General features: G+C 33.9%; 2 protein-coding genes across 2 annotated transcripts; both read right to left on the reverse strand.

Annotated features, from left to right (window-relative positions):
* Positions 1-2664: 2664 nt before the first annotated feature.
* Positions 2665-6456, reverse strand: LOC133189528 (heat shock 70 kDa protein 12B-like). Its single transcript, XM_061324882.1, has 4 exons — positions 6121-6456; positions 4423-4641; positions 3969-4119; positions 2665-3866 (listed from the first exon to the last, which is right to left on the reverse strand). Exons 1-4 carry the CDS (start codon positions 6442-6444, stop codon positions 2800-2802), a joined length of 1761 nt encoding a protein of 586 aa, XP_061180866.1. The 5' UTR covers positions 6445-6456; the 3' UTR covers positions 2665-2799.
* A 6284-nt stretch (positions 6457-12740) lies between these two features.
* On the reverse strand, positions 12741-59731 carry LOC133189653 (signal transducer and activator of transcription 5A-like). Its single transcript, XM_061325054.1, has 23 exons — positions 58931-59731; positions 45470-45609; positions 41035-41200; positions 38994-39083; positions 38276-38287; positions 33644-33724; positions 32203-32284; positions 31962-32119; positions 30912-31066; positions 29738-29899; positions 29430-29564; positions 28489-28624; positions 26936-26977; positions 26182-26268; positions 24163-24255; positions 21641-21776; positions 20498-20556; positions 19913-20007; positions 19531-19667; positions 19170-19322; positions 18606-18684; positions 16016-16141; positions 12741-15096 (listed from the first exon to the last, which is right to left on the reverse strand). The coding sequence occupies exons 1-23, from the start codon at positions 59318-59320 to the stop codon at positions 14889-14891; spliced, it is 2922 nt and encodes a 973-aa protein (XP_061181038.1). The 5' UTR covers positions 59321-59731; the 3' UTR covers positions 12741-14888.
* Positions 59732-62640: the final 2909 nt, after the last annotated feature.

The raw sequence follows: 62640 nt of genomic DNA on the forward strand, positions 1-62640 counted from the left end.
TTTGCAATATTTTCAAAATATAAATGTTTAATTATATTTTATGTATGATTGATTGATTGATTGTATGTTGTTTTAAGTCCCATTCGAGAATTTTTCACTTATATAGAGACGTGACCACCGCGGTGAAGGGCTTCAAATTTAAACTTTTACTCGGCACTTAGGGCCATTGAGCAATGAGGGATCTTTATCCGTGCCAACACCTGCCTTGACACGTGGCCTCGGTTTTTAAGGTTTCATCCAAAATATCCGCAACTTTCACTTCAAAGTGCCGAGCGCATGGCGAAGGAATTTTGTATGAAGGTGTGACAGGGAATGCACAACATAACATGTTGTTTAAAGAGGAATCAACTTCTATGAAGACAGAGAAGGGACGGAAGACCTTCTTGTTGCCATGGCAACAAGGTTTCTAGTTATTATTATTTTTCTTCCTGGGTACTTTTTTGTCCGTGAGTGATCTCCGAAACTACACATCCGATTGAGGTGAAACCTTTTTAGGGTTAATAGGAATGTAATGTAGATTTGCGGAACGAAGGTCATTTTGCGCGCACGTGCATGCACGTGCAATGAGTAAAATGACCAATATAATTGATATAGCCATAACTTTCATATCTTTTGATGAAATACTTTGATACTCAGAATATAAGGATATATTAATAGTGTAGACAAGATGACATAGTCAGAATGCACATGCATGCACGTGCGCGCATGCGCATTGATTGAAATAACCAGTAAAATTGATATAGACTTAACATGTACATTTTTTGATGAATTGCTTTGAAACTCTGAATATAAATACATGTAAGAAGTGTAGACAAGAAGACTTGATCAGCGCACACATGCATGCACGTTCGTGCACGTGCGTGCGCGTGCAATGAGTAAAATGACCAATATACTTGATATAGCCAAATCTTTCATATCTTTTGATGAAATACTTTGATACTCAGAATATAAGGATATATTTGTAGTGTAGACAAGATAACATGGTCAGCATGCACATGCATGCACGTGCGCGCGTGCGCAATGATTGAAGTAACCAATACAATTGATATATACTTAGCTTGTACATTTTTTGATGAATTGCTTTGAAACTCAGAATATAAAGATATATTAGAAGTGTAGACAAGATGACATGGTCAGCGCACACATGCATGCACGTGCGTAAGCGTGTAATGAGTTAAATTACCAGTATAATTGATATAACCATAACTTTTACATTTTTTGATATAATGCTTTGATACTCAGAATATATAGACATATTATAAATGTACATCTGTAGACAAGACGTCATTGTCAACATGCAGATGCATGCACGTGCACGCGCATGCAATGCTAAAATGACCAATATACTTGATATAGCTGTAACTTTTATACTTTCTGATGAAATGTTTTGATACTCAAAATATGTAGATATATTCATAGTGTTGATAAGATGACACGGTCATTATGGACATGCATGCACGTGCGCGCGCGTGCAATGCGTAAAATGACAGATGTACTTAATATAGCCGATTTTTTTTATCTTTTGATGAAATTTGAATATAAAGATGTATTAAAAGTGTAGACAAGTTGACATGGTCATTTTGTACATGCATGCCCGTGCGCGCGCGTGTAATGCGTAAAAAAAACCCAATATACTTGATTGCCTTATTTAATGAAGCTTACAGGGAATGACACCAAAAGGAAGTTGGGGGGCGTTTGGGGAACATCTGTAACGGTCCCCGTTACAATTAATACTAGTTTTTTCTGTAGCTCTCTGGTCGTCCATCCCAATTTTTTCGGACCAGCGAGCTACAGATCTTCAGCTAGGCTACTGTTCGATTTCTTTCATTCACAAATGTAACAATTTAGTATTTCCCTTGTTTTATAGCTCTCAATAGATATTGACAAAGCGTCATGGTAGTTTAAAAATTGTATGCATTAAAAAGTTGTACGAGTTTGAAAAAGGAAGAATTTTTAAGACAAACATCTTACAATTGAGATTGTATTTTATTTTTTTCTTGTTTCTTTATATACTCTTGCCTGTTATTTGTATTTATATTGTCTATACTTGTAAACATGTACCTTTTGTATCAGTGACCTGGGTTTAAGTGAATAAAGAATTGAATTGAGATATAGACGCTTAACTCCTTAATTAACCAACTAGCATCTTGTAATTGAGATATAGATTCTTACTCATGAATAACCCAACTTATATGGCAAAGACCTATGGTCGTTAAGTTAACAATTTTGATCAGTCCATATTCTTGCAGTTACAAAAGAGTTTTGAGGACCCTGCTGAAGGTCAAGGACAATAAGGAACAGACCCGTAGGTACCGGGGGGGGGGGGGGTCCCAATAATTTTTCAAGTTTATATAATAGAAAACAAAACTGAATTACAGCCATCACAGTTTTAACGTCAGATGACCTTTTTTCTGCCAAGGAAATTCTTTAAGATTGGTCTGAGATATATACGATCATATCCCACAACTAAGAAACACTAAATTCTTTACGCCATAATTCTTTAGTAGACAATTTGTCAAATCCTTTATTATTTGATGGTCCATTGTAGATAATTCAATAGCCTTTATGATAAGGGAGGGAAAAAGAAAGAAGATATAGAAAGGAAAACTGATAACGATATATTTTAGGTGATATATATATATGCAGTATGAAACAGAATACATAAAAAAAATACTTAAGAACGTTCTACCTGAAATCTAAAAACTATTGTGGATTCGTTTGGTTCTTCACTATTAACGTCTAATCTAGTATTTATTGAATACTAGTAATATTGTATCAGAAAGAAAATCTGAAAAATTCTTAAATCTTTTCCTCTTCTGGTAATTCAAATTCCGCAGGGATAATGTCCCCTGTTTTAACTACTTTGGCCTCCACGGTGAGTTCAGTTCCACCAAATATCATTCTCGCTTCAACGGAGCGATCATCTATGCCTAGTGGTACGTTCACTACGAATTTCCCGATATTTTCGCATTCATCGGTATAGAAAGGATCGTCCTCTTTAGACGTATAAATACCAAACGATATACTTTTCTGACGGGAGGTCAACGGAACATAAGATCGTTCAGCTTGTGCCTCATCGACAATCAACTCGTCACCTCTTTTTACGTGGCGATCAAATATGTCCTCACAATATTCCTCTCCTTCTACATCTATTTTCTTAGAGGCCATGTGTTTTGCAGCATCAAATTTCGTGCTCATGTCAATCCCGTAGGTGAACTTTGCAATACGAGACTCTATTGCCTTGGGTTTGTCCCCAAATAGGACTGCACCACGAAGGACGGCTAACCCAGCTTCCTGGGGAACGATAACTTGACAATCGGGGAAAGCCTTGCGGACAGATTCCTGTAAAATGTACGACTCGGAAAATCCTCCTACCATCAAAATTTTCTTGATTCCCCTTACTTTGGGTGATTGGAACAATTCTTTTAAATGTTTTTTGATTCCTTCGCATGCGGGCTGAAAGAAGCTATCAAACGTAGGCAGGTCAATTCTGACTTTGTCTGATCCCCAGTGGAGGTGGTCTCTATACCTGGTTCTGTTGGTGAGGGTGGTTAAGTCGGAACCCAGAGTTTCAGAGCATTCTTCTATAAACGTAGCTGGAATTTTTAAAGTTATTTTGGGGTTTGAGTCGTTTCCACTTGTGCGTTTGCGTTTCTTGATCTCAAAATCCCTGAACATTGCTATGTAGTCTGCGGTATACTTGTGACAGTACCCCTCCATCATTCCCTCCGTTACAATCTCCATTAGGGCGTTCTTGAAGGCCATATCCACACTTGTTCCTCCCCAATCACCCCCACTTGCTCGATCAAGCTCTTTTAAGTTTCCATTGCTTTTTACTTCATGAACGGTTATATCCACTGTTCCACCTGCATAAAGAAGAAAATAGAACGCATTAGTACTGTCGTGCAGTATTTTTAAAAATGCATTTCGAATACTAAGATTGTGACGAAATAAGACAAAGTCATAACCTCCGGCATCCAAAACCAGGTACTTGCTGCCGGGTTGAAATACACTGATATGGTTCGTGCCCTCAAATTTCTCCACCGGAAGATGTTTGCAGTAAATCGAGGCTGCCTCAGGTTCTAACGCTATCATCAGCTGATGGCCAGGAATACCTGCCTGTTTGGAACAAAGGTCACATAAATTAATGCTTTGACAGATTTTAAATAGTTCTGTAGATCACCAAATTTTCGCGACATCTTATTTCCATGCGGTAGCCATTCGGTCACTATAAGCGAGAAAAACAGTTCAAGAATGTGGTTATTGTTGTATACTAAAATGTATAATCTTTGATATTACAAATATACGCGAGAAAATAATTTCGCGAGTAGATTTCGTGTAATTCAGATAAATTTACTGCGAATTAAGTTATTTACGGTTGAGTACTTCTAGATTATACTATGTAGTAATTTTAAAATGTACCTCTTGTGCTGCCTTTCGCATGAAAAACTTTGCAGGATCATCCCAGATTGCAGGCACAGTGAGAACCCACGCTATGTCCTCTTTCTTTACTATCGATCCTCTGTTTTTCAATGATTCTATCAGGTGGTCTTTTAAAAATCTTATTGCATGAGAGAACACCTTCACAGCCGGCAACTCCCTGCCTCTTATGTCTGGTACCTTTGTGTCTATGGTCAATTTCTGGGGGAAAAAAAGCCAGGAAACAAAATAATTTTGGTTCCACACTCTGTTTAGCCAAGGACGATATCTAGTATAACAACTGTGAGAAAAGTCGACAAAACGATCTCAAGCCCCCCCCCCCCCCCCCCCCTACACACACACACACACACACATAACACACTTTGTTGCTATAAAGTAGAGTTTTTTGTTTTTTGTTTTGTTTTGTTTTTTTTTGCTTGTCAGATTATTTTGCGAAGTTGGACCCTCCCCCAACTTTTTCAATCAGTTAATTAAGGTTTTTTTTATGCCCCGCAATGAATATGGCCGGGGCATATAGAGTTTGTCATGTCCGTCTTCCGCCCTGCCGTCTTTCCGTCACGCTTTGCGTTTAGCTCAGTTCAAAGCTCAGTTTCGACCTTGACCTCACTTTTCTTAAATTAGTGTTTTGCTCAGTTTTTAAAAAAATATTTAAGATATTTTTATCAAACTTAATATGCTGATACGTATTCGTGAAAGCTATTCAACTGCATAAAAAACTTGACCTTGACCTTTCCTGTGACCCTGACCTCACTTTTCTTAAATTTGCATTTTGCTTGGTTTTAAAGAAACCATTAAAGATATTTTTATGTAGTAAGCTTATGCACTTATACATAATTTGGCAAGAAATTATCATTTATATTCAATTATTTTAGATTTCAATTTTGAAGAAACTATTCTATATATTCTCATCAAACTTCATACACTTATACAAATTTTCATGTTGCATTACTAATATACCTTCTGCGGGGCATTCAAGTCCGATGGACATATTTCTAGTTTTTTTTTTTAAATTTTTAAATTTTCTTTCTTTCTTTCTTTCTTTTTTTTTTTTTTTTGCTTGTCAGATTTTGTTTTGGAAGTCCCCCTTTTAAAACCGTTGCTACGAGCCTGTCAAAAACATATATATCAAAAATTCTAACAGCAGCAATTCAAATATTTCCAATAGGATTATACAAGAAATGCCATCCTCTGGAATCGTGCACAAGTGCCTGGTAATGTAAATCAATTTTTGTGAGGAACTTGTTAAGGTAGCAATACTTCAAACAAATTCTTGGGAAAAAATTATATAATTGAGGAGCGTGTTATCAGACCACCAGAGTCATAAGTTTATTGCTCATTTCATTGTCTAACGTACTTTGAACAATCTCCAAGCCCTTTTTTAAAATTGCATTTTCTGGCCTTACCATAAAAAACACGAGACTACGGACTTTTTCTGACCCTTAGAAGTCCTTTTTTTTCACAGGGTCACCTGGCATTTTTAAAACAGAATGAAATGATCCTCTAATATTTTGTCTACAATACTTATACGAACAGAACATAAGGTGGACAGAGAGGGTAGGTATACTTCGTTGTAAGAGATTAACAAAATTAAAAAATATAATAAATACAAGGACAGAATACTGTCAATGGTCTGAAGTTGTTTTGAGTTTTTGGAGAGTACATTATCGACAACAGACTTACGTTTTTTCTGACTTTGTCATAGAGCAGCATTTTGAATCTGCGGAAGTAGAAATATTCTTGATGTTCATCTTCTTCCGCCAGTTCTGCATATTTAGTCTCTGCGTCAAAACCAAATTCAACAAAGTTTCCATCATTGTCCAGCAGGACAGTGGTCGGGGTCTTAAATGAAATGAGGCCGCCATCTGGAGCATTCCAGTGAGGTGCGAATGTTTTCGGTGGGTCCTTGTCCAAGTCATCCCTCATGGCAAACGCATAACCAGAAAAAGTAGTGCCAAAGTCTATGGCTGCTACCACCAGCTTGGTCTCTGGTGTGGCCACAGCCATCTTTTAAACTAAAAAAAAAACATTGTCAACTTAATAAACCTTTTTAAAAAGTTTTATTTTTTACCCTAAGTCAAGGACTATGCAAGTTAAAGTGAGATCGAAAAGAGCACAATATTTTTGCTGTCCATATTTCCACACGTCCACGAAGTCCATCACTAACTTTGACCTCGATCTTTGTATCGCCTCTTTCTCTACCATTTTGAAGGCTTTAGCAAAAAAGAAAAAATACCCCCCCCCCCGAAAAAAAAAATTAAAATTAATTTGGGAAGAAAAAACTAAACAAAAATAAATAAAAATGCCCCCCCCCCCCCAAAAAAAAAAAAGATGAACAATGGTCCTTATATTATCTTTTGTTTATAGCCGTAGCACCAACATGCAAGCGACTTATTGATACAGAATTACCGCAGTTCCTTTAAGACAGCCAACAGCTGTCAAGTGCTTGCTGCTAACAACTGTTTCTGTATCACCCGTATCTTGCCACTGCCTGCTTCTCACTGTCAACTGCTCTCTCACCTTTAATATCTTAAGGTATGTCACTCGTCAGCCTTTTAGAAAATTTCAGTCAGAACCTCTTACTTAAAAACTATTTATTACAATTCAATCTTTATAAAATATTTAATTTAAACAATGTAAAATGTTCAACATTCAATTAAAAAACTGCTCAAAAATTCACAAAGAAGCAAGATTTATAAGTGACTATTTCTTGTGGCGGAAGGATATTTAGCAGAAAATTCTGCAAATCTACATATTTATTAAATTTAACATCTTGGAACTTTAGCCTCACACACTTTTACTCAGAGAATATTTTCCGTTATGATATGCCTGGAATATTAAATATAGGTCTCAATTTATATTTTTATAACAAAATTTACACCTTCGCTCAACAAACATTGCCAAAAAAGGAAGATATATTAAGGAAGTCGAGATAAAATTTACACAGTTTTTTGCTTGAAAATCGCATATTTTGACCAATATTTCAAAATTTACATCACTGACCCCAACTTTTTCTTTCATTATTTTAAACTACTCGACACTTTTGACCGATCAGCACTTAAGTCGTAAAAAGTTTGATACAAGAAAATATTCTATTGCCTATTTAGATTTTTAATACCCCAAATAGGAGACTTTTTTAGTGCAAAAAGGTCATACAATAATTTACGCGCATTAATTTGCATGATTTGTTCAATGATAAATATTATTCAAACTATTTTACGTAAAGTAAGATTATGTTTATTGCCATAGTTACATCTTATAAAATATGATAACGGTTAAAGTGATTAACCAAAGAGTTACAATTTAAGTGCAAAAAGGTCATCTTAATTGTACCGTAGCTCAGTTAGATGCACACTGACCCCCAATTTTCTCTGCGATTTTGAGTCATACTATATGAGTACTTATCCAAAATATACTTCTCAAAAAATCCTTGATATAACAAATTTCACGAGTGACATACCTTAAATAAGCATGCTTGAACACACCTTTTGATAGCAAGAATGTTACAATAATAACAAAAATTGGCGGATTTAGGAACTTTTAAACGGTGAAGGCGAGAAAGGTGTAAATCAGAGGAAAGGGTATTTCCTCTTAAAAACAAAACAATTAATTCCCACATTTGGTTTCCTTGCAGGCCAAAAAAAAATTTTAACAGGGAGGAAAAGATTAAAGGGTTATACAACATCGGGAAAATGGGAGGAGGGTTATCTATATCTGTAGGGAAGACAACTCTTAAGTGTGGGGTGTGGTGGGGGATAGGGCTGGGTTGTCACATACAACAAAAGAACAATCTTTTAATAGGATTTGTTGGTATATGCATTTCTACTAAAAATACTTTTGAAAAATTATAATAACTTTTTCCTACAGTAAAAATATCTATCTTGTAATATCTTTTTACGCCTATGAAAAGTATGTGTACATGTTTATTAGTGAATTTTTATGTGTGTGTCTTAATTACATCAATTTAATGGGTAATGTAATGCCCATAGAAATATGGGGGGGGGGTGTCCAAATAAATTGCCAACATATACTTTGCAGTTGTGCTCCCTCAATAATGACGTCTGTGACCTTTTTTATTACTTATCAAGGGATTCCTGTTGGGCTCCACCCCGCACAGAAGTTGCTTCCTTGCCTAGGAACAATCATTTATACAGAGAGTAAAGAGAGTAAAATACCTTGTTATGTTTTACAGAGTATTATAAAATAAAATGCTCAAAGGTTTTAGAAATCATTTTACTCATGACAAAACTTAAAGAATTTGTGTTTTTTTCCTTAGTGTTTCTGGTATATTTTTCATCGGCTAGGGCTAGGGTTACCACTCTTACTTTGCTGGAGGTCGGTTTTTTGTTTTCAACATTCATTCTCCTTCCCAGTATAAACATTCCTGGATCCGCCCCTTATTTTTTTTCACTGTAGTCAAGCATGGGTGATAAAATAAGACAATAGGTAATTGGCAGTTGGCAGGGGCAGTAAACAGTTGGCTGTCGTGTAGTGTGAGATAGGTCTGAAAATTCTTGGCAATTTTTTGGATTAAATTACGCAATTTGATTCCAGAAAATATTCATATTGTACAAGTATAACATTAGGATGTTTTGAGATTGGTTTGGAAAAGAGCTAGCATAATTATACAGTAATGTAGAAAAACATATTTTTTTCCCTCTGAAATATAGCAGCTGCTACAGCAAAGCTTAGTAAAAGGCAGTGGCGAAGTTCTGAACGACAAAAAATACCCCTTAGCAGTACAGAGATATGGTAGCAATCACATTTAATAACCATTAGTCTCGATAAAAACTGGGGGTGGGGTGGGGAGAGGGGGGATTACAACAGTTTTCCAGTCTTGAACAGAAATTCAGTCCGAGTAAAAAAATAACACACACAAGGACTACAGCCAAAGGCAACAGGTAACAGCTTGAACTGTTATAAAAATCAGTAGAGTTAAAACGAAAGTAGAAATATTTTGGAATTGTTGTGAAGAAAGTAAAACGCAAATTCACAAAATTTTAGGTATTTTCTTTACTTGAATATATTATTATCCCACATAAAAAAAATGTTTTATAACTTTTGTATATTTGCAATTGAGCTTACCTAGACAAGCAAGAACCAGGCTCACCCCGAATTCATAACCGTGTCAAATAAGAAGAACGTCATGTATAGAAGTTCGTCTTTCATAAGGCGGGAATTATAAATATCTTAAATACTTGAATTTTGTAATTAGATTAATCCATTTTCTCGAGTCCAAGTGCTTCTTTCGTGTCCTTTTATAAATTCATGGTTACAAAATGGGTTCGTTGAATGTTTTCTTTATATTACAAACACTCTAATCTGTAAAAGCTTTATAAATGAACGAACAGAGGCCTGTTCAACAGAGCGAACGTTTGCGAGCGCTCGCGAACATTTCTGTTGGAGGGATAAGGAATTTAGGCGAGCGCTCGCGAACATTCGCTCTGTTGAACAGGCCTCTGTATTCAAGCTCAAAGTCCATTTAGACAATACAAATCGGGAGCAGAGCAAACACAGACCTTCAAAAACAACAGAGATGGGATCAGGTGCCATGGAGGAGTGAGCATCTTAATGATAGATTGTATTTGCTGATAAGATCATTGTATCGACCATAAAACTGACTTCTTCTCTAAAGTGAATACTTCTTTCTGTTATAAATTCTTACCATATAGGATAATCATGTAAACGCTATTATATGGGGTAAAAATATTACTACAGTGCAGAGAAACAAGTGCATGTGTTCAATATTACTGAGAACATTTTTGCTAAATACCGGTAATACAAATAGTTCAATTGTATAACTCGCAAAATAGTCATAATTTTACTCGACAGATATAACTACACGTTTAAATTCAGCGCCATTCAAGGGTTTTCAGAAATCATAGTAAAACAAAAGAAAAACCCATATGTGCTCTCCAACTAATTTTGTACTAAATGACGAATGATATGTCTACAATCAATGTTGATTTTATAGTTATGAATGTACATCCACCCCCTACAAATGATTCATTCGTCATTTACGTACTAAAATGGGGAGCGCGCCTATAGAAAAATAGTCGTAGTTTATTTTTTTTCCGTGAAAATGAAAACGTCATATGGATTTCTCTAAAATTTATTTCAAGTAAGTTAATACAAAATTTACAATATGATAGTAGAACAAGATAAAATTAAACGAATTTTATGAGTGTAAATATAATTTCTTCTAAAAAGTAGTATATAGTTTCTTTAGTTAAATACGGCATCATTCATATTTGTTGGTAGATGAAGTCTGTGCAGATCGTTTTAATATTAATTATTTGCTCTAAAATTCGAAATCGTTTAGTGAATATAAGTCTGGATTTTTGGATGTGATCATTTTTCATATTCAACATATCTTTAATGATTCATATATATGTACGTTTACCCTGGTCCGAAACTGCGTATATTTTGAAGGAGTAAAATAAATCGACATACAGATATATTTCCTAGCCAAGTCATTGTGTTTTAAGTGATTGCAAAATTTATTAAAACTTGATAATTGGTGACATCATCTTCAGGCAGACACAATCATGTGCTCAGGAAAATTTTGTGATGAAAATAATATATATGTAAGACGATTTTCATTTCATTTTGAAACGTACCTTTCAAGTTAAATTGAGGATAAAATTATTATACAAAATCAAGTGTTCTTTCAAAGTGTTCTTTCAGTTGGTTAATGACCCTCTACACACTGCACACTAAAGAGTTCCGATTCCCTGGTATTTTTATGCAGCTAGAGTGATCTGCCCTTAAATCTAAAATCAATTCAAATTGCGATGAATTTGTCGGTCTCGGGCCGACGGACAGACGTTAAGGTTCAACATCGGGGTTGAACCACAAAGAAATGAAATTTATATCACAGCCAATGTCTAGAATTTTCAAGGCGCAATTTTTATCAACTATTAATGTTGTGTAACATGAATTTATATGTACAAGCTAAATCTGGCAGGCAAGAGTCCAAGTTTGAAAGTCAAAATCACGCATACTAAAGAGCGAATATGGATCAGCCGAGGATGACTCTGAAATTGACAGTTGACAGCACTAGAACAGTGGCTTGACCTGAGGAAGCCAATTTCACTGGATTTTACCAAAGGTCCATGGGCCACAATACCTAACCAAGCCACCTCTTCTTTTTGATTAATCAAACACAATGTGTAAACTCTTTTCTAAACAAGAAGTACTTTAAAAAAATCTGTACATTTTTGATTAATCAAACACAATGTGTAAACTCTTTTCTAAAGAAGAAGTACTTAAAAAAATCTGTACATTCCTGTAAAAAATTAAGAGCCCTTATCCATAATTTGAATGAACTAGAATCTACCTAAATAAAGAAGCTTTTATCAACATTTATACTGTCCTGAGCCATGAGTTCTGGGCATCAAAAAAGTATTGTTGACCCCACCCTAATTTCAAAATATCTTCATTATCTGCCCTTGATAAGGGAGGAGTTATTCACTCAAAATGAAATTGAACCTCCTTTATCCAAAGAAGCTTTGTGGCAAACTTGGTTGAAATTAGCACTTATAGTTAATAAAGGTAAACAAGAGGCCCATGGGCCACAACGCTCACCTGAGTAACTTTGACCTTGCCGTTTTTCACCTAATCTCCCCCCCCCCCCTTGTAGTACTTATTGTGGTCCCGCCCTACCCCCAGGGGTCATGATTTGAACAATTAGAATCTACACTACCCCAGGATGCTTCCACATAAGTTTCAGCCTTTATGGCCCACTGGTTCTTGAGAAGAAGATTTTTAAAGATTTTTACTACATATTTCAATGTAAAACTTGGACTCCCTATTGTGGCCCCGCCCTAACCCCAGAGGTCATGATTTGAACAATTTAGAATCTACACTACCCCAGGATGCTTCCACAAAAGTTTCAGCCTTTCTGGCCCAGTGGTTCTTGAGAAGAAGATTTTTTAATGACCCCACCCAATTTTTGTCTTTTCTTGATTATCTCCCCTTTGAAGGGGACTTCGCTCTTCATTTTCACAATTTAAACTCCCCTTCAACCAGGGATGCTTTGTACCAAGTTTGGTTAAAATTGGCCGAGTGGTTCTTGAGAAGAAGTTGAAAATGTGAAAAGTTTACCGACTGACAGACAGACGGACGGACGGACGACAGACAACGGGTGATCAGAAAAGCTCACTTGAGCTTTCAGCTCAGGTGAGCTAAAAATAAATAGGTGAAAAAGGTTTAGCCTTTGGCTCAGGTGAGCTGATAAAAGAATCAAAACAAAACTTCATGATCTAAATTATCTATGATCATGAAAATTATTAACTACAATCAAATATACCTTTATTTTATTTGGGAAAACAATTTAAATATTAATCACTCTTCTTAACAAATTTTACTTAATATACTGTCATATAATTTTGTGCAATTTTTTGAAGCATTCCTTTTCAGATCACAAAAGCAACACTAAATTCCCAATGACAATGGTTACAGCGATTCTCAATAGACTATGTACAAAAAAAAAAATATGGCACAAATATTTATATTAAACGAATCACCCTAAACATCAGTAAAAATAAATCTTTCTCCATGAAATAATGACCTATCTATTCTAATCTTGTAAGCTACACATTTAACCCCCCCCCCTTGTTTACTATAAGGAGTACTTGTTGTTCAATCATGGACACACTATTCCATACTTCTACTTGAAACTTGGTCAATACACTGTTCACAATCTCTTTCAGGTAATGCTAGGATTACTATTACCTTACAAAAACCTCACAAAAGTCTTAAACCAATCCTTAATAGTAAATACTACTTTCCTTAAACATTTGCCTATAATCAATAATTTTTAAACTCATCATAGAAGGTACTTCTACTGTGCTTAAAATTTAATGTTGTAAAAAATGTTTTATGTCATAAAAAAATGAATGTTGTTATAGGACAAGCTCAAAATAGGGTAAAAAAAGATATGTTTAATAGAGAAAAAATGAACTAATGGTTGAAAACCAAATAAATAATTAAAGAGTCAATTCTCATGATATAATATAAAAGGTAACAAAACACTTTATATATGCACAATGTTATTTCATATGAAAGTCCTCATTGCCGAACAAAAATTTACAAAGATTGAGGCCTCGGTATCCTGGCAAGAAACCAATAAGACTAATTTTCTGTTGTATCATTAGCTTGTAAACATCACATTGATAAACAAACCAAACAAAAAAAAATAGATACTCCAAATACAATACAAATTTAAAAAAGCTGATAGCAATAAATATCATAATTGGCTAATAAAAGAGCATATCTGACAAGCAGTACTGTTTCAAAGAAAACTGTAAGGATAGTGTGAAAATATTTAAACAGGTTAGAATGATTTACTATCTGTGTATTGTATGAAACAAAGATCCAGGTCAAACCTACACACATGAAAATATGTAACAAACAATTAAATTTATAACATAGTAATAGGAACTTTCTATATATAGAACTGATGCAATCTCACTGACAGGTAAAATACAGCAAAGCAGTGAAGTTACAGGGATTTATCATCTTTACTATATCACACAAAGCTCATAATGGTCAAAAGTTTCCTGTATCACTGCATAAAAAACTGAACAAAATAGCACATATATAAAAACAGATGTAATCATACACAAGAGCCAAAAAGTTTAAAACAAGCATATTTGAAGAAATAGATTTAAAATCTTGCACATAAATTAAATACATAGATAGGCATTTCCAATCAAAGCAAAGCACATTTTGATAAAGTTTCAAGCACAAAACACCTCAGAAATTATTAACATATTTTAAATGAACATTTCCAAATAATTTTTAATCATATGATTTTTGATTGATGCTCAAAGTATTGTGCATATGAAACCCTGGTTTATAAGGTAAAATAATATACTGATGCAGAGAACATACTTTTGAATTGCTTTAATTATAAAGATTTTATGTGTGTGTTGTTGTCAAAAAAACCTTACTTGTACACATTATTTGTTTAAATACATTTATTACCGGCCTCTAACAAAGCCAAATTCATCAACAGTGAACCCTACAATCAACATTTAGTTGGATATATAAAAATAACATGAAGTACATATCTAGATTATTGATACAATTTACACCATAATTCACAATTAGTTATACATTTTAATTAACTATTATAATCAAGACTTTGAAATTATGATGATATTTTTATATTATAAAAAAACCTCTTATGATGAAGAAACATGTTTAATCAAAAGCAGTATAGAGTTTTTGCTTCAACACAAACTGTACATTGTCATAAATGATAATAAATCTGGGAACCCATGTGCACTTAACACTTTCACAGCACTGTGTTATTCAACTTTGGAGGGGCATTCCTATGGTACACTTTTTACCCTGGTATTCAGTTAGGGACCCATTCACTCTGTACAATATGTCTTAACTGTATATTTATTTGAAGAAGTCACTTCAGTGACTTAACTGTGTACTCAGTTAGGGGAACCATTCATTGTGTTCATATTGCCATTTATGTTGTTCTGAGTTGAAAACATGGCACCTGCTGACTCCAGGAGCCTGGTGAAGTTGATGTCATTAAAGTCTTGATCATTCAACTCAAACACATTATCAGCATTATAATCCATTCCTGAGCCTGGTAGCTCCTGTAATTCATACTGGTCCAAATCCATCAGGGTTGTCCTAAAAACAATGATCACAATAATTATTGATTTCAATCAGTATCCCACATGTACATCTCTACAGATATAGATAAGAGTATGTCACAGGGTGAATAAATTATTATTCTGATAAATATTATATGTATGATTAAATATTTAATGACCTTATCACTAATCATCATTTCATTATCTTCATCATAATTTTCATCTATAAAGCATAGTGAATTACAGTCCTCTGGAATTTACTATGTGTTCTTTTCATAAATATCTCATTCATATTCATGGGGTTGAATGCTCATTGGTGGATTTAGGAGTGTGAAAGGTCAAAGGTGTTTGTGTCAGAATGGGTGAGGCTTGGAGTTGTATGATTGGTTGATATTTTAGAGTGAGAGGTGTGTGAGTGGTTTTACTAGTTTGGTATTGGGTGCGCATGCTTGGCGCCAAATACCCTAACTAATTCACTCCACCCTAGGACAGCCAGGAGTAAGGAAGAATTCCTCTCCTACTCCACAAAGTCTATCATTTTATAATGTGGACAATTTAACTGCCTATTCAGTAAGAACTTTTACCAACGTTGCTTTGAATAAATTAAATATCTTATCAAATAATTATCTACTTAAAGATAATTACATTGGAAAAGTTAAAATATATTAAAGTAATTTAATGTGTGAGTGTATAGGTATGAGAGTGTATTCATTTATTTTCATTACTGTTATTGTTACAGGTCACCTTTTTAGTCTTACCATGAAATTGAAAAAATATATAAATCGAACCCAACAGCTGTTTTCATTGTTATTATTAAAAAGGAGTAACAAATAAATTATGGCTGTGACAAGTATATAGTAGTAATGTATAGAAATACTGTTAATAGTTATATATTCTGTAGTTGGGTTGGTCTTTGAAATGAACTGCTTTACAATGAACTTTTAAGAAAATCCTACCCATCAGCAGTGGTAGTACAGACATTGCTCTGTGGGGACAGGCATGTTGCTATGGAGTCTGTCTCATTGACCTCAAGTGGCTGAGGAGTGAGGGGGTTCTCAGGGGACATGGTAAATCCGTTCATACTGCAACAGAAAATGGGCATATCTAATACTCAAATTTGCATATCAATGTACAAATTTGCTTATCAATTTATAAATATACTACATTACCCTAACACTAGACAGGTGCCCTATCAATGTATAACATCACCACATTACCCTAACACTAGACAGGTGCCCTACCAATGTATAACATCACCATATTACCTTAACACTAGACAGGTGCCCTACCAATGTATAACATCACCATATTACCTTAACACTAGACAGGTGTCCTACCAATGTAAAACATCAACATAATACCTTAACACTGGACAGGTGCCCTACCAATGTATAACATCACCATATTACCTTAATGCTAGACAGGTGCCCTAATTAATGTAAAACATCACCACATTACCAGAACACTAGACAGGTGCCCTGTCAATGTATAACATCACTACATTGCCCTAACACTAGACAGGTGCTCTACCAATGTATAACATCATCACATTACCTTAACACTAGACAGGTGCCCTATCAATGTATTACATCACCACATTACCCAACACTAGACAGGTGCCCTATCAATGTATAACATCACCACATTGTCCTAACACTAGACAGGTGTCCTATCAATGTATAACATCACCACATTACCCTAACACTAGACAGGTGCCCTATCATTGTATAACATCACCATATTACCCTTACACTAGACAGGTGCCCTATCAATGTAAAACATCACCACATTACCCTAACACTAGACAGGTGTCCTATCAATGTATAACATCACCACATTCCCCTTACACTAGACAGGTGCCCTTATCAATGTATAACATCACCACATTACCCTAACACTAGACAGGTGTCCTATCAATGTATAACATCACCACATTACCCTAACACTAGACAGGTGCTCTATCAATGTATAACATCACCACATTACCCTAACACTAGACAGGTGCTCTTTCAATGTATAACATCACCACATTACCCTAACACTAGACAGGTGTCCTATCAATGTATAACATCACCACATTACCCTCACACTAGACATGTGCCCTATCAATGTATAACATCCCCACATTACCCTAACAATAGACAGGTGCCCTATCAATGTATAACATCACCACATTACCCTAACACTAGACAGGTGCCCTACCAATGTATAACATCACCATATTACCTTAACACTAGACAGGTGCCCTACCAGTGTATAACATCACGATATTACCTTAACGCTAGACAGGTGCCCTATCAATGTATAACATCACCATATTACCTTAACACTAGACAGGTGCCCTACCAGTGTATAACATCACCATATTACCTTAACGCTAGACAGGTGCCCTATCAATGTATAACATCGCCATATTACCTTAAAGCTAGACAGGTGCCCTATCAATGTATAACATCACCATAATACCTTAACACTAGACAGGTCCCCTATCAATGTATAACATCACCACATTACCCTAACACTAGACAGGTGCCCTAATTAATGTAAAACATCACCACATTACCCTAACACTAGACAGGTGCCCTATCAATGTATAACATCCCCACATTACCCTAACACTAGACAGGTGCCCTATCAATGTATAACATCACCACATTACCCTAACACTAGACAGGTGCCCTATCAATGTAAAACATCACCACATTACCCTAACACTAGATAGGTGTCCTATCAAAGTATAACATCACCACATTACCCTAACACTAGACAGGTGCCCTATCATTGTATAACATCACCATATTACCTTTACACTAGACAGGTGCTCTATCAATGTAAAACATCACCACATTACCCTAACACTAGATAGGTGTCCTATCAATGTATAACATCACCACATTACCCTAACACTAGACAGGTGTCCTATCCATGTATAACATCACCATATTACCTTAACACTAGACAGGTGCCCTAATCAATGTAAACATCACCATATTACCTTAACACTAGACAGGTGCCCTAATCAATGTAAATATCACCACATTACCTTAACGCTAGACAGGTGTCCTAATCAAAGTAAATATCATCATATTACCTTAACACTAGACAGGTGCCCTAATCAATGTAAACTTCACCACATTACCTTAACACTAGACAGGTGCCCTAATCAATGTAAACATCACCATATTACCTTAACGCTAGACAGGTGACCTACCTGTATACAACATCACCGAATTACTGTAGAATTATCAATGTTCACGAGTTAGTGGGTCAGCCTAATACCCACAAATTTACATCCCCATGAATATTTATTTTCTAAACATACTGAATCATTGATTTACTGTTTAAACAAGTAACCCATGAAATTATGTCCCCATGAACAATTAAAATTTTGCTTGCCCACAAACATTGACCCCCCATGAATTAAAATGATTCCACAGTATCCTAATATAGATAGGTGTCCTATCAATGTATAACATCACCACATTATCCTAATCTGTTCTCATAACTAATAACACCTCAAAGGACCTTTCAATAAATTCCACTTACTCGTTCAGGTCTGTTGTATCAGGTACCATTCTCAGGTTATGTGGGATGTAACCATCAGTCCCAATACCAGGATGGTGTGCTAAAAAAGCCATAGCTGATTGTATTACTATAGTCAGGATAGCCATTTAGCATATATTAATTTTTTTTTCACCAAGAACACATTAAGTTGCTTATTGGTCTTATGGATTATCTGGATTTTGTAATACATGTATATTCAAAGATCAGTGGTCAATCCAGCTTGCATTACTCCTTGTATAAAATTTACCTCTCTGTAAAAACACTTCATTAATACTTCATTAATACTGTCCCTCAGCCCCCTCCCAAGATGTAAAGGGGTACTGGGTTCAACTATAGCTTAACTTGTCACAAACTCTTAACTGAAGAAGTAGGATATAAACACCAGTTTTATTCGCCTTCATACAAGAAGTTATCTTATAACAATTCACTGAAAGAAAAGTTTGTGAAGTCTCTAGTGATTAAAAATAAACTATTATCATCAACAGCAGTAAGTATAAAATTCAAACAATTCAGGTATCCCATGAGTAAAATCCTCTGTACACTTACTTGTTTGTGTCATGAATCTGCTAAATGCGATCTGTTTTGGTATATCTGGATACAGAGTCAATAGCTGAGGCAGGTCGTTAATTCTCTCAGCTAATCCGCGGATTTGGAAGTCCTTGCCACTGAATGGCTGCAAGTTCCAGATTTGTTTTTTACCTGTGTTACATAAAATAAAAGGTTTACAAGATAATCTTTCAAAAGTTAATCTGTGTAAAGTAAAATTATAATGTACTCAGAGCTAGGTCACCCCATGAAATAACACTCAAAGAGTTTAACTTAATTATCAAAAAAAAACTTTTTATGAGAAAGATGATGAATGGTCCAAACAAGTGGGACCTTTGATTCTCCTATTTATAGGTCTCACCAGTTTTATCCTCAGCTAGCCAAGCAATAGTGATTCCACCGATGAAGTTGTCACTGAATCGCAGGAGAAAAGTTCCCACGTTACATTTCTCCAGAAGTCGCTGGGAATCCAGTTTGCTGATGAATCCATTAATATATCTAAAGAAAAGTATAAGGCATTTGTTTTTGTAAATTTATAAATACAATTTTCCCCAAACTTATTAAAATGGAGAAATCCTTCATTTGATCAAAGACAGACAAATAATAAAGTTTCTTTTTTTTTTTTTGTTTAAGTAAATTTGAGCAAGTTCAATAATCTTATAAATACAATGTATACAAAATAATTATGAAGGTCTAAATCAGCCCATAGATGAAAAGCTGTTTAAAAGTGAGAAATTCCTCACCCTTCCTTCCATGGACCACGCATGTGTTCCTTAGTGAGCTTCATGGCCTGATAGAACCACTCCCAGAATGTGTAATTTCTGGACTGCAGCGGGTCCTACAAAACACCCTTCATGTTGATTCTTATTTTACTGATAGTAACCCTTCTTTACAGCCCAGTGGGATGGAGTCGATATTTGAGAAGAGGCTTTAGTATCAGGAGAGAACCCACACACTCTCATATGAACCCCCCCCCCCCCCCCCCCCCCCCAATTTAATCCAAGGAAAAATTTAGAGATTCCATTACACTACATGTACTCAGAGATTATTCCCATTCTAAACTTTATACTAATTATTTTACAAGAGTAAAACTAGTTTTGAAGTTCCAAAAAGAAAGAAATACTGTTTAAGACATTTCAATTCTTGAGCAAAAAAAAGCTACCTTTTAACTTCAGAAAACAAATTTAATTCTGACTGAAAATTAGGGGAAAAAACATGTTAATTTAAAAACAACTTTTACATTCTCAAATTCAGTGTTACATGTTCATGAAACTTGCTGACCAAAGTACATTTTTGAAGTGACCAAAGTTCATTTTTGAAGAACTTACTCTGTTGAATGCACTCCAGGTCACCATCTTCTGGGAAAAGTTGTCATCAATTGATCCCCCTTTATTAATGATAACATTGATTTAATTAATTTACAATATATATATATATATATATATATATATATATACATAAATAAATATATATATATCTATATATATATATATATATATATATATATATATATATATATATATATATATATATATATATATATATATATATTAGGGATGGCAATCGATTACTGAATTGCTAATCGGTTAACCGCAAGACTTTCCGACCGATAAATCGGTTAATTGTATCAAAATACACATATTCCTGATATTTTATTTTTCAAGTAAACTCTAGTTATATACACAAGAAAACTGAAAAAAAGATATTAGTAATATTCTGTCAATGCTTGATTATTACGCTACATATTATATTTTATTTCAATTTCGAAAAGCAAGAAAAAATTAAGGAAACCATGAAACATCTCTTGGATATCAAATAAATTGATTATGTTACAACACAAGGTCATTCTGCATTGTCTCCATAAACAGAAACTGAGTTGGAACTGTCACTTAATTTACAGTTATGTGTGTTTGAAATATAATTTGACAGATAACTGCGAAGGATAGATGGGGTAAGATACACATTGCAATCATTTGAATCATTTAACAGAACTCAACAAAGATTTAATTAATATCATTAAAGAAATTTAGGATAGGCTGGGTAACGACATGGCGTTTTAACAGCAATTAACACTTGACAAGGTGACCAATTACCCCGACGATTTCAATCTTGAGAGTCTTAATTATTTACCTCGAAATCAGCCGAATTAATTAAATGTGGAAACGTCATAACTTATCAATATACAGAGGGTATTTTAACATTGTAAATCGAGTTTAAAGGAAATTTACACGTATTTTAATTTTTTTTTTCCGACTAACCGATTACAGATTTTCTAACCAATTACCATCGTTCCGACCGCGTAACCAGTTAACCGGTTACAAATTGCCATCCCTATATATATATATATATATATATATATATATATATATATATATATATATATATATATATATATATATATATATATATATTACATTGTTATACTCATCTCTATTTAATATTTTATACAGTTCACTCTTGTAAACACACACCAAACAGCTTGGTAGCTAGATACTGCTTGTTTTCCAAAGTGAGTCCTCTCTCTGCCATGGATTTAAACTTGATGTCCAGTAACTTGACTAGATCTGGCCAGGGCACCTGGTCAGGTACAGTGAATGGCATCCTTCCCTATCAAATAATTAAGAACTAAATGTTTTGTTGCATGATAAATGACCGACATATAATTTTTACCAGTAATTATTCTCTTCTTTTTTTTAAAATTCTATTTCATATCCTGCTTTATCTAAAAGTATTTCAATTTTAAAAGTTTATAAAGATATGGCCTAGCTGATACTTTTCACTTTATGAAAAATGCATGTTTGAAAAAATATTGGGTCATATCCTAACAAACTTTGAAAACTGAAAAGAATCATATATATTTACATTCTAACATTCAACCAGAAGTCTCTGATGAGACTGTAGCTCTACTGGTCTGTTTGTATAACAAAAGAAAAGTAGCACTTGGATTTGAAACATTGCAACATGCAACAATAAATAGAATTATGTATCTTAATGTAGTCTACTTTTGTGACAAGTTATATTGAAATCAAATGAAAACTAGGAGTAGTAGCGTTTTGAAAGTATTTCATGGAAATTTCTATTTCTAGTAACCATGACAACACCATTCACCCAAATAAAAAAAAAAACAGAAATACATATTATGTATCGTAGTGTATTCTAACTGTGTGCCAAATAAGATTGAAATCAGACCAAAATTGTAGGAGGAGTAACATTTTAAAGGAATTTCACAGAAATTTCTATTTTAAGTAACCATGGCAACACTGTTCATCGAATTCAAAAACCAATGCAATAAATTATGTATCTTAGTATAGTCTTCTTGTATGCCTAATTATATTAGAAGCAGACTAAAACTGTAGCAGGAGTAGCGTTTTAAAGGAATTTCACAGAAATTTCTATTTTTAGTAACCATGGCAACACCGTCCATCGAAATCAAAAACCGATGCACTAAATTATGTATCTTAGTGTAGTCTACTTCTGTGCCAAGTTATATTGAAATTGGACCAAAACTGTAGGAGGAGTAGCGTTTTAAAGGAATTTCACAGAAATTTCTATTTTTAGTAACCATGGAAACACCGTCCATCGAAATCAAAAACCGATGCACTAAATTATGTATCTTAGTGTAGTCTACTTCTGTGCCAAGTTATATTGAAATCCGACCAAAACTGTAGGAGGAGTAGCGTTTTAAAGAAATTTCACAGAAATTTCTATTTTTAGTAACCATGGCAACACCGTCCATCGAAATCAAAAACCGATGCACTAAATTATGTATCTTAGTGTAGTCTACTTCTGTGCCAAGTTATACTGAAATCGGACCAAAACTGTAGGAGGAGTAGCGTTTTAAAGAAATTTCACAGAAATTTCTATTTTTAGTAACCATGGCAACACCGTCCATCGAAATCAAAAACCGATGCACTAAATTATGTATCTTAGTGTAGTATACTTCTGTGCCAAGTTATATTGAAATCGGACCAAAACTGTAGGAGGAGTAGCGTTTTAAAGAAATTTCACAGAAATTTCTATTTTTAGTAACCATGGAAACACCGTCCATCGAAATCAAAAACCGATGCACTAAATTATGTATCTTAGTGTAGTCTACTTGTGTGCCAAGTTATACTGAAATCGGACCAAAACTGTAGGAGGAGTAGCGTTTTAAAGAAATTTCACAGAAATTTCTATTTTTAGTAACCATGGCAACACCGTCCATCGAAATCAAAAACCGATGCACTAAATTATGTATCTTAGTGTAGTATACTTCTGTGCCAAGTTATATTGAAATCGGACCAAAACTGTAGGAGGAGTAGCGTTTTAAAGAAATTTCACAGAAATTTCTATTTTTAGTAACCATGGCAACACCGTCCATCGAAATCAAAAACCAATGCACTAAATTATGTATCTTAGTGTAGTCTACTTCTGTGCCAAGTTATATTGAAATCGGACCAAAACTGTAGGAGGAGTAGCGTTTTAAAGAAATTTCACAGAAATTTCTATTTTTAGTAACCATGGCAACACCGTCCATCGAAATCAAAAACCGATGCACTAAATTATGTATCTTAGTGTAATCTACTTGTGTGCCAAGTTATATTGAAATCGGACCAAAACTGTAGGAGGAGTAGCATTTTGAAAAATTGTTTACAGACAGACGGACAGACAGACAGACAGACAGACAGACAGACGGACGGACGACGGACACCTTACTATCGCATAAGCTCTTCTGGTCTCTGACCAGTAGAGCTAAAAACTAAGGGGCATTATTTCCCCATTTGAGTTCAAAGTAGTGCCTTCTAACTTTAACATTACTCCTTCTTGGGTGAAGTTCATCAGGATGTGAACTTCAAACAAAGAAATCACATTTTATGAAAATAAACTATATCACACCTATAATAAACTTACGAATATTCAGTAGATCTTTTAATATTTAGTATTACTGATAAATACTTATCATCAACACGAGTAAAGTATTACCACTACTGTACTTTAAAGCATTAATACATACTGGTTCACTAAACTGGTTATCCCATAAAACCGTTGCTACAGCATTACATTCTTGGTTGCCATGGACAGTCACAACTACAGGCAGGGAGATAGTCTACAAAAAAAGGGGCCATATTTTAAAAGAATTGAAAAAAATAAAACAAGATATTTAAAGTCATTCTAAAATTTTGGCTGCCAAATAACTTCTGGGTTTGTGAGAAATATATGCTTAAAATTATTTTCTTAAGTTAATTAACATAAAACAATGACATAATGATTAAAATAAATGGTAAAAGCAAAGGAAAAGTGCACTTAAGCAATGCTTAATGGCCCTTTTCAGTGCCGTATTACTTTAGAATATATTACCAAATTGTTCTCATTTGTTAATAGTTAAACACAAGTGAACATTTCTAATTACAATCACGTTAAAACATCACCTATATCAGCATGGATTTGAAACAAATGAAGTTTTTAAAATGCCTGTAGAATCCCAAATCCGGAAAAGTCGTACCGAACCTATTTTGAGTTTCGTTTACTTAAATCAAGGGGAGGAGACATTTAAATTGAACACTTGAACAATCTGATGGTGGATCATTGACAGGCACATTTGCCAAATGATACTTCTTGCGTTATTTTACCTGAGAAAAAATAGAATGAAGTTGTATAGATGCCTGTTTCCATATCAAACTAAGAAATTTGCACGCTTGCATTTGAAATAATACAATAAGTATTGACATTAGTTCCTTTATATTTTAAAATTAAAAAAAAGTGTATTTAGGTGGCTTTCGATACCGGTACCATTGTCTTGCATGAATTTTAAAATGTTTGACGCTTTATTTATGATGAAATTTTAACGACACTAAACTCTCCTAACCCTCCCATGTCCCTAAAACTAATTACATACAAACTTCTCTATGCAGCACAACTTCTATATGATACAAAACGTGGCTATCTTTTACAGTGAGCATCTTTGAGGAATGTTTACGTGGGTAGAACTCAGTTAACTGCCGGTATTTTAAATAATTTACTCCACGGTTGGGTTCAACATAGGTCATACAGGTAAATAGCTCTTGCTTGCTATAGGAAAAACATTGAACTTTTCATACATTTTTAATATTTTGAGTACAAGCCTTATCTTGTACAAATTTCCTACTTTCACACAAGTTTTATAAATGTAGAATGCGTTTTTTGTCAATCGCACAAGTTTGTACAAAGTTAGGCTGATAGTAAACAAAAGCTTTGAAATGAATGACTGTCCTTGATTTACTATAGAAAATCACAAATGTTGGCTGACCCCTACCACATTGTATGGCTTTGCTCTTCGTATATTCATGAATTTCAGTGATAAAATTTGTTGAATCTTATGGTTTAGATATCAATCGATGATCTGAGATGGAAAATTATGCTTAATTTGATACTTTTTTCACATTTTACCGGGGCCCATAAGTGCACTCGTTCTTTCAATCTGAGCCTTTCTCTAAAACAAGAGACTCATGAATTTAATACTGTCCTACTCCTTCACTACCCACATACAACAATTAGGGGTGTCAACGAATATTCGAACATTCGAATATTCATTCGATGAGTTGATATTCGAATATGAATTTAAGATTCGAATATTCGGTGTTTTTCAGATTTCATAAAAAATAAAAGTACACTGATTAATAAATTTTGATTAGAACATTGCTGGAATCATCCCCGTTTAATTTACTATTCCTTATTGTACATCTACAAAAGTCTTCATACAATTTTACTTCCAATATAAGAATACCTACGCTAAATGTTTCATGAAAGTAGGATGATGCACATTTAAAATAAACCAGATTTTATCGAATATTCGAATACATTCGAATACTTTCATTGAATATTCGAATATGAATTATTGACAAAATTGATATCCCTAATAACAATGGTCCATAATGCATGCTTAGCACATCTTTATTTGACTTTGTGTTAATTTTGCAAGTTTTAACCTCACTGAACTTCTAAATATACAGTATAAATACATGTAAATGTACATGTATAGAAGCTGAACACTCACCCAAACCTCAAACTGTAGCTCATTTACTGTCATTCCTAAATGGAAGGAACTTTGGAACAAAATACAGAATTTCTCCTCTGTCACAGCCTAGAAATTAAATCAATAAATTGTATAACTTGTCTCAATTATTTTTCACCTTATGAAATATGGGGGGGAAATTGTACTAAGTGTCAAAAACCAAGCTTTTAAGAAGGAACCTTTATTTCCTAGGTGCACATATTATGCTGATTGCATAGTATATATTATCCAGTAAATATTAAATTTAAAATACTTTTTAATTTGTATTCTAAATAAATAAAAAATCCTACTTCATGTGATCAATAAATTTAAGATGCGATACAAATTTCCAGAACTTAAGCATCTAGAGAATTTTTTTTGGGGGGTGGGGACTTTTTTGAATATGTGGGAATAAATACGACCATACTTTTTTAAATACTATTTCATGAAAATTTATCTGCATTTCTTCTGTAGTCCCCCATTTCATGTGTTAGGGAATAAAGGGGGGTATAATTAACACTGTAGATCACCAAATTTTCAGGGCACCTTATTTTTGCAAGTTAGTTAATTTGTATTTACAGGTGAGAAAAAAATTATGAATTTTGCTATTGTATATCACCATTAACAATACAAAAATTCACAAATTTTACTGGATGGATTTGTTTTGACCATTTCAATATATTACTGGAGAAAACTTAGCAAACTACTGTTGTTGTAAACTGAATCAGCTGTTGAGGAGAACATGAAGTTCCCTCACCTCTGTTCCTCTCTTCTCTGCTCTTTTAATTGACTTCAGAATCTGTAAACAGCAAAATAGACCAATCAGTACAACTGTATCAACAGACCAATTAGTACAACTGTATCAACAGACCAATCAGTATAACTGTATCAACAGACCAATCACTACAACTGTATCAACAGATCAATCAGTACAACTGCACCAATAGACCATCAGTACAACTGTATCAACAGACCAATCAGTATAACTGTATCAACAGACCAATCAGTACAACTGTATCAACAGACCAATCAGTACAACTGTACCAATAGACCATCAGTACAACTGTATCAACAGACCAATCAGTACAACTGTATCAACAGACCAATCAGTACAACTGTACCAATAGACCATCAGTACAACTGTATCAACAGACCAATCAGTACAACTGTATCAACAGATCAATCAGTACAACTGCACCAATAGACCATCAGTACAACTGTATCAACAGACCAATCAGTATAACTGTATCAACAGATCAATCAGTACAACTGCACCAATAGACCATCAGTACAACTGTATCAACAGACCAATCAGTATAACTGTATCAACAGACCAATCAGTACAACTGTATCAACAGACCAATCAGTACAACTGTATCAACAGACCAATCAGTACAACTGTATCAACAGACCAATCAGTACAACTGTATCAACAGACCAATCAGACCATCAGTACAACGTACTGTACCAATAGACCATCAGTACAACTGTATCAACAGACCAATCAGACCATCAGTGCAACTGTATCAACAGACCAATCAGACCATCAGTACAACTGTATCAACAGACCAATCAGACCATCAGTACAACGTACTGTACCAATAGACCATCAGTACAACTGTATCGACAGACCAATCAGACCATCAGTACAACTGTACCAACAGACCAATCAGTACAACTGTATCAACAGACCAATCAGACCATCAGTACAACTGTACCAATAGACCATCAGTACAACTGTATCAACAGACCAATCAGTATAACTGTACCAATAGACCAATCAGTACAACTGTATCAACAGACCAATCAGTATAACTGTACCAATAGACCAATCAGTACAACTGTATCAACAGACCAATCAGTATAACTGTACCAATAGACCATCACTACAACTGTACCAACAGACCAATCAGTACAACTGTATCAAGAGACCAATCAGACCATCACTACAACTGTATCAACAGAACAATCAGTACAACCGTATCAACAGACCAATCAGACCATCAGTACAACTGTATCAACAGACCAATCAGTACAACTGTACTACACTGAAATTCTACATCAGATGAACTAAGGAGTGAAAAGTTTACTCATAATAAATATTTTAGCACTTTCCCTCAAGAAATATCATATCGGAATCCAAACTTCAGCTTCACAAGGAGAGGTTTGGACATTTGTAAGAAAACGGAGAAAAATCAAAATTTCTAATTCTGTTATATCAAACTGAATTCTGAAGACATTTTCTGAAGAGATTTTTAAAATTTAAATGCAACAAATGTCTCGAAGACAAAACAATGTAGAGGTCCTAACCATATTCCTGAACTCGATACTGAGTTCTCCTTTCTGAGGTTGGAATTCCATTGTGCCTGAGTTGTTGAGGATCTTCCCACAGTTATTCTCTGGACGTCTATTGGGGCCCCTCAACAAAAGCTTTGCCTGGGCTTCACTGTAATAAGAACAGGATGTATATATGAATCGTGGTGACCCTGTCTGTTACCCCAGACATTTCTATGACACACTTCTGTTAGATCCACCAATGTAATAGTTTGATATTAAACCAGTAAGAGAATAAAATATATCAACAACATACATGTACTGCAGAGCTAAGAAGAAAAAGTACACTACAATAATGTGTAAAATATTTTTTGTTTTATTTCATATTTTTTACAGTCAAACAAAATCTCAATTATTCTTATAATAAATTGCTTAAAATATCTTCTTTTTTTTTTTGCAATGCAGCATAATTATACACTTTAAATGTATGGATAAATTTTAGCATATTCTAAATCAATCACATTTATAGGTAATTGACTAACTAGAGTGTGAAGAAGTATTAAAACTTTTTGTAAATTTATATTCTGGCCATGAAGTTGAATTACAGTGCCGAAAATGTTAAAATACGAATCTCAGTTAAATAAGTAAATATCCAGGGTCTGATCAGAAGTCTCCTGACATATTTAGCTCATCTGATGGAGGCAGTCACAGTTGGAGTGGTCAGATGGATGGTCAGTTTGCCTGACGTACTGTGAGGCGGTCACAGCTGGAGGGGTAGGTCCTGACATATTTAGCTCAACTGATAATGGGGGCAGTCACAGTTGGAGGGATCAGATGGATGGTCAGTTTGCCTGACATATTTAGCTCACCTGATAATGGAGGCGGTCACAGTTGGAGGGGTCAGTCCTGACATATTGAGGCGGTTACACTTGGAGGGGTCAGGTGAATGGTTAGTTTGCATGACATATTTAGCTCACCTGATAATGGAGGCAGTCACAGTTGGAGGGGTCAGGTGGATGGTTAGTTTGCCTCCCACCAGAAGACGAACCCGAGCACTGAATCTAGAATCTCTCTTTAAAACCTGTGGAGGCTGGTGTTCAACAATAAATGTGCTGAAATGTTTGATAAAAAATAATTTGGCATATGCGCCACTGAGATTGGTATTTATAGCAGCAAACGAAATTCAAAGGGAAAAACTATTCATCATTGATATGAGAGATGTGTAAGTTTTGGCTTAGCAGAGACCATTATATCCACAAAGGTTTGATGTTAAATGTTGACATACCTTGTCACAATGGAAGACAGAATGCTGGTAATTTTATTGTTTAGAACTGACACGTCTTCATCTTTCCCGTTTGGCAGCTGGAGTGGAATGCTGCTACACAGTCCTTCCAGTTTAATCACCTGTTGTCTGCTCCTCCACACCAGATCCACCGTGGACTCAACCCTACCAAACATAATAATCAAGTTATAATCCACCAAGATCTGTATCCAAATATATGTAGCAGAAACTCCAACCTAACAGCTAACAGCATCCTAATGATCATAATAACAACGTTAAAATCCATTAATATCTCTTTACAGTTAGTGGATTCTCCACCCTAACACTGCTGACTCCACCCATAATAGTCAAAATAACAGCTATAAGCCACCAAGATCTCTATCCAAAATGTGGATACATCACTCAAACAGTAGTGACTCCACATAACAATCATAATAAAAACATGCAGTTGTAATTCACCAAAATTTCTATCTCAATAGTGGAAACTCCATTGTAATACAATGTATAATTATAAACAGCTAAAATTAAATCCAGCATGACCCCTAGAAGTGGTATGTTCACTTTAAAAGTGGCAACAACCAATGGTTGTACTATAGATTATTGATAGTTTTTCACAAAACCTTACTGTATAATGGATTTTTTTTCCTGCATGTCACATTTTTTTAAAAAAATATTCCAAAACATGATTATTTAAAATTTGTGTAGTCTATTTTTTCGATTCTTCCAGTGTATTAGAGTTATTCATATAATCTATATGGAACATAACTCATGACAATTTTAAGTGAATCTATTTTTTCCTATATAAAAATACTCAAAAAGAAAGTGAAAATTGGATTATCAAAAAAAATAACCCATTACATGGTATTTTTGAGGGAAAGTTTATTAGTATTTTCTTTTTAGACAAAATTTAAATAAATATTGGTTACTGTGTATGTATTCTTTCATATAAATACAAACATACGTATGAAATTTTTGTGAACAGATGGTCTCAAGTAATAACATGAAAATAAAGTTCCTGATGTTTAACATTCAAATTTAAATTAATCTATCTCTGTTCTTGTAGTGCTGACTCATTAACAGTGGTAATTATCAATAAATACATCAAAATAGAGTCCCCCTCACTACACCACAATAGTTAAAGCCAGTTCACTGAGGAAATCAGAGAGAGTTATGTTACCATTTCTGTAAGTTATCCAGTAACTGAGGATCAAATGGGGCTCCGTTTCCTGCCAGCTGCTGTTGACGCTTCCATTCTATCAGCTCCTGGTCGACCACCTGATGTCTTACCTCCTCAAGAGCCTCAAAATTCTTACTCAACTTCTCAGCAATCTCCTATAAATACAGGTATATACTGGCACATTAATGATTTCAGAAGCAATTTCTTTTCTATTTTTGGGCAATAATTTTGGTCCTGCACTTAACATGATCAACAAGGAATGTATAAATTTGTAGAATTGAAATTTTTAAATGAAGTTGTTTGAAAGTGTTTTGTACTGTTAGGGTTTTCTGTGTAAACAAAAAATTCTGCAAAAATCTTATTTTACATGTAGCTTTCTACTATATGTACATGTATGTAAAAAAGGCAAGATTTCTGATTAGCAAATATATGTATCAAGATACTGCTTCCTATCATTGAAAAGGTATCACTATCCTGTCAATATCAACAACAATATGTAAATTATTGTAAGATAAAACTTAATAGTAAAAGTGAAGGATTGCTTACTTACATAAAATACTAACACTTCATGCATATAAAATAAAATATGTTACAAAACAAGAGGCTTTCATGGTCTACTGAGTATCTAGATAGACTTCCTGTCTACAGTACCTACATTTATGTCACATGCTTTGTTTCTCATGTTAAAACTTAAAATTCAGTACATGTTCTTTCCAATAATCAGGCAATCAGTAAGAGTGTACAATATCATTTTTTTCAGTTTTGGTCTTACTCCTTAGCTGCTCCTTGATGGGGGTGACACTGACAATAAATTCATTAATTTGGTCCCCTTTTTGCTTATTCTGCTACATTTATCAATTTTAAATTGTTAGAATGGATTCCTTAGTTTTAGAATCATAAACTTTTTAAAACTTCACAAAATTGCAAGTTGTATTGAGAAAAATAAATATGAATTACCCGGTACACAAGAGCACCTCAGTGACTCTTGTGATATTAAAACTCTCATTTAAGAATTCACTGAATATTTTGACTTCTTAAGCGTGTACGTACCACTCTGGCATTGATGAGCGTTTGAGCTCCCTTAGCTAACACAGATTCAAAGTCCTTTTTCTGCTTTTCCAGATTTTTTCTCATCTCTGTCACTCGCTGAATTTCCTCTGGTGACAGGGTAGCTAGGTATTTCTCTGAACATGTCTGATTTAATCGACCTTAAATTTGATTACATAACATAATTATATTTTGAAAAAGAATTCAATTCATACTAAGTTTATATGCCAGTCTATGCACTCACTGTTGATCTGAAGCTGTTTTTGGTAGTTAATTGTAAACACTTCCTGTTTATCTGTTAGCTCTTTGACCATCCTCTCCGACTCCTACAAAATCCAAACAAAATGAGTCCCAATGTAGCAAAGTTCAAAAAATCAAACTTTGTATTTATAATATCTTTAAGCATCTCCTCTTAGCATGAATCTAAGGGGACGGAGGTGAGTTGTGTGCCAATCGTTTTATACCCAAAATATCTTTACAACCCCCTCCCCCTTTAAACAATAAATTTGAATGATTGGTTTCAGCCATAGCATCTTGAACCCCCTCCCCATAAGCATTAAGCTGGAGAGTGGTATCAATACTTGCCACGATGTCCTGATTCCATCCCCCTAAACATTAGAGGGGGTTCAATAATTCCTTACTGCAAAATACAGCTGTATTGTAAGTGGAGGGGAGTCAACACTTTGTTTCAGAATTTTTAACCCCAGGTCAATATATACAAGTCATGTAATAGCTTTTGTAACATTACAAACACAGGGGATAATATTTTACAGGAGGGGTTCATTACTTCACACCAAGCAAGTGAACCTGGGTACAAAATACTGTAAATGTACTATATTTAGCATGTATGCGTATATTTGGCGGAAATTGATTTTTGAATATGTTAGCGTAGATTTGATTTAGCGCATTTCTTTATATTCTTATTTATGTGTATATGTGGCATGCAAGACACTTAGCGTTGTGGTGTTCCACCAAAGCCACTAAAAAGAATACACAGCCAAATGTAATACATTTACAGTAGCAGCCAAGCTGGTTCAATATTTGCAATCTCAAAATATTATTCTCCCCTAATACACCTGGGCATGAAAATTACATTTACTCTATTACATTTAAATGTAAAAAATTATATTTGTTCCAAAATGATATTTAACTCAGTGAACAAAAAATATTTGGGGATAATGCTGAACATCTTCACAAAAAGATAAAAAGGATTTATATTCAATTTCCTCAATCTAAATTGATGTGGCCAAAGTAAAATTTATTTTCAGGTCACAACTTCTCTTTGTGAAGTACATTTAAGAGATGCACACTGTGTAATATTTAATCAAAGAGTCATGTTATATCCACTTTGTCGTTGTTTAGCAAGCGTAAATCTGATTTAAAACACAGCTTTTATCTGTGATCTCGTAGTCCCAGTGTCACTTTCGTCTACCAGGTAATGTCACAATATTCTCTCGTAATTGTTATTTTACTGCAAAGGCTGATTTTTAAATTTTTTTCTTCATATAAATCACATTTACCCTACATATCCATAAACTGTGAAAAAATTTCCACTTTTCTGCAGATATCTAACAAATCAATACACCTGATAAGATATCAGCTAGAGTACACCTGATCAAATGATGTCAATAACCCATTAAGTTCTTTCTCAGAAATATTTGTGACCTTTTGATACATATACTTACAGATACTTGCACTCCAACACTTTCAATCTTGGACATGATGAGTTTATCTTTGTCAAAACCAGGCATTGGAACTGTTGTAGGCTAGCGGAAGAGATAATCAGAAACAATGCACTTCTTTGAAATATATGCCTTTGTAAATATTAAAATTGATCAATTATAGCTAGAAAAAAATATAATAAGCATCCTCTGACAAAATCCATTACATTTATTTTAATCACTCTAAAGCTTCATGGAATTTTTATTGGTACACATGAATAAACTTTTGTTAACAATGAATGAACTCATATCCTTAAAACAATTACTATCCCAAAGATTTTTATCTGCTAGTTTCACATCTACCATATCTGATGTTTAAAATGATATGATTGCGCCCATGGGAAAAGGGTGCTTATGGCAATTTTTACACATTTTGATTTTTTCATGGATTTTGATAGAACAACGTTAGGAGTTGTTAAATCTCAATTTTTATGGACTTACTCCAACTCTAAGTATGTTTTTTCTTCATTTATATCAATGATATTTCAACGTGAAATCATGACGTCATGTTACTTTCACACCAACGTCAAACGTCAAACGTTTTCGGAGTGAACCGTGACTATGATTTTTTTTTTTTTAGTGTAACGTTACTAATATATGTATGTATAGAATCCTTTTTTTAAATTCATTTTCTTGTTAATTTATAAATAGTTGTTATAAGTAGTTCCAGCAACGGTATAGAATTATGAGTGTTTGAGTTGTTTGTTGTATACACTTCGCTCATGTTGGGACGACAGGAAATTTATACCTCAGAAGTGTGCGACTTCCAAACAAAATTGTTTTGCAAATATATAGGAAATAGGAAATATATAGGATTAACTCGAAAGTCATTTCATTTTAAATATTGGCTCTCGATGGGCAAAGATATCAATTTTTTGTTATTTGAAACAGGCCTGTAGGAAGCAATTTCAGTTGGGAGGCACTATCAACTACCAAAAATTCCTTGAAAAGCGAAGAAAAAAAAGGTCATCAGGCGTTATTATTGAGGGGGCACAAGCATATGGTACCTATGTCGTCTAATGTATTCTATATTCGGCAAAATTTTTGGCCCCCCCCCCCCCCCCCGGTTCCTCCGGCCATGTAAAATAAGTATAAATCTGATATATCTTCCCAAAGGTAAAAATAAAAAATGTCCTTGGGAACAATAGTAATCTAGAAGGTACCGGGTAGTGTAAAATATATATTTTTTTTCATTTTCTAAATATAAACATGATAAAGACAGAAAATGTAATTTGTAATGTTTTACTAATATTCAACAATTTTAAGGACATTCCACAAAATTTTTTCAAACAAAGACATGGAAGGACTTCTGTCTTGAATATGGTAATAAAATAATCATTATTTTAATTAACACAATACCCCTTTTTCAATTCCAGCATTGAACATTTTTAATTATTTATTTATTAAACAGGCTGATTAAATGAGCTACAGTTCACATGCATGAATAAACTAAGGGGCAATTCCAGGATTTCCGGTGGTGATTATTTAGGGAATGGATGGGGTGGGTGGGGTTAGAGTTAAAAAGTTTAATGACATACCTATAGTTAATATGAGCTTAATAGCAGTTTTCAAAAGCTTCCTTAATGCCCCCCTCCCCCCACACACACAACGATTTAAACCACCTAGATAGTTTAAAATTAATAAAGGAAAATTATTCTTCAATCTATTTTTGCACCCTTTTCTCTCTTTATTTAATTACATGTATAAACAATGTCATTTTCATAAACAATCAGCGATCATTGGTCAGGCTCCACATACCCGGAAGTAGGAACTTGACTGCTATCAATGAATGAAATGGCACCGAAGAATAACAATTGAATTTCATTTTGCGAAAATGAAAATAATTTAGAAATAGACAAGTAATTGATTTCGGGCATTTTCGTTATCATTTAAAATGAATTAATCCGAATTAAACTGTGAAATCGATTTTTCGATCTATACATTTCCTTAAATTGAATAACTTAGATGTAACAAATAAATAAGTTAGAAATAATTATATACACGTTGTTTTAATGAATCACGCTGTGTAATTTATAGTTAAACTTTAATTATATTAAATTTGAAATCAGACTTATAATGTGCATGTCCAGTTAAATGTGTCTGTTACATGTATGTAATATTTCCTGACTGGCCGAGTTTTGAAATGGCGGATTTTTTTCAAAGTAGTACATGGAGGTATATTGTTATTAATCAATGGTGTCAAAAAGAATTTCAGAATTTCAACACTCCCTCCCCTTCAGTTCCATTCTCATATGAAATTCTAAAGTGAGTTATGTCGAAGCTTAATAAGTAAAACAAATATGTTATCAATCCAAATGAAGTTTTAATGAATTTCATTCTGGCCCCATGCCAGAGACATAGATATGTAAAGTTTTACATCTGACAGAGTAATTCAAAATGTCCCCATCCCCCATGTCTGCCCCCAAAATAAAAACCTTGCAAGCATAATGTTCATGTTTTGTGCAGTGTATTTGTAGTATTTTAGAACATACACAAATAAAACCCAAATTAAACTACGTGTAATTCTAAGGCATCATTTTACAAAAGAATAAAAAAAAAATACGTTTACATAATTCGAAGGCAAGATAAGCAATATTATTCCAAATCGATAACTGAGCTTATATATCATTAATAAAACGTGTAATAGTATGACTGTAAAGACTTAAACTGCATAGATATAATGAAGAACAAAGATCATATTGGCTACAGTGAAGAAAAAAAATTGCAGATGATACCTAAACCTTTGATCTTCATATAAACGCATTGAAGGAGTACCAAAAAAAAAAAAAATTTGAGTTCCTGAAAAGTTATAGGCATACTTTAGAAAACAAGGATTTCATCTCATTTTTTAATAATTAAATTGTTTTGAAAATCCGTCTTCTCACTAAGTTTCACATTTCTTTATACATATATTACATGTAATAAATTGGATCCAATGTAACCACTTTCTCTCTCTCTCTCCCTCTCTCTATCTCTCATATCAATTTAAAACATGAACTTGTTCATTCTTTTTTTAAAGTAATGTTTTCTTTCGTATGGTAGTTTTTGTTACATTTAAATGCTTAAAAAAATATCGAAAGTGGACGTGAGAAACAAAAATATTCACTCAAAACAAAATTATATATATATATCGTCTACTATCGTCATTCTTGTGTATTTTTCTAGATCTGTGAAGCATTCATCATAACTATGCTTTTCTTTTCTGTAAGAAGTTAGCCAAACTTCAATTTTTGACTAAATAAATCACATAAAAACAACTTACAACAAATGTTTATGCAACATGCACCGATGATTCAATACATGTTGTGAATGGTGGAGCGGATCAATATCCTTTGCGATATTATAATAATGTCCGTGTTTAGCATGTATCCTGAAACTGGTCCACATATATAAAATCGCATTCATTCGTCCATATATTCAACACGCCAGTCAATCACCCTGTCTGAAGCTTAGGACAGTAATGAATTATAGATTAGAGACTATGCTGTACCTACATATATAGCTCGATCTTAACTACTAGTAAAGAAACCGATCTCGAATAAAATGCTGTCATATCTTTATTAAAACCAGTGGACATAGAGATTCAGACAAAAATTAAATATACGAACGAAAATATTTTTTAAATTATCAATATTCACATGTACGGCAAAAGTAAGTGTCAAAACGTAAACACGTGGTTAAAAAAAATTGCGTTGACGTTCACCGTCACTCTGCAACGTCACATCTTTATGACGTTATTTCTCTGTTTTAGTAAAAATGCCATAAGCACCCTTTTCCAATGGGCGCAATCATATAGAATTATGTATTTTGATGTAGCCTTCTTGACTTGTAAGTTTTTTTTTAAATCAGTCTAAACTGTACATACTAGGAGTAAATAATTTGAAATAATTTCACAGATCAAATACTTCACAGATATTTTTAACTTGTTCAGGGCCGATTCAAAAACCCAAAGCTCACTTAAACACATAGGTACAAGTCCCAGTGCATATAGCCATTAAAGTTAGTCTGAGTCACCCTTCACTTAACTTGATGGTAATATGGACCTTCATGCTAAGTTAACCAGTTAACTTTCCATTTATTAAGTAACTGGTATATGTGCAACTCATGGTAAGTTAAAACAATTAAGCACAACACAGCATTTCTATTCCTCTGATATTAGAGTAAAAATTGACCTTCTCTGCCACTGAATCATCTCTTAAAATATAGAACAAAGCTTAATTATACAATGAATTTAAAATTTATGTCATGCAGTTGCATGTAAAATGATCTGGCAGTGTATGGCACCTAGGAGGAATAGAAACTGCATAATGCTTCGTGTTCCTTCATTGATGTGTTAGTCAATAACTTACACATAAAATTCTTATTCTAATTTAGGAATCATTATTTATTAATGAATCGATATTATTACCAAGTTAATATAGTTTGATATCTAAAGCATCTGCAATAAATTGGTCCCAAAATGACTTCAATGATCCACTCTGTATAACTTAGTCTTATTTTTGTTATGAAGAATTCTTGCCTTGGAGGTTTATAAATGCAATAAAAATTTTACAGTGGAAATGATGGATCTTTTTTAAAAATTCAAGGATAACTCACCGATGCATCAGGCTGAAATATAAAAAAATTCAAATTTTATATATCTCCAATTTGACTGATATTTCAGAGATTTAATACTAAGCATGTCTAGATGGCAACCAGCACGTGTCAAGCTTTCTTTATTTCATTGTATAAAACTCCTCACATGAACACTTCAGATTTTACATTAATTCTAATGATAAGTTATACTGTCTTATATCCCAAATCTCACACAGTGCAAGTTCTCAACCATTTCTATACTCTGTGAAATCATACATATATTTTCAGTTTATTTTCCCCCAACTTATTGAGTATACTTATATTCTTATACACTATATCATATGGCATGAATGAATTCTTTAAAATTCATACAAATATTCATAAGAGATCTACATTATCCTGTATTAGAGATCTTAAGTTATCAAGTAATAGAGATCTTAAGTTAACAAGTATTGGAGATCTTACGGTATCCGGTATTGGGGAGATTTCATAATCCTGCATAAGTGATCTGAAGTTATCTTGTATAAGAAATCTTAAGTTTTCCTGTTTTGAGAGATCTTACATGACTCTGTATAAATAGAGATCTTATGGGATCATGTACTAGAGGTCTTGATCCTGTATTAGAGATCTTATGTTCCTGTATAGATCTTACATGGCCCTGTATTTGAGATCTTTTATTTGATCCTATATTTGAGATATATCAAATTATCCTGTATTACAGATGTATCCCAGATCTTACGTTTTCATGTTGACGGACCAAAGCTTCCTCTGTTGCCAGGTTCCTCTTGATCGTACGTACGAGTTCCAGCGGACTCTGGGAGTACTGCGACTGTAACATAAACAAGACAGAAATAACAATATCAGGAAAAAGGACATGTCACAGACTTCATAGGCTAGCTCTGAATAGAAATAGAGTCAAACCTTGATACAGGAATATGTCACAAGCCAAACTGAATAGCAAAAAATGAGACAAATAGCTAAAACTTGATAAAGGATACATCATTTTGCTAATGGTCATTGACCTTTTGACCTCTTGAGCTCCAAAATCTACAGTGGTCAACTACTCCTTAGGAGAAACCAGTGTACCAAGTTTGAGGTTTGTCAAGGACAGGGTTCTCAAGATATAGAGTGGTCAATATTTTCCTACATCCAGTTTGATCCTTAACATTTGATTTTTTGACCTCAAAATCAATAGAGGTCATCAACTCCTTAAGAGAAACCAGTTTACCTAGGTCCATGTGTGTCAAGCAAAAGGTTCTCAAGATAATGAGCAGTCAGTGCCTTCCTATGTCCAGATTGACCCCTGACCTTTGATCTTGTGACCTAAAAAAATATAGGGGTCATCTACACCTTAAAGGAAATCAGAGTACCAAGTTGTTCTCTGTCTAGCAAAGGGTTCTCAAGATACTGAGCAGACGTATATATTCTTAAGCCCAATTTGACCTTGACCTTAAAATCTATTGGGGTCTCTACTCCTCAATTGAAAACAGTACACCAAGCCTAAAGTCTGTCAAAGGGTTCTCAAGATATTGAGTGGTCATTATATTCCTACGTCCAGTTTGGCCCTTGACCTTTGACTTTGTAACCTCAAATTCAATATGGGTCATCTAATCTTTAAAGGGAGCCCATGAACCAATTTTGATGTCTGTCAAGCAAATGATTCTCAAGATATTGAATGAACACAATTTTCTATATGTATCTAGAGTAGTTTGACCCTAAACCTTTGATCTAAGATAGGGATCATCTACTCTTGGGGGGGGGGGGGGGGGGTACCAGTATACCAAGTTTGATGTCTGTCAAGCAAATGGTTCTTCTCATGATATTGAGTGGACAACATTTGGTCTACCGACAGACCAATCAACATACAGATGCACCAATCCACAGGTACAAAGCAATATGCCTTCACATGAAAATTTCAACACCTTAGTAAAACTAACAATCATTTCATAAAGCATAAAGCACTTAAATCATATCCAAAACTAAATTTATCATTTCATATTCACATTTTCAAATGGCTATGTTTGAGATAAAACTATAAATAAGGAAACAGTGTTATATATAAAGCCATTTACTCGTCACGAAACACTGCCTTCTCGTTTACGGCTAGTAACACACTGGATGGGATTCTAATTAATTATTGAACAGTTCTCTCACATGATAATTTAATGCATTAACCCTTCAGCATTTATGCAAATTATCACGTGAACAAACTCTTTGACCAACTTACAGAACAAAAAAAAAAAAAACTAGACCATTATTCCTTAAATATAAACACGGAAATATTTTTCTTTGTTTGTTTATATGGGAATAAACAGTTGCAAATATGCTTACACTCGTTATACATGTATATTAATCTGCACTACCTGAAGTATGAGCAAAACTTTAATCCCATATTGTATCCCCACCCTACCCCTGGAGACCATGATTTCAACTTGAATCTACACCATTTCAGAAAGCGTTCACACAAGTTTCATCTTTTCTGACCCCTTGGATCTTTAAAAAATTTTAAATGACCCATCCTATTGCAGTCTTTTCTTGATTATCTCCCAATGAAAGAGGGCATGGCCATTTATATGAACAAATTAGAACACCCTTTTCCCAAGCATACTTTGTTTTTAGTTTGGTTGAAAGCAGCCCAGTGGTTCTGGAGAAGAAGATGAAAATGTAATAAGTTTACCACGACAGACAACAGACAAATTTCGATCACAGAAGATCACTTGGGCATTTGGCTTAGGTGGGCCAAAAAGAGCATGTCATGCTCTGTTTTATATCTAACCTACCCTAAACTGATTTGCCACTTCCTGAAACTTGAGCTTGAGTAAGAAGTACTCATTTTGCTGTGGAAGTTCTGCAGATTTGTTTTCTATTTCTTCTATGAGTTTGTTCAGAAGCTGCTCTGCAAACAGCTGGTCTCGCTGTGTAGGATTGCTCTCGTCAATCTGTCCCCTAAAAATAAGTAATAAAAACTGATTGAAATGAGATGTTATCAAATCATAAAGGAGGAAATGACCCTAAGGGAAGAACTGTTTGAAATTTTTCCATTTCATCTTTCTTAATCACACAGTAAATAAATAAAATCTAATGACATCTTTTCTCTTCAAAGCAGTTTGTGTATGACAGCTGTTGTAAAAGTATGATTGCTAATGCGTAATAATACTATAAAACAAATCAACCTCCACTGATCATTAGGGATGGCAATTTGTAACCAGTTAACCGATTACTCGGTCGGAACGATGGTAATCGGTTAAAAAATCTGTAATCGGTTAGTCGTAAAAAAAATAATAAATATGTAAAATTGAACGCAATTTTTTAAAATTCATTTAAAAATAAAGGACACCTGCGCATAAACGTTAATAATTTAGCATATCGACATACATGTATCTGTTAAGCTGAATTCAGGGGCATAGCTGCAAATACGCAAGTGCGTACACATCATTTTCAAAAAAAAAGGAAAAAAAAGGAGAGAGGGGGGGTATTCGAAGAAAAAATCTCCGTTCTGTACCATCCAACAAATATCTGTGTTTGTGTCATACTGTTTCGTTCGAATTTTATCACAATTATATAATAAAATTTGAATTCCTCTATTGAATCATTGCCAAATCCAAATAAATCATCCATTAATTTTTAATTGTTCTTTAATACACTGATTATTTTTTTTAAAGATCTTTTAAAAATTAAATTTCTAACACATCGTTGAATGCTCTGATCTACTAGTATACTAGTATGATTTATATTACGATATTTTTTGTTAATAATTAACTTTTAGTGTACGTGTTTTTGAACGTTAAAAAAGAGTATATGATACCAATATATCGGTTAAATATTAATCCTAACATCATGTACAATAAGATTTCAAGGAAGTATTAATTTTGCGTTAAAACAATAAATATTAATATAATGTCTTTTATTTTCTAAACAAAAGCTAAATGACAATATTCATATTTTGCAAGAAAATGAATGAAATATTTGGTAAAACTCGGAGCTTCTGGGCCCTCACCAGCAGGCACGTAGTATAGGGGGGCAGGGGGTGGCCTGCCCCTACTTATTTCCATACCTAACCTATTACTATTGAAAATGTTTATTGAAAGGGTGGCCCCCCCCCTTTTTGTTGTAGTATAGTTAAATCATGGCAATTTGGTAATGTATTAATAAAATTTTGATTTCTGAAAGTTGGACCCCCCCCCTTCCGTTCTCTGCGTACACTTTATTTCCATGCTGGCTAGCGCCTGGAATTGGTGGTAATTATGGTTCTCCAGATTGAGATTGCGGGCTAATTGGTCAGTTTGAGAAGTGTTTATTACTGATTAAACACCTTGTCGATACCGCGACTTTTTTGAAATTCTTTAATGACATTAATTAAATCGCCGTTGAGCACTGTGAATTGGTGTCTGTCTTTTGCAGTCATCTTTCAAATTATATTACTAAACAAACATTGTAAATTAAGAGAAATTCCTGGCTTAGTTTTGATTTTAGTGACAGTGCGGAATATATTCTGCTCTGCAAAAATATCGATGTCACAGTCTGATTTCTCGGGCATGTTCCGTAGTGTTTTTTTTTTTTTTTTTGGTCTATTGGAATTAAAATAAAACATATGTACTAGCATATGTAGTTTCCTGAACAAGGTAAACAGAATGTTTCTAACTTCTAAAGTCTTTCTTTAGTCTTCTTGTGTATATGGATAGAGTTACTTAAAAAATATATAACACATGTCAAGAAAATATGACATTGAATTTTAATACGATTAACCGGTTAATCAGTCGGAACGTCTTGCGGTTAACCGATTAGCATTTCTGTCTTCGATTGCCATCCCTACTGATCATACATATCATTTAATTGGAAAATGTTAATCATATCAAAGAATTGTTGAGAAATCAAGAATGGGAGTCACTATGGAAGTTTTTTGATTTTTCATTTGATTTATGCTTACTTATGAATTAAAACTTGTATCTTTTGACATATCATAAAACAATATTTATTGTCAACTGACATCAATTCTTAAATTCTCAGAGATGATAGTCTTTGCAGTTAAGTCAAAATAAGGCCCCTGTTGACTGTATAACAGGATATTGGGACATGATAAGCAGATTTGATTGTATACTGGATAAAAAGCTCTTACTGTAAAACAGAATGTTGGGATATGATAAGCAGATTTGACTGTATACTAGATAAAAAGCTCTAACTGTAGAACAGAATGTTGGGACATGATAAGCAGATTTGACTGTATTCTAGATAAAGAGCTCTAACTGAAGAACAGAATGTTGGGACATGATAAGCAGATTTGACTGTATACTAGATAAAAAGCTCTAACTGTAGAACAGAATATTGGGACATGATAAGCAGATTTGATTGTATACTAGATAAAGAGCTCTTACTGTAAAACAGAATGTTGGGACATGATAAGCAGATTTGACTGTATACTAGATAACAAGAGGCCCATGGGCCACATCGCTCACCTGAGCACACATTGGCTAGGAAAAAAAGCAAAAATCAGTACAGTATTGAAAAGTTTATAGGGAGGGGGGTGTTGAATTTTAAACAAACTGATGATGCTTTCATATCAATATAACAAATGGCTTTGTTGTTCTTGAGCAGCAGATTTTTTTCCCATATATTCATTTGTAAAAATTTGATCCCCCATTGTGGCCCCACCCTACCCATGGGGGCCCTCATTTGAACAAATTTCATTCTACACTACCCAAAGATGCCTCCATATCAATTTGACTAATCATGGCTTTTCTGTTCTTGACTTGGATCCTTCATTGTGGCCCCACCCTACCCCCGGGGGTTACATTTTGAGCAAATTTGAATCTTCACTACCTGAGGATGCTTCCATATAAATATGACCAATCATGGCTTTACTGTTTTTAAGAAGAAGATTTTTAGAGATATTTTCCTATATATTTCTATGTAAAACTTGGATCCTTCATTGTGGCCCCACCCTACCCCCGGGGGTTATGATTTGAGCAAATTTGAATCTTCACTACCTGAGGATGCTTCCATATAAATATGACCAATCATGGCTTTACTGTTCTTAAGAAGAAGATTTTTAACGATATTTTCCCATATATTCCTATGTAAAACTTGGATCCTTCATTGTGGCCCCACCCTACCCCCGGGGGTTACGATTTGAGCAAATTTGAATCTTCACTACCTGAGGATGCTTCCATATAAATATGAACAATCATGGCTTTACTGTTTTTAAGAAGAAGATTTTTAGAGATATTTTCCTATATATTTCTATGTAAAACTTGGATCCCCCATTGTGGCCCCACCCTACCCCCGGGGGTCATGATTTGAACAAAATTGAATCTACACTACCTGAGGATGCTTCCATATAAATATGACCAATCTTGGCTTTACTGTTCTTAAGAAGAAGATTTTTAAAGATATTTTCCTATATATTTCTATGTAAAACTTGGATCCCCCATTGTGGCCCCACCCTACCCCCAGGGGTCATGATTTGAACAAACTTGAATCTACACTACCAGAGGATGTTTCCACATAAGTTTCATCTTTCCTGGCCCAGTGGTTCTTGAGAAGAAGATTTTTAAATGATGCCATTATTTTTTCACTAATTCCTAATTATCTCCCCTTGAAAGAGGGCGTGGCCCTTCATTTGAACAAACTTGAATCCCCTTTACCCAAGGATGCTTTGTGGCAAGTTTGGTTGAATTTGGCCCAGTGGTTCTTGAGAAGAAGTTGAAAATGTGAAAAGTTTACAGACAGACAGACAGACAGACGGACAGACGGACGCCGGACAAAATGTGATCAGAAAAGCTCACTTGAGCTTTCAGCTCAGGTGAGCTAAAAAGCTCTAACTTTAAAACAGAATGTTGGACATGATAAGCAGATTTGACTGTATACTAGATAAAGAGCTCTTACTTTAAAACAGAATGTTGGGATATGATAAGCAGATTTGACTGTATTCTAGATAAAAAGCTCTAACTTTAAAACAGAATGTTGGGATATGATAAGCAGATTTGACTGTATTCTAGATAAAAAGCTCTAACTGTAGAACAGAATGTTGGGACATGATAAGCAGATTTGACTGTATACTAGATGAAAAGCTCTAACTTTAAAACAGAATGTTGGGATATGATAAGCAGATTTGACTGTATCTTTTTCAATAATGGACATGATAAGCAGATTTGACTGTATCTTTTACAATAATGGGCATGATAAGCTGATTTGACTGTATTGAAAGGTTTGTATTACCATGGCTGTTCCTCTATCCAGTCAGCAAAGTAATGCCGAACCTCAATCGGGATCTGTGAACTCTCATACAAACTCGACACATGTTTGAGGAGTTCTTGGGGCAACAACTGGGTTTTTGCCCAAATTGACATTCCTTGACTCTGAAAATATAGAATGAGAGTCATATTGAGAATTGGAATCGAGTAAACTGAATATGGGAAAAATACTTTACTGTGATTAGGAAATTAATTTCCTTAGTTTACTAAACTATGACAACAAAGTTTTAAATAATTACCCATGATTCATTTGACATAAATTCTTATAGAATACATACCTCACCCTACCCTAAGGGGCCATGATTTGCACAAACTTGAATCTGCACTACCTGGGGCTGCTTGGATATATTTTTCAGTAATCATGACCTAGCTGTCCTTGAAAAGAAGACTTTGAAATATTTCCCCCTATATATTCCAATGTAAAATTTTGATCCCCTACTGTGAACCACCCTACTCCCTAGGGATACAAATTGATTAAAAAAAAAATATGAGCATACCTGAGCACTCTTGTACATTAATATGACTGATCATGGCCCTGTTGCTACTGAAAAAGATTTTAAAAATTTTTTCCTATATATTCCCATGTAAACTTGGATCTCCTTTTGTGGCCCCACCTTACCCCAGGGGGCCATGATTTGAACAAACTTGAATCTATATTAAGTCAGAAAGCACTCACTTAAGTTTCATCTATTCTGGAGCCTATGATAAATTACATAAGCCTTTAGCTTCGAGCCTCTCATGCAAGAAATATCACATCCTCCAAGATAAGTTATTTCTTTATAGACACCAAAACAAAGATACAAATTCCTTATGGTTGAACTTCATTTTCTCATTATGTCTTGAATACCATGGATATGTCAAAGTGAGTTGGAATTTTTAAAGGTATTTTAACCACGCTATCTCATATCCTCAGATATCTCAACGTTTTTCTTGGCCCCACTGAGTTCGCGATAACAAAATTTGACGGTATTAACATTTTAAAACATTCCTTTGTTCTGTCCCCACCTGTTGTGGCCCCCCTTTTAAATATGAGTCATGCTGTTGACATCATGTGATCTCAATATAGATGCATAAACTTCAATATAGTATGTGGCAGGACTATTTTTGACAAAATGTGTAAGCAAATACACTAAAAAAAATCATGTCAGTGAAGTAATATTTCTGAATTACATCTCAAAAATTCTTCAGTCTGCGTTAAATTGCCTATTTATTCTTTATTTACATCCTAACTCTTGAAAAATTGTTTGCAAATACTTGTAACATTAAAACAAAAACAAAAACAAAGTGCAACAAAAAGGTGCTTCCTGATCTGAACAGAGTTCAACTATTGTCACATGTTCTCCAAACAGAGAATTGTTGTCATCTAGTACAAAACACTGCAGATGTCCCTATTGTGGAGTCACCTTCAAGCAAAAACTCTTAACAATTTAAAAAAATACAAAACAAATTTGTCTCCTTCAGGTTCATCCAGAAGGAAATATTACATTTATCAAAGACATGTCTTTTTTCAAACCAGAGATCTCTGACAAGACTGTAGCTCCACTGGTTTGTACTTAAAACAAAGGAAGAAAAAAGTAGCACTTTGACTTGAAACTTTGCAACAGCAATAAATAGAATAATGATCCTTGGTGTAGTCTCTTTTTTGGAAAGATTTACTGCAATCAGACTAAAACTGTTAGAGGAATTTAACAGAAATTTCTATTTTTAGAAACCATGGCAACATCTTTCATCAAAATCAAAAAACGATAAAGACAATTAATCTCTTGTGTGCTAAGTTATATAGAAATCAGACCAGAACTGTAGGAGGAGAAGCGTATTCAATGTTTTCACAGAAATTTCTATTTTTAGGCACCATGGCAACACTGTTCATTGAAATCAAAATCTAATATATAGCATTTTGTATCTTGTGTCAAGTTTTATTGAAATCAGACCAAAAATGTAGGAGGTGTAGGCTTTTGAAAGTTTTTCACCAAAATTTCTATTTTTAGTAACCATGGCAACACCATTCATCGAAATCAAAAACTGATTAAAAAAAATGTATCTTTGTGTAGTCTACTTGTGGGCCAAGTTATAATGAAATCAGACCAAAACTGTAGGAGGAGTAACCTTCTGAAAATATTTCACATAAATTTCTATTTTTAGTAATTAAGGCAACACCGTTCATGGAAATCAAAAACCAGTAAAAAGAATTAAGTATCTTAGTATAGCTAGCTAATTGTGTGTTAAGCCAGGGTTCGAAATTCACTATATACAACTCGCAAAACGCGAGTTAGAATTCCAGAATTGCGAGTTAAAAATTAGGTAACTCGCAAAAACTTGCTAGTTGATTTTTTGGCATTGAAACTGTAGCAAAATTATATAATATGACAGACGACAATGCTTTTGATTTAAATCAGTAATTTAAATAAAAGTCACTCTGTAGGTGTATTTTGTGTATTGTACAGTAGTTACTTTTTCCGTAAGTTACATGTATTTAATTGATATAAATTTAACTTTATATGAAAATTGCGAGTAGTCTTATAAAATTGCGAGTGCACTTTCTTGGTACTCGCAATTATTTGCGAGTTGTAATTTCAGGGAGTTTCTAACCCTGTTTAAGCTATACTGAAATCAGACCAAAACTATAGGAGTAGCCTTTTGAAAGTATTTCACATAAATTTCTATTTTTAGTAACCATGGCAACACTGTTCATGGAAATCAAAAACCAATAAAAAGAATTAAGTATCTTAGTATAGCCTACTTGTGTGCTAAGTTATATTGAAATCAGACCAAAACTGTAGGAGGAGTAGGTGTTTGAAAGTATTTCTTTAATTTTCTATTTTTAATAACCATTGTCAACACCACTCATGGAAACCCAAAACTGATAAAAGAATTATTATCTTAGTATAGCCTATTTGTGTGCTAAGTTATTTTGAAATCAGGCCAAAACTGTAGGAGGAGTAGGCTTTTGAAGGTATTTCACTTAAATTTCTATTTTTAGTAACCATGGCAACACTGTTCAAGGAAATCAAAACCCAATAAATAGAATTATGTATCTTAGTATAGTCTACTTGTGTCCCAAGTTATATTGAATTCAGACCAAAACTGTAGGAGGAATAGCATTTTGAAAAATTGTATACAGACAGACTAAGACAGACAGACAGATGACTTACACCTTACTATCACAGCTCTTTTGGTCTCTGACCAGAAGAGCTAAAAACAAAACACAAAAAAAAAAAAGAGGAAGTTGAGAAATTAAGAAATGATGTGTTAAACTGTAACAGGAAACATCACTGATGAGCATCTTACACATCACAGAAAAAAAGTATAGATTTGAAATCTGATTGCAAACATGATAAACAGGACTCTCATCCGACAGACCTATTGACACATTTGATTTGGGGGACTTAAAGCTCTTATTGGATCAAACTGAGGGAATTTTAAAAGGAGGAAAAGCACTTAGGTTTTATTTGGTTGGGATGTGCCACTTGAACAGCATAACTACATGGTATCTGCAACAAAATTACCAGAATATTAACAGTTTTAATAGTTATATTTTTAGCAGTTTCAATGTATAACAAGTACCGGTAAATTCAAAGAATTTTGGTTCCTCACTTTTGATGTCTTATTCGTTCGGATGCAGTTATTTATGGCATATTGTAACTGACTTGTCTCTAGCACTTTGAGGTTAAGTCTCGGGGTCAAAAACCATAGTACCTGGTACATTCAGAAAGGTCTTGTAACAGGTAATGCAAATGTGAAAGATGAATGCCCTATCTTCTCTCATTCAAAAGTTATCACCAATGTTACATATTTTATAAAGTTGGTCAAACTTCAAAGTGAAAAAAATCATAGTATATTTGAAAAGGTTCTGTCATAGGTAATACATATCTTAAATATGAAAGCCCTATCTTTTCTCATTCAAAAGTTATGACCAAAAGTTTTTTGTGACAGACAGACTGACAGACACACAGACAGATAGAATGCCAGGCCAATGAGATTTAAAGTCCCTTACTATAGCAAAAGCAGGGGACAACTAAATTAAGTGTAAGACATCCAGTTAGAGAAATTCATAATTGAATTCCTTTAATCTCCATATTTCACTTTAAACTTTCATTTGCTTTCAATAGAGTATACCATGAAAACTGGCAAATTTATCAAGTACTTAGTAGCATGATTCTTTTATGCTAAATACTTTAAATAATACTGCTCCTAAATTACATCAAAACTTAAAAAAGACATTTCAGTATTTCTCTGTATAATGACATCTGTTGCCTCAGCTTGCATGTCTATAGTTTATGAGGAGAAGAAAAAAATTGAATAAGATCTCTGTTTATCAATAATATGCTGCAGGAAGTAGCACTCAAAAGAATTTCCTATGTAACCACCCGCTAGTTAAAAACTATAAATGTTTAAACACGAAATAGAGAAAGTTCAAGAGTCCATTTTTTTTCTAGGAAAAGCTACAATATCCTCAAGTAGTAAAAACTAACACAATAGTTTATTCTTTGATACTGCGTGACTTTCTATTCCTGTGACAGAGTAGTCATCTCATGTATCCTGTTCCCTCTAGGATTATGCACAGTGTTCGACCTTAACGCCTGTCCATCGGCCTGAAACCCAACAAATATTCATGAGGACCAATGAATTAAAAATTTTTTCTTTCCATTGTGCCAGTAAAATAAAGTCAGGTTTGGTTTAAAAAACCAAGAACTTCACCAGTAATACCCCAGGTAAAAAGTAAAACTAAAAAGAAATAAATGAGATGACTTCCGATTTCTTTAAAAAATTTGTTTGAAAGTACCTATCTATATCAGACTATAAGACTGTGGGTCAATTAATTAATATTTTCAGTATTCAGCTGTTTTATGTAAGAAATCCAAACCCATACCATTGCTGTTGTTGGGACAATATGAAATATATTTAATACGTATGAACATTAATGTGAATTCACTTTTACTATAAACATTGTATATTTTCAACCAGAAAAAAAATATCTGCCAATGGAGGTGTTGACACTACATTTATACAAAGGCCAAATTCCACATTGAATTTTCATCCAACACATCTCACAGTCTTTGTAAAATTAAACTTTTGTCATCTATTACGTCTCTTGCTTTTTCTTAACTTCAATTTAGTAAATTTAAAAAGATTAAAAAAGAACAATTTAATTTTAAAAAAAAGGAAATATTAACAAAGACAACAAGTCTCAACTCAATATTTACACTTGGAAAAGCAAAATACTGTATGTTATATTTTATTATCCCCTCGTTCAGTTTTATTTCTGTCATTGGAATATGAGAGGATCACAAAATAAATGACTAAAATAAAAATATATATATATATACACAAGGACAAACAAAATTTAAAGTTAAGAGAATTCGATTTAGAGTTAGTCTTTTTTCAGCTGTCAGTTTTCCATGATAATGCCACCCCCCTCCCCCAGCCCTTTTCAAAATCGATCCTATAAAAGAGCCTGACATCATTTCAACTAACTCCAAGTAGAATTTAAAAATTCCATATTCTCATTACATTTGGCTAGGATTTCTGCAAATGTAAACAAGTAGATGGCATGAACTGCTTAATGAGTTTGTATCATTTAATCATATAATAAATCAATAACTGCTGTTTTTTGGGTCAATACGTTGATTTAGCCACTTGAGGAGTACAATATTCACCAAGCCCGATGATTTAGCCACCTTAGGAGTACAATATTCATAGTAACCTCAAAAACAGCAATGATTGTATAATATTGCATTGTGCTATTGTCCAAAAAATTGTAATTGTATTATCTACATAAATGTAAATTTACATGTAGAACAAAAGACAACAGAGATCTTCCTTAATTATGATCTGCAATCAGCAATGTATACCAATATGGCAATATCCCTGAATTACAAAGTTTTAACTGCATAAATCAACATGATACCATACAGCAAAATTCAGAAAACTAATTTGCACTTGTAAAGATCATGTGACCTGCACCCAGTGCTGTGATGACTGTTATTGTCCTATGTTGACTTGCATCCCCCTAGCTACTTACACTACATAAATTAAACTAAACAGATATAATATTTCTATTGATATTAACCTACAAACTCTTACTTTTCTTCAGTTATTGCTTAAATGGGTTAATTAAAAGATGTTTAAATGGACATAAAAATAAATTGGATTGCAACTTATGCTTTATTTTTCTGAATCAGTGAATTACATTTTTTATATTAAATGGTTGACTGCCTTGTTTTTAAGAAAGTGATTGATGCTTCAAAATAGACTTACTGAATACTGATGCTACATATCAAAATTACCTTCATACTATAAAGAAACCTGAACTTTTTAAGGCTATTTAAATGGTTGGCATATTTTACTTATAAATAAAAAAAAATGATGTTGTGTGCTGCTATATATTACAGATACTTGAAATATCCCCTGGGACATGAAAAATTTTACATATTGATTTACGATTTTGGTTGATCACAGAAAGATAGAATTCTGAACATCATAGAAAGTTTACAATTTCTCAATATTCTAGAAATTTGATATTTACAACCAAAATAGATCACAATCAAAATATATATAAATCCAGACATTAATTTTTTTGTTTGTATCATCTGTCCTTAATAAACAATGAGAAACAAAAGAAATTGTAGAAAACCTAGCTTTCTTGAATTTGTTAAGAATTCGGGTAAATTGTTTTTAAAATACCAGAAAAATTTAAAACAATTATGCAGATTTACTGGTTTTTCCACTTGATAAATATATAATATTTTTCAGCATGTCCCATTTGTGAATATAATTATAGCAGTCTGCACATTGATCACAGAACTGTAAACAATTACTATGCTTACTTTTCTTTAGGAGATCAAGCATTTCACAACGGTTTTCCTGTACAATAATAATCAAAATGTTATCCCTTTTATATTACCTTGCCAAGGACCCATACTAAATTTTGAACAAAGAATCCCCATTGTAAAACTGAAGAGGGGGTGGGGTGGGGGTACTTTAAAGGCCATAAAATATTTTAAGAAGACAAATCAATTCACTAATATCAATCTCGAATAAAAGTCTTGCAGAGCCTTTGTGTGTGGGAAGAAATAATAAAATGCACAAATATTAACATGTTTCATGCTGACTTAGATTGATTACGTGTTAATATTTGCAAATTTTAAAAATATCCTCTACATGCCACAGAATGACAAAGACATGTTTATGGTATGTTATGATTGCATCTTAACTGCATGCAACAGACAAGGCCATGTAATTATTTTTCATTTTCTGAAAAAAGTGGCATACATTAAAGAGGAAGTCTACAGGTTATAAGTAAGGAGCAGTGATTACAAGAATATATTGAAATTATATTTAAATCACTGATTTTCAGCAATAGGTATAATAACATATACATAATTATATGAAATCCCCATACATGTCAGGTGCGGATCCAGGAATTTTTTCCGGGGGGGGGGGGGGGGGGTTCCATCCCAGTCAAAAAAAAATTCCAACCCAAAAATTTCTTGACAAGCAAAAAAAAAGTCCTTTTTCATTTGCTTCAGTATGTACAGGTAACTCTTGATGGCTTGAACTTCGATCTCTCGAAGTTCTTGATCGCTCGAAGTGAGTCTCCGGTCCCGAATTTTTCCCCTATATAACTAAGCAAATTTACTCTTGATTTCTCGAACTCTTAATCTCTCGAAACCCTTGATCCCTCGAAGTCAAAATGCAGTCCCACTATGCATATTCTATTAGAATTTACCCTCGATACCTCGAAGTGGCTATGTGTATACAAGGTTATATAATTAGCACCTTTACCTGGAGATTTAAATGGCTCCAGGCAGAAGACGCGGGTCTCGAGAAACGGGATGTTTATTCAGGTGACACTTATGCTGCAAGGTGATAACCGATTTATAATTAATCATATTTTGCCTATATGCTATTAAAATGATTATCATCGACTGTCTTACGATAATTTAGAGACGCAGTGTCAGTGAAAAGTAGTAATTGATTAAAAGACGAAACACTAATTTAATTTTCATTTCGAGTCAGTGTCAAAGTAAACAATAATAGGGGTATTGGTTAGTTTATATGTACCAAAGTTTGGCATTATTAATACTAGTCATATCATACTTTGAATAGAGGGGGCCCAGGGGGCGAAGCCCCCGGAAGCTCCTGGGTTTTCGTGTATTTTAAGAGTAAAACCAGGCACAAAAATAGTGGTATTGGTTTGTTACATGTATATACCAAAGTATGGCATTATTGATATTAGTCATATCATACTTTGAAAATTTTAGGGGGGGCGTGTGCCCCCCACGCCCCCCCTTAAATCCGCCAGTGGTAGTATGATGTCCATATTACAAAGATTAAATAAATATACATGAAATGACGATATACATTGTTGCTTTACTCAGTTTAATGAAAAATTCATCTAAATTACGAAAAAATATCGTTGTTTTATAAAAACCACGTGTAAAAGGTTAGCACTGCGTGAAAATCATTACATCCAGTAAGACTAATTTTAAAACTTGTCAACAAACCGGGAAAATTCCAGACTCTTGATCTCTCGAACTCTTGATCTCTCGAAGTTTTTCCTCGGTCCCGCGGACATCGAGGTATCAAGAGTTACCTGTACCTTTAATAACTCTGCAAATTCCAGGGGTTCCGGAACCCCCCTCCCTGACCCCCCCTCTAAATCTGTGTATGCATGTACCTGAAAGTGTTTACCAGCTCATACATACTATATGTATGTGAAGTTGCACAACTATTTTGGGTACAGTTTTGATTAACCTATTCTGCAAATTACCGTGTCTTCCAATGTATCTATCTCCTACACAGAAATTTTGTTTCCCTCTCATACACCTCTGCAAATGGTGGTCTCATGTCAAGATTTTTTGAAAGATTAAAAAAATGATATTCAAAGGATTCTTCCAAGTTAAAGCAATAGCTCTACACACGCTGAGTATATTCTAGCTACCTTACAAGACAAGTATTAAAACAAGAGGACCATGGGCCACAATACTCACCTGAGTAACTTTGGCCCTGTTGTTCTACACAAGATTTCCCCCCCTTGTAATACTTATTGTGGCCCCATCCTACCCCTTGGGGTCATGATTTGGACAATTTAGAATCTACACTACTTCAGGAAGCTTCCATATAAGTTTCAGCTTTTCTGGCCTCATGGTTCTTGAGAAGAAAATTTTTAAAGATTTTTCCTATATATTTCAATGTAAAAATTTGATTCCCTAATGTGCCACCCACTCTTCCCCAGGGGGCTATAATTTGAACAAATTAGAATCTAGTGCACTACACTACCTCAGGAAGCTTCCATATAAGTTTCATTTTTCTGGCCCTGTGGTTCTTGAGAGGAAGATTTTTAAAGAATTTTTCCTAAACATAAAACTTTGATATGAACAATTTAGAATCTACTTCACCCCAGGAAGCTTTCACATAAGTTTCAGCTTTTCTGGCCCCGTGCTTTTTGAGCATTGTTGAGAAGAAGATTTTTTAATGAGCCCACCTTATTTTTTTCTTTTCTTGATTATCTCCCCTTGTAAGGAGGCTTGGCCCTTCGTTTTAATAATTTAAACTCCCCTTCACCCAAGGATGCTTTGTTCCAACTTTGGTTAAAGTTGGTCCAGTGGTTCTTGAGAAGAAGTTGAAAATGTGAACATTTAACAGACGGACGGAGAACGGACAATGGGTGATCAGAAAAGCTCACTTGAGCTTTCAGCTCAGGTGTGTTAACAATTTTTAAAATTATAATGACTTATAATAAATTTATTATATTGCACTAGTCATAGTGATATTAGCCAATGACAGAGGTGAATGTAAGAGCCACTGGTAGAGAGTGCCAATGTATGTATATTGCCAAAACTCCCAAAACTAGATGGTTATTTTAATATAATGAAAGTGGCACAGAATTTAAATATCACCTTTTAAAGTTATTTGGTTAGATATATTTTGTACTGCGTAAAATATTAGCCTAATTGCTTTGAAATCACCTGCCAGGTAAAGGGTACTGAAGAGTGGATAAGAGTAGGGAATTTAATTTTCCCTAGATATCGTGATCAGATTGTACATCCATCATTCACGCTATTACCAGTATAATGTCCAACCTACTTAAACAGGTCTGGTCTTGGAAGATAAACAGATAATTAAACATCACACAGTGAACCATCTTTGCTAGCCAAGAGTAGCAATCCGCTCTTCTTCTCTTTTCACCCTTGGCAGATTGAGTCAACTTTTGTTGAATGCAGAATTATGCATTTCAAAGGTTCCAGCCAGAGTTGGCACCACCAATTAAAACTTGTCTAACCTCGTGTAGCAAAAGAATGTGAACAAAAAATTTTGAAGAGAGAGGAGGAGCAAATAATGTTACCCTTGGCTACCGAAGATGACAGTAAACATGGTGAATATTCTCCATGTCCGTTTGATCACTCAGATAACTTCATTTATAGACATACATGTATATATTCCCATGACAAAATTAAAATAAAACATGTAATGTTACAAATTTTTTTCATCACAAAAATTTGTAAAATCACTACAATGTCAACATGTATTAATACAGATATGAAAATATCACAGCTAGTTCCTTGAACAAATATGACCTGAGAGCCTTTCTTAGATAACAGGGAGGAAATGCAATTGACCAGACTAAGATTCAAATCTGATTCCAAGCCAACTGAACTCTAAACAAGTGCTCTCCCAGTGAGCTACCTGTCCACTGCCGAATGAATCTGCCTGTCAACCATATTACTCCCAGGCCCTCCTTAAACATCTTTGACCGGAAAGATCAATTAACTATCAGGATATAATTGCAGAATTATAAAGTGTATATGATGTGATGTGTTTCCTTTGCATTTGAAAAAATGTTAAATAAATTTTAAAGCTACATGGCATATTTTTGATAAGTTCAGATAACTAAAAGTAATAAGATCTTTTTATTTGTTTTATTACTTTATATAAAGATAGGACTTTTCTGTAAATTTCACAATTATATCAATCGCATTCAAAAGACATAAAAAATTTAACACATTAACCAATTTATTTACTGACTCCACAAAAATAATAAAGATTTGAATAACTTCACCTTAATTTGATCGTGTGACACTACCAGTATAATTTACATTATTCAATAATACAACAATGAGAACAAGCAGATCAGCGAACACAAGCAATTTAACAGATTTAGACAGAAGAGCAAGGAAGAGATAGGCAAATATGGACATGATGGAAGAACAAAGAGAAAATTTCAAAATTGGTGAAAATTTTAATTTTAACATATATAACATATATCATGTATATCTATACTCAATTTCGTATTTTTTTAAGCTTAAAAATGCCATATAGAGCTTTAAGATTTTCAGCTTTGTCAAATTCACATTCAGACACTAGTAATCTACGCTCAAGTCGCTTTAAAAATTAATTTATGTTAAAAACCTTCTCTTATTATAAATAGCTCATGCCAAAAATTAGCAGCTGCTAGTATGACCTTTATACCTTTATGTCTGCTTCAGGTAACACTCATTCTAAATTAATATCATAGAACATATATTTCTTTCCAAAAAATGTCTCCAACCAAAAAAAAAGCTGTCATCCAGCACAGCATTAACACAATGAGGCCACGTATTAAATAGTACATAAATTTCTGTAATTTATACAGTCACAGACTTAATCAGACAAATATGTCAATATCCCCATTACTCTTCCCTCTTGTTACAGTGTATACGAGTGAATGAAAAAAATTAACACTTCTAATTAACATAACACAAATTTACAATCTGATGACTGAAGTAAATTTGCTTTTAAATACATGTATTCATTTGAACTTGTGAAACAATAACTTAACATTTCTTATGCAAGAGAATCTTTCCTGATCACTGTTTAGATGACAATATGAGCAAACAATGCATCACAGGTAACATCTGACGGTATCATTTTTTTGTCACACCAATTTAAAATGTTCAATTCACCAGATTTTATTGAAAAAATATCGAACAAAAGTTAGTGAAGTAAAAATGACTATAGATTTTATCTTCATTTACATTTAAGGACCAAACATCAATAAGTTAACAATTATAGGGCTATAAAAGAACTGTAGCTGAATAATTTACAAGGAGATTCTACTCAACCACCATTAGATCATCAATTTTCAAAAAATCATTTTGTATTCAAAAGCATGTGGTTCATGAGTACTGCATGTATCCTTTTTAGATGTTATCTGAATAATATTTCTTCAAGTTTGTATCACTTCCTATCATACTAGGTTTTAAATGTTAAATTTCTGGTCAAATTTATTCACAATACTGCTTAAGAGGCATAGCATCTACATAGCTGGGCTGCTTAAGATCATAGAGTCTACATAGCTGCTATGATCTTGAATGAAAAGCTAGCCTAGCCATAACAAGTGTTAATTCATACAGATGTTCAATACGACCTAGATATCTAGCCTATCAGCTATGGCAAAGGCTATCTGCTAGGATCTTGAACACAGCCCTATATTGTTCTGGCCTTGACCTATCTTCTTTGACCTTGATAATAAGGTCACCTCTGGGTTTACTTTGGGGGTTAAGAGGCACCAGAAACAGAATATCCTTTTCACCTAGTACTTAATTACTGACAAACAAACAAGCAAAACAACTCATTCATTTTCAAGATATTTACCAACATCACAGACTAATAATTCTTATTACAATGTACTTGAACTTTGATTTTTGTTACTTAACTTCAAAGTTTCATACTCCAAAAAAAAAATAATTTACTGGTAACTTAATTGTTTTAAACATACTTTGAAAGCAGATCTGTAGAAATCTTAAATTTATGTTTGAAGGATCAGTTTTCAGAAAATTGTAAACAAGAAAGTTTACAACAATAACAGCGTACTTTGAAGAAAGAGAACAAGACAGGAAACTCCTCAATAGCTGTGTCACCTTCAGTCGTGACATTTCCAAATGTTATTAATAAATCAACGTCACTTGTACACAGATGTCCTTACAGCCTAATTTAGTATTAAGTTTATTTCCAGTATTATCGACAAAGTTTTCTTCCCAGTCAAACAAATGATATTATAATGATAAAACCAAAACATGTCATGAAGTCTAAAATATAGACATGCAAGAACTATTTAATCCAACACAAGCAATTAAGAGGCTGATTCCTTTGCCCAATTCCCAAGAGATACAGATAACACCTGCTTGATCAGAGATGCTCTACCAGTTATCTCCTCACACTTAACTATAAAAAAAAATACTTAAACGATGAATTGACACCCACCACAACATTTTATAGGAAAATTTTTTTTTAAAAGTTGGAACAAAAAACAAAAATAATTTACATTATTTTTTTTTTCAAAGTGCAAACTTACATTAAGTCTACTGTAGTGTACGTAAATTACAAAGTATATTAACTAAATATGAAATCATTATATTCACCAAAGAAAATGCTGTCACCCTACCTTTCTTGGTCTTTGCATTCCAAGTGCACATGACAGAGGACTTTGCATAGAATTGTTATTATAAACAGGATAAGAGGAATAGCCAGGGGGGCTGCCACCACAGTGGGGGGACATTTTGGAGCATGAGCTCTGGGTATCTGAGTAAAAGTTAGATGAACTGTCCTGCCTCATGCAATCCATACGAAGATTATGCCCATTATAGCGATTCTGTCTGCAACTGTCTGAGAAATGGTCTGGTCTCATGGCCTGCCTACTGTAGCCATTAGATGGATAGTGAGTGTCCGGTTCTACCTTGACCTGGCTATATAACATTTCACACACTGGCTGTCCATTACTGTACATGCTAGTAGAGCAAGGAGGAGATTGAAGAGTAGTAAAACTACCCTCCATAGTTCAAACAATAACACCAAAACTAAATCACTACAAATTATGTCCTTATCATATGAAAACAATGCAACAGCAGTAAACACTGCAACTGCTTGGAAATTCCTCGATACCACGTTTATGCAATATCAAAATACAGGAAACATTTGTTTCCTGGGATGCTTCAATATAACACTTGAACCAGTTTCTAAACAATGCCTTGTTAGATCTTCCGTTCCATAAAATAGAGTTTCCTATGGAGGTGTTTCTATACTAGTGATTGATTGAGGCTTCAAACCCTCATAGACCTTGATCGTCACAGACCACAGTGTCAACTGCACGCTTTATCGTCATATCACTGTAATGAAGAAAGACTAAAGGTGTCGTCCCTTAATACTAAACTATCTAAACCATGTCAAGATAATAGGGGGATTCCTATATTATAATATCTGCCTATGGCTCATTGCTCAGATGAGCACATGATATGTTATTTTAACAAGTTCCCACCCACTTTGCAAACGCACATCCTGTAAAATTACTCGGAAAAACTAAAACCCCCTGGATCAATATGTCATCAATGTATACAAGGTTTGTTATGTTTGTTTATTCGTGTAGACCTAGATTCTACAATTTTTATCTTTCATACGAACTACCACTTACAACAATTGCAGAACAGTTGACGTCTGGTCAGAAGATGCCTAGGATGAAGTTGAAATATGTTGACCTTATTTCAATTAAACTTCCACGATTGTAATTGTAAAACGACAATCCTTTCAATTTCCAAGAATCAGCTGCCTCGATCCATTTCTTGGAAATGAGCACCCATGCTGGTGGAGTGTTTCGCACACTAACACATTCAGCCCCGGATCTTTTATAGCATCATGAACTTACACAGAATATTTTAACATGTGTAAGAGGATATATGATACGCAATGTTATAGTAAACTCATCTATCATTCAATTCTATGAAAGTACAATAAAAATGAAGCCAAAAGGCACATGTAAAAGTGATCTAAATTTCTGTACGCACTATTCCAAGAGAATTCTGTTTGTATCTAAACTGTATTTCAGCTTTACACATTCACAAATAACACTAAAAATAAATAGTAATAGGCTACTGATAATTTAGATTAAGTTCAGAAAATATTATCTGATTTCTTCTGGATAAATTCACGTTTTTTGTCCGTTTGATTCGGAGTGAAATTGTCTGTGAACGAAATAACTATGCCCTATGGTGCAGCAATTTACCCAATTATGCCGATTATGTATGGTAAATAAAATAAAACAAGCATCAAAACTCAACAAACTATTAAATGCAGGTAATTAACATAAAATACATGAAAACATGTTACAAATAAAAACACTTAAAAAAAACAACTGGATTCGATAGGAATGTGACTAAAATATAAAAAAAAAATACCTTGGTTACTTTCATTTTGAAAGAAGCGGGTGTGACTAATTGCAAACACTAAACATAGAGCCGCCGTGTTTATTCTTTGAACAAAGAATTTCAGAAAAGAAGAATTGGGTATTAAACTCTTTTTATTATTAAATTAAATAACAGGTCATTATGAATGCAAATGAACAAATACAAGCACCCTAATAGAACAAAAGCACCTGACGAACGGTTGCTGTACCCCCCCCCCTTTTCTGAGAAACCGGTGTCTGTGGATAGAATTTTTATATACCGTATAGGGGCAATCTCTAAAGCTAACAAAAAAGGAAAATGATGTCAAATAACGAAGTATTGGTATGACAGGCTAGGAATTCATGTATATTTGCTAAGTTACCGTGTCAAAAAAAAATCTCAGAACGGGGGGGGGGGGGGGGGGGAGGTTACACCAACCGTTGTTTGTGGTGGACCCTTAACCACTGTTAACGAACAGTACATTGAACCAACGTTGGTCCAGTGTTAGCACTTGTATTTCTTTGTTTGTTTGTTTGTTTGTTTGTTATTCATTTTTATTTATTTTGTTTGTTTTTGTTTTGTCCAGTGTTGGCCCATGCAACAGTCATGCTAGAACTGAAGAACGATGTGCATGTAAGTTCGGAGCATTTCATTGGGCCATCGTTGACCCAGAAAGAGAAAATGGAATGTTTAAGGCTTTTAATGTATATGCGTGATTTATAGAATCTTATGCTATGTATAAACTTACTTATAATGAAAAGGTGTAGATCTAACAAGTTATTAAAAAAATTATTTCAACCAATCCGCATGTATTTTTACATGTACTAGAAGTCTGTTTAAGTTATCATTAAGGAATTCATTTTTGAGGAGATTTAAATAGCGATATGGTATTTTTAACATAATAGAGGAACTGATGGAGAGGAAAAAATCCTATATGCCATAAGACCATTTAAAAGAGTCCCGTAAAGGGACTTAATTATTTACATGTGTGAGAGACAGCAATCACACGGACATGCAGGAATTGAAAAAGGAGTGGGTGATCATTCAAATGTGATATGATGGATTTTTAGAGGAGTTTGGGCTTGATTATAGTGATGTGGAATATACATGTACTTGAAAAAAACACTGATCTATCTTCATTTTCCCTCTGTCGATTGTGAAAAAAGATAATTTATTGAAAGTAAACTGAAAAGTATTAAACATTGAATTTCTACCAGGAACAAGTTGATTTACCAAGATTGATTAAATTTAATGTGTTGTAATCATGGAAATAGTAAAAAATACAGGGATTGATTATGTTGAACTAGTATATAATTGATGTAGTCTCGCTTTCCCCAGAAACGTGCAAAGTCTCGAGAACGAGAGTCTGGGGAATTGATAGTTAGCCCTACGAATACACAAATATATATTACGATATATTAGCCCAACATTGCGCCTCTAAAAACAGCAGAGGTGGGATCAGGTGCCATGGAAAAGTAACCATTCCCTGTGCGCTGTGTGCTCCTTGTCATGATCAGGAAAAACAGAAAAATCCTAAAGAATCCAGTGAGAAAATTGTATAAAAAATCGTCAGTCAAAATTCAACTTGCGATAGATTTGTATTTGCTGACAAGGTCATTGTATCGACCATAGAATTTGCAAAAATGTTGACTTTAATCGAGACTTTTGATATTCTTGTTTCATCAATTAGTTTACTAGTTATCAGGTCTTTCCACAGAAAGGTGGAAAGACCTATTGATATTCTTCTGTTTCTTATTATGTCTTTCTATTTGTCAATAGCTTGCCCTGTTTTACAAATTGTTCCTAGCAGGGATCGACATTAACGGTTGTCCGATTGCCCGGGACAAGTAAATTCTCAGTTCGGGCAAGTGAATCTTGCGACGTACTTGTCCGATCGGGCAAGTGATTTTTTCCTCATAGAAATGTACATATTTATTTA

The sequence above is a fragment of the Saccostrea echinata genome, unplaced genomic scaffold (genome assembly GCF_033153115.1).
Source record: "Saccostrea echinata isolate AGI-Se365-2 ecotype Australia unplaced genomic scaffold, CSIRO_AGI_Sech_v1 ptg000019l, whole genome shotgun sequence".
Taxonomy (NCBI): domain Eukaryota; kingdom Metazoa; phylum Mollusca; class Bivalvia; order Ostreida; family Ostreidae; genus Saccostrea; species Saccostrea echinata.

Bases quoted from the DNA above. Each gene is read 5' to 3' on its own strand.
- LOC133189528 (XM_061324882.1), bottom strand. From the start codon at position 6,444: ATGGCTGTGGCCACACCAGAGACCAAGCTGGTGGTAGCAGCCATAGAC. The intron at 4,120-4,422 runs GTACATTTTAAA...TGTTCCAAACAG, and splicing joins TGCGAAAGGCAGCACAAGAG to GCAGGTATTCCTGGCCATCA. The intron at 3,867-3,968 runs GTTATGACTTTG...TTCTTTATGCAG, and splicing joins CCTGGTTTTGGATGCCGGAG to GTGGAACAGTGGATATAACC.
- LOC133189653 (XM_061325054.1), bottom strand. From the start codon at position 59,320: ATGGAGGGTAGTTTTACTACTCTTCAATCTCCTCCTTGCTCTACTAGC. The intron at 32,285-33,643 runs GTAAGTATATGT...TGGATTTTGTAG, and splicing joins GTGTTGGAGTGCAAGTATCT to GAGTCGGAGAGGATGGTCAA. The intron at 28,625-29,429 runs GTGAGCTAAATA...TTCTTATTACAG, and splicing joins GTGACTGCCTCCATTATCAG to TGAAGCCCAGGCAAAGCTTT.